This window comes from Cornus florida, unplaced genomic scaffold (genome assembly GCF_030987335.1).
Source record: "Cornus florida cultivar Cherokee Brave unplaced genomic scaffold, ASM3098733v1 CherokeeBrave_3.0.0_Hap2_Chr07, whole genome shotgun sequence".
NCBI lineage: Eukaryota > Viridiplantae > Streptophyta > Magnoliopsida > Cornales > Cornaceae > Cornus > Cornus florida.
Genome location: NW_026775577.1, coordinates 3567376 through 3639464, shown reverse-complemented (window position 1 = coordinate 3639464; position 72089 = coordinate 3567376). Strand labels below are relative to the sequence as shown.

The 72089-nt window shown below is 33.0% G+C and overlaps 6 protein-coding genes across 9 annotated transcripts in view; 3 read left to right on the top strand and 3 right to left on the bottom strand.

Moving 5' to 3' along the window:
- Positions 1-19587: 19587 nt before the first annotated feature.
- Positions 19588-35207, bottom strand: LOC132315793 (DNA repair protein UVH3). Its single transcript, XM_059814199.1, has 15 exons — positions 35050-35207; positions 34700-34950; positions 33792-34024; positions 33595-33712; positions 32232-32309; positions 32065-32118; positions 29774-29958; positions 27956-29648; positions 25161-25355; positions 24844-24929; positions 24228-24507; positions 23978-24114; positions 23403-23487; positions 22333-22878; positions 19588-21088 (listed from the first exon to the last, which is right to left on the bottom strand). The coding sequence occupies exons 1-15, from the start codon at positions 35135-35137 to the stop codon at positions 20354-20356; spliced, it is 4764 nt and encodes a 1587-aa protein (XP_059670182.1). The 5' UTR covers positions 35138-35207; the 3' UTR covers positions 19588-20353.
- A 6573-nt stretch (positions 35208-41780) lies between these two features.
- Positions 41781-52996, top strand: LOC132315792 (ubiquitin-conjugating enzyme E2 5-like). Of its 4 annotated transcripts, none has more exons than XM_059814198.1 (8): positions 41781-41971; positions 42884-42911; positions 45731-45807; positions 46105-46184; positions 50648-50762; positions 51196-51248; positions 51975-52103; positions 52665-52996. In XM_059814198.1, exons 3-8 carry the CDS (start codon positions 45764-45766, stop codon positions 52802-52804), a joined length of 561 nt encoding a protein of 186 aa, XP_059670181.1. In that variant the 5' UTR covers positions 41781-41971; positions 42884-42911; positions 45731-45763; the 3' UTR covers positions 52805-52996. The 4 variants fall into 4 exon arrangements, with proteins under 4 accessions (XP_059670181.1, XP_059670178.1, XP_059670180.1 ...); XM_059814195.1 differs by having other exon boundaries at positions 42884-42915; positions 45730-45807; XM_059814197.1 differs by having other exon boundaries at positions 41782-41971; positions 42884-43019; positions 45730-45807.
- A 1246-nt stretch (positions 52997-54242) lies between these two features.
- LOC132267417 (probable inactive receptor kinase At2g26730) lies at positions 54243-56898 on the top strand. Its single transcript, XM_059768580.1, has 2 exons — positions 54243-55769; positions 56255-56898. The coding sequence occupies exons 1-2, from the start codon at positions 54431-54433 to the stop codon at positions 56800-56802; spliced, it is 1887 nt and encodes a 628-aa protein (XP_059624563.1). The 5' UTR covers positions 54243-54430; the 3' UTR covers positions 56803-56898.
- Positions 56899-58691: 1793 nt separating this feature from the next.
- On the bottom strand, positions 58692-59159 carry LOC132267603 (uncharacterized). Its single transcript, XM_059768742.1, has one exon. It carries the CDS (start codon positions 59157-59159, stop codon positions 58692-58694), a length of 468 nt encoding a protein of 155 aa, XP_059624725.1.
- A 7589-nt stretch (positions 59160-66748) lies between these two features.
- On the top strand, positions 66749-67027 carry LOC132267602 (precursor of CEP11). Its single transcript, XM_059768741.1, has one exon. The coding sequence runs from the start codon at positions 66749-66751 to the stop codon at positions 67025-67027; it is 279 nt and encodes a 92-aa protein (XP_059624724.1).
- A 2700-nt stretch (positions 67028-69727) lies between these two features.
- Positions 69728-72089, bottom strand: part of LOC132315791 (uncharacterized) — a 4605-nt gene continuing 2243 nt past the window's right edge. Inside the window, exons 4-7 of the mRNA XM_059814193.1 lie at positions 71774-71944; positions 71398-71610; positions 71217-71305; positions 69728-70629 (exon numbers count right to left, since the gene is read on the bottom strand). Coding sequence (XP_059670176.1) covers positions 69928-70629; positions 71217-71305; positions 71398-71610; positions 71774-71944 — 1175 coding nt within the window. The 3' untranslated portion in view covers positions 69728-69927. The remainder of the gene's footprint in view (positions 70630-71216; positions 71306-71397; positions 71611-71773; positions 71945-72089) is intronic.

The following is a 72089-nucleotide window of genomic DNA, read 5'->3' as shown; positions in this document are numbered from 1 at the left end:
TAACAAAACCCACACAAAGACGGGGACCACAAAACCCACATAGAGACGGGGACAACAAAACCTTACATAGATCGGAGATCTAGCCGGAAATAAAAAACAGATCTACCCCATCAAGCCAAAAACAAGTCTAACAGGAGCAAATCTAACAAAACAACAACAAAACGGCATAAAAACCCACCACTGAGCGACTAATTACAACATGCCGAGTTTATTACGTAGTGGGAGGCGAGGATCGACACCTCCCTATCTCCATGGGAGGGAGTGGGGAGCAAAACAGAGGAAGAGAACGAATGGAGCGGCTGAAGATTAGAGAGAGGCGCGAGAAAAAGTAGAGAGAGAAAAAGTTCTTAATTAAAGTAGAGAGAGAAAAAGTTCTTAATTTAATTGAGGCATGTGGTTTACGTTATTTGTTGTAACATATCCGAGCATATTTTGACTGCATTAATGTTACCAAAACTATGTAGCATAAACTTACAAAAAATAAAATAAATAAATAAATAAAAAACGTATGTGGCGTTACCCTTTTTTTTTTTTTTTTTTTTTTTTTTAAAAAAAAAAAAAAAACCTAGTTCAATAATTTTTTGGAAAATAATGTCACTAATAATGTCCGACAACAAAAAAATCATTGGTAAAGTAGTACTTAGAACTATTAGTAGCCAACTTCTCTTCACGAAGAGGATTATTCTTTGTCCATTTTGAACCGGTAGTCAAAATTCAATACCGGTTCAAGGCTTCAGATCTGTTTAGGTAACTTTATTTTTCTGATATGTTTTGATTCCTTTTGATCTAGACTTCCTTTCAAAATCCTGAATTTACCTTATCATGTTTTCTCAATTAGTTTTGTGTGGCTTTTTGCATACAAAATTCTGATTTATTTGATAGCTATCTTTGTGAGATTCTTATTCAGAAAATCAATCTGATTTTTCTTATTTTATTTTTGAGAGTACACACATAAACATAAGAGTGATTTAGTAGGTTTGTTCTCTATCTCATCGGAATTAGAGCATAAGTGAAGGTTCAGAAATTCCGAAAGAGCAAATTTATTTCTTTTACATCAAATTCAGATTTTGAAGAAAATGGGTGAAACGATCACACTTTGAAGGGGTCAAAGCTTTCGTGGAGTGTTGTTTGATCTACCTGCAACTCTTATACAAAGATCAAGAGTAAGTCTAAGGTCAAAAACTGTTGGACGGGGAGTCACAAAGTCAGGAATTGTCAGCGATTGATTTTTGGTAGAACTATAGGGTGTGAGCATGAGTCAAAGTTTAGTGTATTTTGCTTCAAACATAGTAAATCATTTTGCTCTTGACTGCACAATTTACCAATTGAGATTTGTTCACTAAAAATTCTAGTGTCATCTCTCAAATTTTATTTACTTTACTTGCACTTTATTTTTACTTTAAAAATTGGATAAAAGAGTAAGTTGAACCATTCACTGCCGCTAAATTATTTATCCATACCATATTACACAATCATTTTGCTGTGTACAACTTACATGAAAAACCCTAGTGCTCTATTGGTTTATGCGAAATGAAATTATGATTTTGGAATAGTAGAACTTTCATTATATAAAAGCTACAATAACAAAATGTATTGCATTAATGTGTTCAATATTTTGATTTTTTTTGCATTTCCTTTGCATGAACTTGTTTTGGCCATAAAATTTTATCCGGTCTTGAGACTAATGGAACTTGATTTTTCGGATTGACTCTTTCAGAATTTTTATTCCACTTGTACGGAATAAAGATTAAAATAATGATAACAACTCTCTCCGAATTTAATTGAAATTTCAAATCCTTGAGAATTTAAAAAGCTTTGAAACTAGCCCCACTACTGAATCTTTAGCCTTTCCCCCCATCATTTAGGTGAAAGAATTCAATTGTTTTCAATGAAGTATCATATTTTTGAGAACTAAATTCAACTTCCTTTGACTTCTCAGGAATTGGAATACTGTCAATTTGTATGAGCTATCATCATATTAAGACTCTATTTGTTTGAATATGTAGACTATGTTTTTATTTTTTAGTTTTTGATTGTCTTAAAATATTTATGAAGAAAAAAAAAATAAAAATCTAATAAAAATAATTTACTCATAAATTTTAAACATGTTATTTTACACACTCCAAATTTCTAAAAACAAACTTATTGTCCAATAAATTACATAAGAAATTTCTAAAAACAAACTTATTGTCCAATAAATTACATAAGAAATTTCTAAAAACAAACTCTTGTCCAATAAATTACATAAGAAATCTAAATATAGATAAGTTAGTTTTAGCAAGCCAACCATCTAAAAAACGTACAATAGTCAGGTTGGTCATAATATTCTGACAAGTTATTTCCTTCAGAATCACTCCAAACTTGATATCATAATAGCATCATACTCTGTCACACACCATGCAAAATTCGAATTTTATGTATATTAAGTAGATTAATCAGATTCGAAAGTCTCCATATTTTTAAAACAAACTTGTTATCGAAGTAATCACATACCAAATCTAGACAATATAGTTTTACCAAGCCAACCCATCTAAAAACATGAAATAGTCAGATCTGTATGAATTACAAATACGTACATTAAAATTACGTAACTTTCTTTTTTGCCCTTCATTCTTGGGCTTGATTGAAAATGATATATGATAAATGTTAAGTTTAGAAGCTCTCAATATCAATTAAAAATGTGGCACTAAAAGTAAAGAATGAAGATAACGTGGTTAGTGGTATCTTATCTAAAATTATAGTGAATAAAATTATAATTTCATTTAAAATTATAGTTTAAAGTGAATGGTACAAGTTTGAGTTCCTTTTACCGGAACAAAATGTTTCTTGATTAATCAAGAAAAGTCAAAGAATCTCAAAACTCACTACTTAAAAGAACAGAGAACACAGTAATACTAATTGCAGAGAATTTTGCCCATCTCTTATGGAGAGGTCATTGCCTCTATTATAATGAATTACAAAGCTGAATAGAATTAGGACTCTCCATCAAGTTCTTATTGTATGGTACTTGCTTCCTTATAATTTTGTACAAAGTTTACATAAACAAATATGGCAATCGAGGATTTCTCTTCCAAGTGGGCTGGACCTGCCGACCAGTTGCTTGATGATTAGTGGGCTCTCTTTGCGATTTCTGCTCCTCTTCTGATTCGGGCTTTAGCACTGGACTGTGGAGTTAGTCTGTGCCTCTGTGGAGTTAGTCTGTTACCATAATTGGCTATATAGTCTGGCCCATATAGCTTATTGTAATGTGGTGACATGGCATTTTTTCATTTGAAAATAGCCTGTCCATATAAAAAGAGAGAGACAGGTGGATATATATATATATATATATATTGAGATAAATTAATAAAGGGAAGCACTATATTTTTCAAAGTTTAAACTATAATTTTAAATAAAATGACAATTCTAATCCTAATTTTACAAATAAATAATTGCCTTCCTACACTTTTCAACGTTAGGCTATATAGTCTGGCCCATATAGCTTATTGTAATGTGGTGACATGGCATGTTTTCATTTGAAAATAGCCCGTCCATATAAAGAGAGAGAGAGACAGGTGGATATATATATATTGAGATAAATTAATAAAGGGAAGCACTATATTTTTCAAAGTTTAAACTATAATTTTAAATGAAATGACAATTCTAATCCTAATTTTACGAGTAAATAATTGCCTCCCTACACTTTTCAACATTTGAACTATAATCTTAAATGAAATGACAGTTATAATCTTAATTTTACAAATAAATAATTATTACTTTTTAAATGACACAATTGTCCTTTTTAGATTTCTTTTCTTATCTTTAATCTCTAATATTTTAGGTTCTTTTGACAAGAACAAAAAAATAAAAATAAAAACATTTTGAATATTTTTTTTTTTTACTGGACCATAAAAAAAATATTTGTTAGTAAATGCCAAAATAAAAAGTAACCATAAAAAACTGAACAATACTTAGTGAAGACTTACACCATATTGATTGCTGATGTGATCAATAATAAATTGACACATTTTATTTTAATTACCAAATCATAGATGGTAATCAAATCACCATCTCTGATTTGGTAAGTGGATATCTACGCAATATATTGAATTTGGTAACTAAAGATGAGATGCTCATTTATTATTGGTTCATATCAGCGATGAGATGGTGTATATAAGTATTGTTAAAAAAAAAACTTTCTCTTTTGATAAGACCCAAAAAAAATAAGAGGTTATTTTTATTGAATAAATTACTTCTTTTGATAGAACCAATAAAAAATTACAAAAAAAAAAAAAAAAAAAAATGTTACCTCTTTTGACAAAAAGTTAACTTTGTTGAACAAATATGTCTTTCAATTGTAAAAATAAAAAAAAATCAAATAAATTATTTTCTTTGAGAGAACCTACTGAAAAAACAAGAAGAAAAGGAAAAAAATTAGTAAAGAAGGTAAATAATAATAATAATAATATTTTCTTTGATAAAACCTCCTCAAAAAACAAAAAAGAAAGGAAAAAAAATTAGTAAAGAAGGTAAAAATAATAATAATAATAATAATTATAGTTGTATAAAGGGTATTTTTTTTTCGGTAAATTATAAAGGGTAATTATAACATTATAAATTAAGGAATGGTGATCAATGAATTCAAAGACATTATTGTCATTTTGTAAATGGAGTGCAATTGGAGAAATGTGGGTATGACCATACGAATATCGCCTACCTTAATAAATTATATATATAGAATATAATAATGAAACAATTTAAGAAAAAAAAAAATTAAGGAAACATATAAGTATATAAAAATAAAATAAAATATATATTAAGGAGAGCATTTTTATGTAGAAAAATAATTTTTGTACCAAATAATTGAAATGAATTTCTTTTTATATATTTTTAAAAAATAAATAAAAATAAGGCAAGGATGTGCTCCCCTGGTCCATCCCTGCTAATATCAAATAAAAGACCATATTGTTCTAGTTTATTTTATTTTATTTTTGGTTTGAGAGAAACTTGAGAAAGAGAGGTGAAACGGGCGGAGAGGTTTCATAAATTTTTTTCTTTTTGATAATTTTTTTTTTTTTGTTAGAGTGGATGGTGATAGTAAAATTAAATTTGAAAAGTAAATAAGAGTAGATGATGGTTTTGTATTAAAAAAGAAGGAGAAAGATGAGTTTGCAAATTGGCTGTTAGATTTAATCTTAGTATGAAAGGTGTGCATTACTTGTATTGCTACCTGAGACCACTAACTTGTGTTTACTGTGTGTGTGTGTATATGTACACCATACACGAGAGAGGGAGAGACACGAAGTACCTAAATCTTGCGGACGTGAACGAACATGTCGTGGCACTTGACGACAGATCTTGATATGGGTTTTGGAATTTTGAATTTTATGATTTTTGTTTTTTAATACTCATAAAATTAGAGCAACGCTAAACTTATGTACGTTGAATGTGATGTGACGCCTCAATAGTGCAGATTCTATGGATCGTGCTAGACTTGGAAGAATGATACTGAGTATGCCTTCAATTTTAATAGATATTAATTTTTTTTAAATATTAATATATTTAGATTATAATTAAATTAAGAATATAGAAAGAAGAAGACTATAGAGAAATAGCTGATATAGAAAAAAAAAAAAAAAAAGTGAAGAAGATGACGATGAAATTGTATGTATTAATTAGCTTAATTTTTTTTTTTTGTTATTAATACAAATATAAAAAAAAATAGAGTGCAAATTTAATCTCTCAAAAATTCACCCTCAAAACGTCTGGCAAAAAAATTTTGTTGGCGTTCAAATTTTACCATAACAAAATCTTGCTATCAAAATTTACAAAGTTAAATTATCATATATTTCCATATTAAATCAACGGTTTTGGGATGTTAACGCAAGAAGGAATAAGGATGTTTTCATTTTATTTTCGTCAATTTTTAGTTTTTACTTAGTACTTACAGGCCAAAACGACGCAGCATAGGAGTTCTCATAAAACGTGGCGGAATATGGGGCTCATCTAACTGAAACAGTAGTAAACCGAAGAGGATTTTAGTCCACGAGGACCATGACACTTGAGTTTCCTTACTATTGAGAAGGTCTCTGACGTGTCCAGTATCCTATTAAAAAATGCATGTTGATTTTATTTTTTTCCTAATGCATCTTGGTTCAATCCTCACTTTCCTGACCTATTTTACAAAAATAAATAAATAGATAAAATTAAATAAAAAAAAGTTGGCAAAAATCAATAGTTTAAGAAAATTTATTTTACTCTTTTATTTATATGAAACTTTTGGCTCAAATATATTGTTTAAAATTAAATTTTAGTGATTTAACTCAAATAAAATTGTTAAGAAAAGATGAAAGTGACCAAATTTTAAATCAAGCAATTCACCATTTATTAATCATTTTATAATTATAATAAAATTTTAAAATGATGTCGTATTTGAAATCCGTCACTGTGTTTGCAAATTTTTTTTGGTGGACATTGCAACTAGGAAAAAAGAAAAAAAAAAAAAAAATTTATTTGGCCTTGCTCAGGTATATTTGTAACCTTGTAGCAAGGTTTTCTTATTATTTTCTTACAAAGCAAAATATTGAAGGAAAATAAATACTCGTAAATAACATTGCCGCCATAATTTCATAAAAAATGCACAGGTGTTCGATTAAATTTCTTCAAATTCGAACTTGGGACAGGACTTGCACAAAGTTCATCCTCCCTCTTCACTAGACCCTTCATCACAGTTTTCACACACAATTCCTCCACCTCTCCGATCAAGATCATCACAGCTACACTCTCACTCCCCATCGTAATATTCATTTTCAACAAGAATATTCATCACAATTCGTCCTGGTATATCTTCCCTATTTGTGTTCAAGTTCATCGTTAATGCAATTGAGCCTATTAATCCAATTGAAATTGAGGAGGAATGCAAGCCAGCAATCGAATATTTGAAATTAAAAGATTATTTATATCTATATCTATCTATATTTATATCTATACTATTCTAAAAAAATGTAAGAAACTTCTTAATATTTTTAAATTTTTTAAAAATATAAAATAATTTTCATTAAATGTCACACCCCAAAAATTCAAAAATCACTATTACATTTTACCCTCCTTAAACAAATTTCTTCCAAACCAAAACTATATATAACATATTCATCCCAAATGGTGACAAACCTATATATAACATATTCATCCCAAATGGATGGATAACAAACATCAATCTAATAGACCACGTTAACTCCCTAGAAGTTTAACCCACTATGTAGAATATTCACAAGATAATACAAGAGAATTTAATGTTCTATAAAATTCTCTAGAACTCTATAAGATTCTAAAACTTCTTTTATGTTCTAAAATATAATTATATACTACTTACAATTCCAATATCCATATATAACTAATGAGTCATCTCTATGTATAAAAGTTAAAAAATTTCAATAGCCACAAATGATTAATGAGTGTTTATTTTTCATTACTACTATTTCTACACATTATCTATATATACTTATATATAAAAGTGTATAAATTTTTAATAATTTCTATACATTTTAAACAATTTTTAGTACCTATAATTTTTAAAAGGTTAAAACAAACTGTTAATAGGAGTACCTTTTAAAACTAAATTACATTTTTTTATTTTTATTTAAAAAGTATAGACCCTTTCTATACATTTTCAGCAATTTTGAATTACACTATTTTTTTTTTAAAACGTTAAAACAAAGAGTGAATATAAGTACCTTTTAAAACTAAATACACACATACCAGAATTATTGTCTATATATACTTATATATAAAAGTGTATATATTTACAATAATTTTTATATATTTTCAACAATTTTCAGTAACTTTTTTTTTTTGAAAGGTTATAACGAAGAGTTAATAGGAATACCTTTTCAAACTAAATTATCTTTTTAAGTTTTTTTTTTATTAAACTATAGACCCTTTCCTTTTCTTAACGGACATACATTTTTAAAAGTGTAATGTGAATATAATGATTAGTAACGTGTTATAATAGCCCTTCCTAGAATTAATACATTTAAAGATAAATTAATTTTATTAATTTCTTTCTTAAATCACTTGTCTTTTCCTTTTTCTCAACAGTCATTGGTATTATTGTGAAGAATAGCTCCGTTAATAATTTTAAAGCTAATTTACCTTCTTCTTCTTTTTTTAAACAATTCTTTTTTCTTACTTCACACGTCTTTTCCTTTTCTCAACCGATACAATATGTAAAAGTATGCGTTTTCATCGATTTTATACACGTCATATTTATGTATATCAAAATTTGATGTACCTGTTCTGATTATTTTTCATGATTTTCATTCTTGTGTGGTCAATTCAAGTGAGTAAAGTGCTGACAAATGAGATCGATGGATTAGATGATCATAAGGAAGATGTTGAGTATTGCAAATTCCTCAAGGTTAGTATGTCCTTTCATAGTTTATGAATCCTTTATAATCATTTACTTCACTCACTTTAAAAAAAAAAAAAAAAAAAAATTATTTTTCTTACATCACATTACTTGTCTTTTTCTTTTCTTAACTGATACTATATATACAAGTATATGTTTTCATCGATTTTATATGCCTACCATATTTATGTATATCAAAACTTGATGCACCTTCGGATTATTTTTCATGATTTCAATTCTTGTGTGATCAATTCGTGTAAGTAAAGTGATAATGAAGGGATGCACGTATTAGATGATCATAAGGATTCTTAAAGGTTAGTATTTCCTTCCATAATTTATGAATGATCGATTATCGTTTATTTAACATAATTGTACACTAAATATTCATGCATTTAGTGCCTATAGGCACTATCGATATGATGCCCATCAATGGTGGAGAGAATGTCTATATATATATATATATATATATTTATATTTGTAACCTCTTTGGTATTTTGTGATTGAATGGACATTCTCTCCACCATTGATGGGCATCATATCGATAGTGCCTATATATATATTTTGTTAAATAAAGAGTTCTATTAAGCACCAACTATTCATTTAAATTTTTTTTTGTTAATGTATTCTTTATTTTGTAGACCTAATTTTTATAATTTTGTTTGTATATGTTGTAATTTGTTTTATTTTAACTAATTGATATTTATTTTTTATGCTTTATATAATTTTTAATCACATAAATGAACATCATTGTTATTATTAGGAAAGCAATATTCAATCTCCATTTTTCACTACATTCTTAAAGAAAAGGATATTTATATCCCTAATTTTATAAATAAATAATTATTTTTTCTCAAATACCACAATTACCCTTTCAGTTATAGAAATATATCTTTATCTCATTATCTCTCCCTAATTTAACGTCTCCCTCTCTTAATTATATTTTTACTTTGTATTAATTATCTACTATCTTTCTATTAAGGTTTAATATTAATCTTTGTATGTAACAAAAAAATATTAACACAGAAAGAATGTAAGAACTATCAAAACTTCATAAGCCATTCTACACCATCGATGCTAATGGTGATTGTAATTTTCTCTTCGTATTGTGTGTTCTGAGTTTAATTTCAATTTTTTTTTTCTTAACGTGATTTTTAAGAATTAATTTTGAACATATTTAAATCTTAAAGTTTTTCTGAAAAGTCTCAACTGTTTTGACAATAAAATTTTAAGAACATGAACTTTATGAGAAAAAAAAAAGGGAGAGAGAGAGAGAGTCTGAGAGATGGGTATTACGTCAAAACCTACATTCATATAATTCACTTTCCAAATATTCTTCTTTTTTAAAAAAAAAAATTTAATAATATATAATATTAATTGAAGATGGCAGAAAAATGAAAAAAAACATTCACTGCAATAGAGTTCTTCAAGAATATAGAAAGAAGAAGACTATAGAGAAATAGCTGATATAGAAAAAAAAAAAAAATAGTGAAGAAGATGACAATGAAATTGTATGTATTAATTAGCTTAATTTTTTTTTTTTTTTTTGTTATTAGTACAAATATATATATATATATATATATATATATATATATATATATATATAAAAGGAGTGCAAATACAATCTCTCAAAAATTAACCCTCAAAACGTCTGGCAAAAAATTTTTGTAGGCGTTCAAATTTTACCATAACAAAATCTTGCTATCAGAATTTACAAAGTTAAATTATCATATATTTCCATATTAAATCAACGGTTTTGGGATGTTAACGCAAGAAGGAATAAGGATGTTTTCGTTTTATTTCCGTCAATTTTTAGTTTTACCGTAGTACTTACCGGCCAAAACGACGCAGCATAGGAGTTCTCATAAAACGTGACGGAATATGGGGCTCATCGAACTGAAACAGTAGTAAACCGAAGAGGATTTTAGTCCACGAGGACCATGACACTTGAGTTTCCTTACTATTGAGAAAGTCTCTGACGTGTCCAGTATCCTATTAAAAAATGCATGTTGATTTATTTTTTTTCCTAATGCATCTTGGTTCAATCCTCACTTTCCAGACCTATTTTACAAATATAAATAAATAGATAAAATTAAATAAAAAAAAGTTGGCAAAAATCAATAGTTTAAGAAATTTTATTTTACTCTTTCATTTATATGAAACTTTTGGCTCAAATATATTGTTTAAAATTAAATTTTAGTGATTTAACTCAAATAAAATTGTTAAGAAAAAATGAAAGTGACCAAATTTTAAATCAAGCAATTCACCATTTATTAATCATTTTATAATTATAATAAAATTTTAAAATATTCAAGAAAATCATACTGAAAATCAACTTTTAGCAAGGTTTTCTTATTATTTTCTTATAAAGCAAAATATTGAAGGAAAATAAATACTCGTAAATAACATTGCCGCCATAATTCTATAAAAAAAGCCCAGAAGAAGGTGTTTGATTAAATTTCTCCAAATTCGAACTAAAAAGGAATTCAATATAATTCTTGTTCAAAAGGAATTCAATATATCGTTTCATACTTGAGTTCCATTTTGTTATGTTGCAGGCTACTGGCTTTACTGGCTTTAATAACCACAAATACAAGAAGCAAAGGGAAAATGGTACTACAGGTGCGTGGTAAATTTGTTGTTACCAAATTTCTGTTTCAATAATTGGATATTTTTTGCACTAAGTTCCTAATTAGGAGATTTTGCACGATTCAATTAAGTTCGAGTCTTGATTCGGTTTTTTAGATTTTAAAAGAAGCTATATGTTGTAATCAATTAGAAATTTGTGGCAAGGAAAGAAAATCAAAGCTTTGATAATATATATATATTTTTTGTGTTGATTTGGCTTCCAACATGTCAAAAGCTAAGTCGAATTAAGCTAAGAGTCAGTTCAGTGGAGAATTTTGTCTTTTGGGTTTTGAGTAGGGTGAAATCTGCTATTGAAATTTCATTTTTTTGCGTACTTAGGAAAGTTGATCGAAGTTTAGATAGACATGAATGACTGCAAGCTGCAGTAGTTTCAGACCAGTTGAAACTTGTTATACTGTTAGAAACCGGTATTGGGGTGTAGGGTTGGGGCTCACCCCTACATGTGTAGTCATTGGTTTGTGTTGTACATTTTCTAACTTTATTTTCTCTCTCTCATGTATCCCTCTATGTTGTCACTTCTATGTTTCGTGGACACAATTTCTTATAACACGACCATTCTTTGTGTATCACTAACCTTAAGAGCATCCGGGCGTAAGTAAATGAAGGGTGAGAATGTGCCAATTTACAGAGAGAAAGGGGCGGTATGGTGAAAGAAGTGGAATATTTTTTTTGTGGGACCTGCACTCATTATTTATGCTATTGTCCGCTTACAGAGTTAGTTTGGAGAATACTCCATCTTTTTTTTTTTCTTTGTTTAAACAATCTAATAGAAGGCAAACAAAACAAAAAGGCAGCTTCTTCAACTCGTTGGATAAAAAAAAATAATAAAATAATAAATAAAGAATGAGATAATTAGGTTCCACACCATAAAATATATGGATAAAAAAAAAATAGAGTATCACATCATCACTTTTTAACTTATGCGGCACTCTACTTTTTAAAAAGTAAATAGATAACTTGTGTGCCCATATCACTTGCTCTAACGTTACTATGCACCCTGATGACCTCTAGTTTGGTTACTTTTTTCAATCCCAAGAAGAGTTTTTTTTGGATATGTTCAAATTTTGTTAAACATCTGGAAAAGCTAAAAGTCAAAGCAATGAGAGAACATATAAGATTTGAAGATTAAAGAAAGATGTGGGAAAAAATGGGAAAAGGGATGATAGAATCCCGAGATTTCCTTCAAGATTTTGGTATACAGATTCAGTTGCTGGACAACTCCTTCGAGATGGAGGGGCAAAGAAATGATTTCATTCCGATGCCAAAAGTAATGATTTTTTCCCGGTGGGCCTGAGTAATACAGCCGGCGACAACAATTACTTTTTAAATGTCATTATCCAGGTATGATCTTTAACAATTTAGTTTTCAATTTTTTCTTAAATTAGTTGTTTCTAAATTTTGTTTGCATAAAATATAGGCACTCTGGAATCTCATGGCATTAGAAAGGAGATTCTAAGTGACAAAATAGAGAGGAATAATCATAAGCACACATCTGAATAGGCATATTTTATTTGTGACTTGCACTAGATATTCAAATCTATTCAGTTTGCTTATTCGGAGCATCGAAGAGAACCTATTGACACTAGCATTCTAAGAATTGCCCTGAGCATTCTATCGCCTATCCCAAACTCTTGATCATCTTTGGATTGTAACCTTATATAGGCATACTATTCCTTGATAAACGACTAAAATCCAATCAAATGTAAGGTCAAGATTACTTCTCTAGAACCTTACTACAAACCATCTAAGATACATACATAACCATATGCTAATCTATAAGAATCTAAAAACTTATAAATCTATAAGAATCTAAAAACTTATAGATATCTAAAGCTTCTTTCATATTCTAGTGACAATATAGTACATCATGCCTTGCACTCTTACATCATCTACACACTTCCACTGCGCACCCTGATTACATTAACATTCCACCGCTAGTTTCAATAATCTTACAAAGCCCTCAAATTTAATTCCCTTATTCTCATATAATCAAATATGTAACCATCTCCGTAAATAAAATAAAACTCCTAATTACTATAATAAAGTCTCTAATATAATCAATCAAACAATTAATCATAATTAAGAGCCTAAATAAAATTTTTTGTCACAAATTCCACCCCTTTAGGAAATTTCGTCCTCGAAAATTATAATTCTCTCATTTTCCAGATAAACACCATTTCTCCCCGGCGATGTAGGATAGTGTGACATGTTTCCTAGTATGGTAGCTCGCCAGTACTGGCTACCTGCCCACGCACTTGTAAGCCATTGTGGTAACCTGCCAATGCGTATCACTCGCCCACGCACACCCATCTACATGTAGTGGCTCGTCAGTACACTTAACCCGCCCACTTACGCTGTAGCCCGTTGTTGTAGCTCGCCGGTAATCCTCATCCACCCACTCACACCCGTTTACATGTGGTAACTCGCCGGTACCCTTCACTCGCCCACACACACCATCTACATCGTCATTATCACCACACTTCCGACTGGGTACTAGCTTTGATATCAATCTGTAATTATAATAGTTAGGGTGATTATTTATATCAATCTTTACAAAAAAAAAAAAAAAAAATTCACATTTTAATACCGATTGCAACATTGCCGCATATAAATCAATAAAGTTGTATTGAAATTTTACGCCATCTGTGGGGCATGAAGGGTGGTTATTATTTAGGGTGAGTTTCTAAAAGGAAATCATTTTGAAGGGAAGTGTCCTGCAGTGTAAAAATAATAGTGCTTTATAAAGGACAAGTTATTAATACTGCTGCAGCACCATCTTCAGTTTGCTCCGAGTACTGTAGAACATGTTGGTCAAACTCCTAATCTTGCTTATACACAAATACATATAAACTCACCATTTGTATTACACATAAATGGTTTTATTTATGTATTACACATATAAATAAAATATATATAACTATGTTTCTAGTGTATATTTTGACCCCTTTGACTAAGCTGTCCACAATGCATATCTTGCTAGAGAATTTGGTCCCTACTTCCTTTTTTACTGCACCATACTCCTTGATTTTTGAACTCTGTAACAGGTTTTTAATTTTAATTTTAATTTTTTTTGTTTGCTGAAGGCGATATAAATGTATAAATTTTAGTACCTGTCAAAGAAAAAGGAGGTTTGAAAAAATTTGTATGGGGCCCGCTTACAACGAGTTCCACCGCAAGCCTCACCGAAGAGCCTGGTTAGCTAGATAAAAAATCATACCTAATGCCCTAATTCACATGCAAGTCCTCCTATGAATATTTCATACCCCATTCAAAGACATTTCAACTGCAAAAATGTATTAATTCCATACAAGAAATGGAAAGGAAAATGTTGAAGATGACATGATTTTCTTGAATATAACTGGTGTATATATAAATCGTCCTAGAAAATCGTACGTGCAATTGCACGTAATTAAAACTAATATGTATATATAAATAAATAAATTAAAATGTATGAGAGTTGTATCATTACAAAAGTATTGCATATAAAGTTAATTAAGAAATAAAGAGGTGGTACAATATACATAGTCAACAAAATAAAAATAAAAATTCATAAATTTGTTGTCAAAGCATGCAAAAAAAAAGGAATTTTTTTTCCCCCTCAAATACACATATTCACACTGCCCTTTTTTTATTAAATGAATACAATCTTTCAAAAATAGTGATGGTTTCTTAGTGTCTAGGATTACACAATTTCAAGCAAATTAAACTGATAATATAATATGTGTTCTACGCATCCACATAAAAAAAATAGTATATTTTTTACTTTAAAATAAAATGAATCAAACATTATGGGAAATACCAATTGATACGTGACTTTAGAATAATGAATTTGGTGATAGTGCGTTCTCGAGAGATTGACTGTTTCCTTTTTAAGTGGAGATTTGTTTCAAATATTTTAAATATTGTTACTGAAGATTTAAATTTGTAACCTAGTTCACATACAATATCAAGAAAAATAAATATATCCGTGTCAACTAAACTATGATCACTAATACTCTCTATTAATTTGCTGCTAAGAAGAGTTGAGAAAAGTCATAAATTAGAATTTTATACATTAATTTTTTCAAAAAAAATGTATGGCCTTTCTAGAGATTCTATTGATTGTAGGTTCTTAACAAAAAGATAAGAAACATAAGAAAAAAACGAAACAGAACAGGAACAAATTAAATTTGCAACCCAGTTCACATACGATATTAAGAAAAATAAATTAAATAATGTCTCTGTGTCAACAAAACCTTGAACACTAATAATCTATTTGGTTACTCAAAAGATCCAGTCGAAAAAAAGATGAATTTGAAGTTTTATACCCTTCCAAAAAATTAGAGGTTTGAGAAATTTGATTCACAAAGAAATGTTATTTCTCCATGAAAATGTTGCATTACTTGTCACTCACTTGCAAGGCTGAGTAGGGCCGTCCCAAGGGAAAGAGAAGGTATTCCGGAATTGAGAGGAGATAATTTTGAATCCCCATTACAATTACAGTTTACTTTTTGGCATGATACCAATGTTAGCTCAGTTGCGAGTAAAGGGAAGCACAAGCTGTGCTTTATAGCATGATACCAATGTTAGCTCAGTTGCGAGTAAAGGGAAGCACAAGCTGTGCTTTATAGAGAGCAGCACAAGATAGGATGGAAAAGATGATCTTGTTACATCTAATGGTAGTAAATATAAAATATATTAAGCTTGTGTTTTCATAAAAAATCTACGTGCATGTCTAATTGAACTATGTAGGCTGCTTATAGATTGAACCTCATCCATGATGGAATTGACAGAGGCACTCCAAAAAGGGAACCATGGGATCTCGGCCATATATCGAGTCAACATAAAGCTGACCCTTCTTGTATGGTTTGATTTGGTTGAAAATCATATGAAAAAGATCATAAATATGATAATGTGAAAAAAAATATGAGAGATTTCCATAAAGAGGGAAAAGCCACAGCTTACTACTTACACTATTAAAAAACCATATGAGCAGACTTATTCATATTCATTGATAAGGGATGATGACTACAAGTAAGCTCTGAAGAACCTACTGATGTTCTTAGAGAAATAGAGCTTGTAAAGTTCAGTTCTAGAGAGTGATTTGTGACTCCTTGCTTCTCTGGCTTATCAGGAGAAGGCGTAAAGAGCAATTGCTCCGGATAGCGCATTTAATTTATAAAGACCATACAATGATGATGATATATTTTTTAAGGGAAAATAAATTATTCAAGACCCTAATAAATGCTTTAATTAATATTTAATGCACAAAAAAAAATTTACACATAAGTCAACATAATAGAAGAATTTTTACTAATTAAAAGCGAGATATAAAACTAAATTGTAAAGTATAAATTCACTTGTAAATTTTGTCCCCTTTTATTTGAAATTAGCATTGTATTTTGTTCGACTTGCATACGTCAATGATATAAACATAATTAGGTTAGTATTTAAAAAAATGATAGATTTAAGGTTCATGCATATAATGAGATTTACGAAACTTTCATGTCTCATTGAATTGTTTCACATAATCAGTAAGCATAAAGTAATTCAATTGAATTGTTTCACATAATAAGTAAGTATAAAGTAATTTAAGATAATTGACGAAAATTCTAGGAAAAAAATGCCAAAGTTAATCATTAATGATATGGAAAAGAAAATGATAAGTTGAAATTAAGAAAATGGAATCAGAACTCTCAGAAATAAAAATAGGTATAAATTTGTATCACTTAAGTGGTGTATTAAATGACCCACAAAATAAAAAAATCAGGAATAAAGGATTTTGTTGATTGAAATGAGATATGATACTTTTTAAGAATAAAAATAAATGGCTATTTTTGTAAAAGAGTGACAAAAGAAAATAGAGAAATAAAAAGTGTCGGTGAAAAAAAACAATCACGATACATCATGATAGTATTACAGTTTCTTGCCCTTGAAAAAAAATAAAAAAATAAAAAAATAAAAAAATAATGATAGTATTACAGTATCACTCACCAGGCTAGCAACATCTACTAAATTGATTAACATTTAGGTTTTTTTTTAAGTTATTTATATTTTATATATCAAGAAAAGTGAATGCTTCCTATAAGCACACAAATATATATAGTAACAAGAAATCAATAATACTTAAAAAAAAAAAAAATTAAATAAGAAATCTATAATATATATATATATATATATATATTTTGATAAGTAAATTACAAATCAGTAATATGAATAATTAATGTTGATTTTTTATACATTTTTTACCTTTTGATTATAACAACGATTCCAAGTGCATCTTATTAGACTTTATTTAGATTTTAGAGGAATATAGAAATGGTTTTAAGAAAGAAGAAAGAGAGTTCATCTGATGACATGAAGGTTTAGAAAGGAACAATGAACTAACTAAAAAAAAAAGTTATTTTTCTTTTAAAAGGAAAATTTTATGTCCAACATCTCTGGGTTTTAAATTAAATATATAAAACTATAGTGTACAATAAAATAAAATAAAAAAGAAAAGAAAAGGAAAAAAGTGTTCAACAACTCTTTAAGACAACTCTAATGAAAAGTCATATATATTAAAATGATTTTAAATTAAATCAATTGTATTTTATAGTATAATCTACCTCAAGGTTTAGAAATGAACAAGGAATCAATTGTACTTTAAAACTAACGGTTGTTTTTTTTTTTTTTTTTTTTTTTTTTTTTGAAAAAAAAGGAAATTTGTCTCTCATTCTTGTTCAAGCGATAATATATATATATAAAAGTAAAACTCTTAACCGAGGGCATACATGATAGGGAACATGTTAGGGAATTCATGATCTGTATTCTTCAGATAGTATAGTATATATATACACACACATATATTAAACAATAAGCATATTAGCACAACAAGAGAATGAGAACACCATAATGAATTTGGATTATGGGCAACAAACTTCAGATAATTAAGAAACATAATAGGAAAACCTTTTTCAAACATTGTTTCCTCAAAAACAAAAATATAAATAACACAAAATACATATTGAAACATACCTTTAGCCAAAATAGGCCTTGAGTTATGCGCTTCAACAAAGAATATTGACTTTCTGGGTATGCTTTGAAATAGAGTTAGATAATAAATGTTGAAAGAAAGATGGGTAGAAAAAGCGAGAGAGGTAGAATGAGAGAGGCAAGATCCAATCTGCGGACTATATAATGTTCTTCAGACACCAACAATCGAGTAGATATGAAAGAAGACGTGTCGGTTTGATTGCTATTGTTTCGAAACTATGGGAAAACATAAAGTATTTATTTATTTTTCAAAAAAAAGAAGAGAAACAAAAAGGAAAATTATTTTGTTTTTTAAAATATTCTTAAAATAAAACTAACATCGTCTTAAGCACGTATGTAATGAGAAAACTGGGTAACTGAAAGCAACATATACTTTCAATATATATTATTATTATTACCAAAAAGTGTAAAGGGAAACTGTTTTGTTTTTTAAAAATTCTAAAAGTAAAACTGACTGTATAATATAAATATATTTATTTATCTTTAATATTTTCATTTTTTCTAAATAATTATATTACCATTTACAATTTTTTAAAGAACACAAACTTCTTGGCAACCGACAAATGAGCACATAGTCTCTTTCCAAAGGGCGCATTGTTGGGTACAAGTTGCAACAGTTAGGAACATTTTTTTTTTAATTTTAAATTAAATAATTAGAAAAGGATAACTATTTTACAAAAATAAATAAAAAAATTTCATGATTTGTCATTAGAAGATAAAATTTTAAAATTTTTTAGCTTAGAGTTAAGAAGAGAGAAAACTAAATAATACAGTTGGAAGTGGAGAGATGCGTTTAAAAAAGAAAAGGTTATATAAATATTTAAGAGTATTCTGAGTGAGAGTCAACTCTTTGAATAAATATTACATGACTCATCAGAATAAATATAGTTTTCAATTAACATCAAGTCCAAGAAGAATTCTTGTTAATTAAGAAGTCTCGCAAAATAGAGATCGACTTTTTGGACATTTTGTGGACTTTAAATATGCCAATACAATTATTTGTTAGATAGACAGCGCTACATATAGAACCTTAAAAAAAACTTATTGCTTTGTTAGGTTGATATAATTTTCAATTGGGTGTCCAGAAAAGAGAGTAAAAACTGTCAATCCGACCCTTATACAATTTTTTTAAAAAAATTAAAAAATGAACACCGAGTGTAGAAGACAATGTATAAAAAAAAAGTGATGTTGGATTTCAAACCTTGTAGAAGAAATAGGGGTTTTTGTTTTTTAAAAATTCTAAAAATAAAACTGACGGTGTCTTAAGTAATGTGAGAAAACTGTGTTTTAAAAATCGAAACGACGCATATACATCATTACCAAAAAGTGTATATAAAAAATACAAATAAAATACACTTTTATAGGGTAAATAGATATATATATACATATATATATATATACACAAACACAAGAAAAGTAATTCCTTTAATGAAAAGTTATTATAATCTATAGTTTAATAACAACAAATTTATAAAAACAAACTTCACTGATTTTCAGTATGAAGCTTAATCCAACTAACTACTTTAATCAAACCCCTTAAATAAAATAAAATAAATCACGTACCTGCATTTGATTGAATAATTATAGGAATGTTCATGGCCTATTCAAGAAAGAATCGGAGAACTCTACTTGAGACCAGTAAAACCAACCATATATGCCAAACTCCACTCTCTGCACTCAACTGTTACTATTGCTGCAGATACGGAATGTTGCATATAACCCCTTCCCCAAAAAAACAATCAAAAACAACATCAATAGATACCTCCACAAACTAATAAACTCTGTTATCTGACAATAACGAACCCTAAAAAACTATTTTACTTCTAATTGGCCTCACGTACTAACTCTGTGTTTCCACAACTTGCAAAAAGAAAAACAAATCGTTCAATTTGTACAATACTTGTACTAGCATGACATTCATATCACAACTTCAGTCCCCAAGTAAATGCGTGATCCAATAGTTAAGATGAATACATCAGGCAACCCCCACCAATTGTGGTAATTTCAAATTTCAACCATCCGATCTTCACTTAATAATACTGGGGTATTCAATACTGTGAACAATTTCAAATATTTATGCTGTTTCCTCAGAAGTACTTCTGTTATGTACTAGATGCAGTTTACAACTATTGTGATATTTCTCAAACTAGAGATTAGCAATCTTGGTTTTGTTTATAAATACATTCTTACCTGTACCATAATGGCATTGCCCAAAATTTTGGTTGGTGGTAGGGTGAAAGGAACACTGAAAGCAAATGCACACACATCTCAACTAGCTCCAAAAGTTTTTCCGAAAATTGAACAATTTCAACTTTTTCTCCTCTTCCTTCTCAGGCTAGGCATGGCACTTAAAAATCTTACAGGTGTCATCCCAGAAACATCTTCTTTAGTGAATTCCTGAGGTGACGTATCTTCTTTAAGATGTTCGTTATTAGTAGAGGCGTTTGAATGGTCTAGATTCTTCTCACTATCGGATGCATCTCTCTTCCTCCCATTTTGAAGACCATCCAGAGCTTTTGTTGGGCTCCAAACCAATTGAACCGAACCAATATTGTGATCAACTTCTTCAACGAAACCAGGTTGATGAGAAGGATTGGGATTCTCAATGATAGATGCCCCAGCTGCACTGGAGGAAGCACATATGTCTGGGTCCTCATCTACCTCATCTTCATCCAAGCAAAATCCACCGCCCATTTTAAGGTATTCTTTAGACAATTCTACACCGAAAGAGAGGTCACCGTCTTGACCTGAACCTAGTTGACCTGTTTCAGTTTCAGGTTCAGCTTCGTCCATGCAAACTTCACTTCCCATTTCAAGGTATTCCCCACACAAACGCTCCTTAAGTGAAGAATCTCCAACTTTATGTTGGTTCTTTCCACTGGAACTAGCAGCAGCATCTCCAACTAAGTCTTGATCCCTAAAAGGCTCATCTTGCACTACCTCTTCATCAGAACAATTTTCATCGTTTTGGTCTGATTTACCCAGATCATCAATTTCTAAATCATCCGGAATGTATTTCACAACCTTGTGAACCCGTGTTGACTGGAAAAATTATAGAAGAGAGAAGTTGGTGAACCAAATAAATGAGGAAAATAAAATTCAAGAATCAGGGGAGAGCACTAAGAGTAGATCAATATATGTTGTTTTCTCCAAATAAGAAGTTTATACAGGTATATTTGCATGTGTGACATGTATAATGACAGACTCCAAGTTGAACATACAGAAACCACAAAAGCACACAATTTGCATAGTGTGAATGCCCCACCATTTTAAAGTCCCAACAAGGATAGATCCTACACAACTGCAGGATAAGATGACATTAATCACACAATCAGTTATACTTCTGACAACAATTCTTAAATAAGATAATTATCACAACAGGAGAAACTCAGCAGGTTAAATTGGTTGTTCATGTTTGTGAACCCACCAACAACGCTTAAATCAGATTTCCAAATAGAACTAAAACAAGCGACACAAGGAGAGCTCAAGCCAGTTTGAACATCTTTCATATTCCAACCAAGATATTTACTTTTATATTTTGGTAAGATCCGGCAACCCAAACTTAGAAACAAGGAGTTCATATAAGAGGCCGCCTACCCAGTTCAAATGTGAAAAACGATGGAATACTTTCCTCTCTTTGAAAAAGATACTACCCTAACACTGGTAGTTCGGTTAAAAAACCGGGGACTTTTGTCAGTCATGGTAGAGGGGGATTGTTTGGCCATTATGAAACTAACTCATATGTGGAATCAGTTGCGGTGATTATGGACGATGTGAGAAAGTTTCTACACGATCATGGAGGTTTTTCAGTCACATGGATCCTGAGGTGTGCAAACACGGTAGCTGACTTGCTGGGTAAGATGGTTTTGGATAGGAAAGAGGGTTTCTATTTTGATTGTATCTTTCCTTCATGGCTGCTTGAAGCAGCAGTCGAATATGGTTGGTTAATTGTTTGTTTTAGTCATTTGCCAGGTTTAAAAAAATAATGTTTGGTAATTCGGTTGGATTAAGTAAGCAAAGCACCAATCCGAACCTAATCACCTTTGTTCTTGTGAGCATTGTTCTTCAGTTCTATTCCCAACTTCCTAACAGAAATAGCAAAATAAAACCAACAATAACTTGAAAGTACCAATTATGAGTATCTTGCAGCTTATATTACACTATTTTTTTTCCTTTTTTAAGTAAGAGAAAAAATATAAATACTGATTACTCTACAAATTTCATAGCAGTAACATCCCCTCAGAGATTAAATTATGAAGGGAGTGATGGAGAACAGCAAAACTTACCCTTCGTATTTCATGTGAGCCCTCTAACTTTTCAACTTGCAGTTCCTGCTCACAGTCACTATTGTTACCATCATTAGAGCTGGTCTCAGTGTATTCAGAAGCAGGGTTTTTCTTCCCCCTCCCTCTTCCAACAGCCTGACCTCTGCCTTTTCCCCTGCCTCTTCCCGTTGCAGTTGACCCTTTGCTGGTTTTTTGCCTGCCTTTGGTCCGCATCGGTGGTTCTGGAATCCCTGCTTCAGATAATACAGAATCCCCACAGGTCCTTTTTCTTGACTGCTTTGCAGTTAATTTTTCAGTGGTGTTGCTCTCATCTCTAGCAACACCATTCTCTGTTGCACTAAGTTGTTCCCCTGATTTGTCATCACCAGATTCACTGGGGCTTACTCTTCTTTTCTTTCTATTCTTGGAGACTTCTTGCACCAAGTCATCCATTAACTCCAAGGATTTGTTCCCTGTTATTCCTTTAACAGCTTTTTTAACCCTCTTACTACGAATTTTTGCAAATCTCTCGTTGAAAGTGTAAAATGCTTCCAACCGCAGTTGAGTCTTTCAATCAATCAAGCCAAGAAAACAAGAAGAAAATATAGAAGATGTCAGCATCAGCTTCCTTTCATGCTAACACATAGAAAGTAAAGAAAAAGCCAAATCTCAAGTCCACATAGGGGCAAAGTGGATGTGTAAATTCAAATCATAAAACAAATAATGCCAATTTTTATAGGACCTATATCATATATCGAATTAAGAAATTTTGGAAAACCCACCCATGCTTAAACACTTAATTTAAAGTCACAAATAAAATAAATGAAAATTTAGGCATTCGTGCTAAGTGCTCTTCTCTCATTCTTCCTTTTATATTTGCTTCACTAACAGTAAGGATGCAAAACTGAAACACATGTGACCTGACAACTTTGACAGTGACAACAATTAATCAAAGTGGGTATCGATTATGGCATTTATAAAGGTAGTGAAGACCAACAAGATTAAAATTGCTAAGGTAATAGTCATATGTATCAAGTTGTTCCTTATTCTTTACTACCTAAAGGTGGCAGAGGGTTGAAGGAGAGACCAACCTCATGTTTGTTGTACTCCTTCAAAACAGGAAGTAGCAGCTCATCAGCCTTCTGGCTACCCCAACCAAACTTTTCCCAGCACAATCTGTATGAAAAGAAGTCAATTAGACCATCAAGCATTTTGCATTTCTTCCATAAAGCATGCAAGAAACACCATTTTGTCAGTGCTGCATTCAGCTAAGTTTGGGCAATTTCTATGTTTTGCTTTCTTAAGATCAGGATAAATCAACCGCTACCGAATACATGGAAAAATTATAGTATGGTAGAACGTAGAAGCGGTTTCTACAGCTATTTACCTAGTGCTATTATCAAAACATCAAATTTTAAGCAAGGAAAAATCGTCAGTGCACACAATTTGCGAATGCCAGGAATGTTAAGTACAGTTTATGCTGAAACAAATTGAGGAAGTTCCCAGCATGTTAACAAGATTATGACAGGATATAAAATATAGTTTTAGCATGAGAAAATTGTCTAGGAATAGAAAAGGTGCAATTAGGAGCCAAAACAATATGCCATGAGAAATGCATTACCATGTTCCCCAAATTGAAATTACAAGTTAATTGTGTAAAACTCACTTGCGAAGAACAAAAAGATCTGGCTTTCCCCATGAGAAAGGCTCTGTTGAGTTGTCTACTCGTGGAGAAGCATATGCTGAAATGACTGCTTCACTTGGAAAAGAAGAAGGAATATGCCAGTTTTTGCTCACATTTCTCTGGGTAAATAAATATTTAAAAATTAAAAACAATGAAAAAGAAGTGACATATGATTCTTTCATGGACATTTAAAATTGAAAAGGAAAAGATAATGGTTGAACCACTTTATTACATGTTTATCCATGAAGATCTGCTTTGTGTTTTGATCCGAATCTATGGAATGCGAAGCATTATGGTTAGCTGTGGAATCTCCTTCTGCATTGCTATTTGGGTAACTCGTGTCAATGTTGCTAACTTTGGACCCTCTCTTCCTCGAACTTGATCCTGCTTGCATGTTGAATTTTCCAAGGATGGTTGGATCTGGAGATTCAATCCACTCCCGGAATTTTTGGAGGCCATCTTCCTCAGGAAATGCATTTAGAACTTCAATAGCATTGACAATGCCGATACCACTAAACCACAAACAACCCATAGAAGGTCGTGTTAAATCCTTGCATTCAGTATACTTAACAAATATATTTAGCACCATTACAGCTGCTGCTTATGAAAAGGCTTACACCTCCACTATTAACAACGGTAAGGAATTAATAGTACAATGAATCTCAAATGAGGAGACCTGCAGAATGAACTGGCATTAGGGAGACTAGGTAGAGAGCCTTTGTGTGTAGGTGGGTGGGTGGGGGATGTTCAGAATTTATATAGGGAAGAAAAACGAATTGGATTTCAACAGAACATGACAAATATAATTATTCATAATCGAAGTAGCCATACCTCCAACTATTACCTACCTTACACCTTCAGTATAATCACTCCCAAGAAGAAGTGCCATATGGATTAATTTTTCTCGGGTTAACCCAAGCTCATTCTCAATGTCCTGACAAAGAATTAGATGGAAATTAAATAAGCTGCATCACCTTCTACATCCCCCGAAAGAAAGAAATGGAAAAAATCATCTCTTGAAAAGATCAAAGCATATGCCAGAAAAGTAATTCCAAAGAACTGGAAAACAACATGTAAAGAAAAAGATCCTATCCACTTGCAGCAATTTAATGCCTCTGTTATGGAATTAAAGAAGAGAGCAAAAATTACTATGCCACATACAAACCTTCATAAAGTATGTTTCAACATATTTGCGGTCATCAAATATATTCTTGTAAACACTCCGTGCCCCAAATAAGAATGCATCAGAATCATCAGTAACCACGCCATCAACAAGGTTTGCAAGTTCCATATATGCACATTGAGCTTCAGCTTCCATCGGTGAAATAATATACGGTAAGCCAAACATTTGAAGCAGCTCCTAGTACCAATAACATATATCCAGTTCCTCTAAATTAGACTTTTTCTTCTTTTCTGGTAAACTAAATATATCCACAAAAGACAACTATATTATAAACAGATGTAGTACTAAAATTTCTTAAAGAAAAGAAATATAAAAGAAAACAGAAAGATTACCACACAAGTGCTGGAACATGTAGTACACTCGGTTAAACAAAACTAACCACCTTAAAAAATTCTGATACATTCCTATGTGTTTAAGGGTAAATGTGACAACCACAACGCTCATTGATATGTCCAACATGACCAAGGCTTAGGTGCTGTTTGATAAAACTAAAAATTAAGTACTGAAATTTTTTAAGTACCATTAATGAAAAAAATATCTTTTGATAGCTTTTAAAATTTTCAGCATTCCGCATTTAGTGATAAGTCATGTCCCCGTCACTTAAAATTTTACCACATTTTAAGTGGCGCTTACTGTGTCCAGTAATATTCAAATTGCGTTATCAAACTAAAAAAATTGGATAAGCGCTTAATCCGTTCAAAATTAAGCATAGAATTGAGTTATCAAAAAGCACCTTAGTGTCAAGTTCATATCTAGTTACGATAGTTTTGGATGAAATAACGAAGGTTCTCAATAAAAGTAAGATTAACCCTAAGACTTGGTGTCAAGTCCATATTTACCTTCAATAGTTTTAGATGAAATAACGAAAAAAATCCAAGAAAATATTCCATGCTGCATGTTACTTGCTAATGACATAGTTTTATTGCACACTTTGAAGGAAGTCTTAGCAATAAACATGGAAAAACGCCTTCGCAGCAAAAGGCCTAAAAATTAATAAGACTAAAACAGAATACATGACGTGTGTAATAAATTAGTCAAGGCACAATATAACTATCAAAATTCAAGACCAAAAGGTCATCGATATTAAGGGTCCATAATACAAGGAGGAGAGATAGATGATAATGTAATAAATAGGATTAGAGCAGGGAGGACAAAGTGGAGACAACCTATGTGACAAATGAATACCATAAAAGGAAACTTTCATAATATCGTTATTAAGCCAACCATATTATATGAAGCGGAATGTTGAGCGTTAAAAAAGAGATGAGAACAATGCATTGATGTAGCTAAAATGAAAATGTTAAGATGGATGATACGAGTGACTAGAAAATATAGGAAATAATAAAACATGTGAAGGGGAAACTAGGAGTTATGCCTGTTACTGATAAAATAGGAAAAAGTAAACTTAGGTGGTATGGTTAACCAGTGAATGCAGTAAGAAAAGGTAGATTTATTTGCATAGAACGTAGAAGACAAAGAGGCCGACCAAAACTCATGTGGATGAAGTCATTAAAGTTGATTTAAAGAAATTAAATATAATAGGAGATATGCTTTATAATAGAAAAGAATGAAAAAAGAGAACTCATATGGCCAACTCAATCCATATGATATAAAGGCAATGATGACGATGATGATATTCTGAGGGAAGCTACCTATAGTCTGACCTTGATACTTTTTGCTTAAAAAATTGAAATGCAAGAAAACTTTTCAAGGTTAAATACTTATATATTGACAATTTTTTGAAATTATTTATCATGATGCTAGGACTTGATTTTTTCGGAATCTATTTTCCATATCAATATCTTCAGCAAAATACTGATATTATCTGAAAACTCAATCAATTTTTCAACCTCAACTTTGATCTCAATATATACATTAATATCTCCAAAAACTTTGAACCTCAATATGATTGTGAAAATCCAAATTATAAACCCTAACCATGGGCAAGGTTTGGTCATGCATACCTTCTATAGAAGGCCTCAAAATGGCCTCAGGTCTCAAGCTTTAAGAAGATTTTTCACTCCAGAATGATTTAAATTTTGTATAATTTCAACGTCTTTACCACATAAATTAGTATACCAAGTCTTTAATGTTGTGTACCAGTTATCTGCTCACAAAACTGTAGCTTATTGCTATTTTCTTGCAGGCTGCCATAGCAATGAACTAGTTTGGTGCTATGCTATGGGTATGTATTTGGTACTTGTGTCTCCAAGTGTCGGTCCTCCTCCAATCTCAAATCTTAGGATATGGAGATGTGTCCAAAAGTTACACGTGTACATAAGACACATACAACACATTTAAAAAACATTAAATGTCTTATTATAATGAATATTTAATGTTGTTCAAAAAGAATAAACTCAATTATTACTCAAATTAAATAGAATGTAGTAAAAAAAGGGTTTCTATTCTTCTTCAATCATGCTATGTGAAAGATTGGGTGTCCAATTTGGATTCTTGTGTCAGACACGTCTTGCACCTGTACCTGTGTTGTGTCTTGTCAACATGGTACATGAAGGAAAACAGGAGATTCCATGTAATAGATATAATGTTGTTTTCATTTTCTTTGGGGGTGCTTTAGTTTATTTTACCTTATTTCAAATGGATCTTTTAGTCTATGAAAATGGTCGTTAATGCTTCTTTATGTTAGTGAATACTATTGAGAAGTTCTAATTTTTAAAGTTTTATTCCTAAGGTGTGATTGCATAGATCCTTCTCTTCTTTCCTCTTCTCATTGCAAAGTGTCTTTCAACAATGCAACACGAAATTCAAAAGCTTACCTGGCATTCTGCAAACATTTCACTGCTAACAGAGTCCATATTACGTTCAAGTTTCCTCTGTTCCTCCGCTAGATCTACACGTTCTTTACCTAAAATCAGCATTTCTTCCTCCAAACTAGCCTCTGTAACATCAACCTGCTCCTTGTTGTCCTTAAATGCAGATATGTCAATGCTGTCATCATTTTTCTTGTAAAAAGCACCATGACTTTGGTTCTCCGCCAATTTTTGCACAGCATCAATGTCAGCTCTTGATTCCTTAACAGAAGATTTTCCTCGTTCTGTCATCTCATTTGACTGGTCATGCCGTGCAGCTTCCAAATCATTTTGTTTAACATCAGCAAGAACTATATCAGGCACGTCAACCAATACAGAATCAGAAATAGAAGTATCCAAGAGTTGCTCAGCAACCAAGTGGACCCCTTTCTCTTTAATAGGAGTAACTGATTTCATAGGTCCCATTTCTCTAAGCAAATTTCCACTTGCACATGCATCTTGCCTTAAACGTTCAGGGTGGGAATCCAAGTACCTTTCCAATGGTTTATCTATCACTACATCCACATTATCAGGATTAACAGCAATTGATAGTGCCAACTGCCTCCCTGAAAAATTATTGGTCTTCAATGTATTAATTTCACCAACAATACCCGGCCCTTCAACTCCAGCCACAATTTCACAAGATGATTCATTTGGTTGCACAGCATTCTGCAAAGCAATAGTTGCCTCACCCCTATCATTTTCTTTATAAAGGGGCATATTACTTGTGCCCTCATTAGTCATTTCTCTAGCTCCTTGAAATTTATCGTCTTCGGATGAGACATCAATAGATTTTTGACCATTTAAATCGTCAAGACTTCTCCTAATTGCTTCCTGGAAATCAGCTTCTTCTTCCAAAACACCTTTTGAGACAGTTTCTGTATTTTCAGCTGGACCAGGGGTAGCGCGTTTAGGAACATCAGAAAGTCCTTCTTCCCATTCAACTTCACTCTCATCATTAATGCCTTCTTCTGCAAGAGCTAGGTTATTTTCCACTTTAAGATCAAGAGTGAAATTATTATCTCTCTCTCCAGCGACTCCTTCCTCCCAGTCACAATCTGAAGCAGAGTCATTAGATAGTTTCTTTGAGGAAGTATCTCCAGCAAGAGAAATATGATCTCCAGCCACTAAACGAGCAAATAAATCGTCATCACCATCTGAAGATTTGTGCTCACTAGCATCTTCAAATGATATCTCTATAGAAGTTCTCGTTTTAGACATGGACCCTTCGTTTCTGTCATTTAAGCAAACATTTCCATCGTTGCCGTGATTTGAAGTTTCTACAAACTGTATTTTACTGGGAAATCTTCTTGGGGCACCAGAATTATTTTTATTGCGGATAAGCTCATCATTTACAATCTTATTAGCACTCATTTTCTCCTGCTCGACCTCTTTTATTAAATCCAAATTCCTCTGCAAATCTCGGGTCATGCGAATTCCCATAGCTCTCACTCTACTGACTCGAAGGCGACCACTCTCATCCAAATAAGTCTCCACACCATCATCAAATTCCCTTCTAGGTTCATCCACAACGGGCCCAGTTGCAGCATTGGACTTGTTAGTAGATGCAACTCTGTCCCGAGAATCTGAAGAATGATTGCCTGTTGGAGTCTGATGTTGCTTATCACTACTACTCTCTACTCCAGCAGATGTAAGCACCCTAATAATTTTAAGCATTACAAGAACAAAAATGAGAGATGGTGAAAATTCTATGAGAAAAGCATGAACATTATGCATGTGTTTAACACAAGCATTTTAAAGAAGACAGAAGATATCTTTACTCACTGTTTATCCCCAGTAAAAGATGATGAAAAAATAAATTCTCTGTTGGATTCAGAAGCTATCCGCGAAGTCTGTACACCACCTACTCCCCTACCAGCAGCAGATTTCTGCACTTCATCTATCTCCCGACGGAATGCAACAGTTTTAAGATAGGACTGTATTTGCAGTTCTGAAAATTTTGCAGGGGCCTAGTTGTGCACAAAACAAACCGATTACTAAGTCTGTAAGTAGATGCACCTCTATCTTCCACTCCAAAAGATAAGATTGGGCAACAATGCAGTAAAAGCCACACAGAGAAAAGATGCAGTCTATTACTAATCAGCAACATATAAGTCCTACAATTACCACAAGCTCCTCAAAAATGTCTTTGCACAAATTCAAAATATATACACTACACTGGATACGTTATTAGATACTCAAAACTGTATTAATACTGGAGCAGGTGATACAACAGGCAACTATTGAGGAAAATAAATTTCATACAAGTAAAAGATAGCAACAAATAAAGATGAATGAAACTGGAAGTGTCTGTATTTATCCGCACTGCGAACCTTCTCAAACTTGCATTGTGTAGATGATGGGCAACCAAGCCTGCCACAAGGGCACTACCTAGACAAACAAGCCATCTCAGTCATGATATGTCATACTGGGAGTGCTTCAACAAGGCAGTGGTTTTGCAGATGGATAAAAACCTAGCTTAAGGGTCAGAGCCACAGGGAACACCCCATATAAGTGCTTACATTCACGTAGCCAGGCCACTCCTAATCATACCATCAACATACCTTGTTGGCTCCTATGCCTGGCTGGATGGACTAATAATCGGAGAGAATAGGAAAGAGAGAATCGGCAGAATTAGACATGTGGCATCACCTTATAACATATCCTACATGTGATCATGACAAATGGACCTTTTTTCTGGACCTATTACAGAGAAGGTAAACTCCATACCCTAACCTCTCTCATCTTCTCCACCAACCCCGTGTCTTTTTGACCATTCCAGCGTTGAGTCTACAAACCATATCTCTAAATAAATAAATAAAAGTACGATCCACTTCCTTTGCTAACTCTTGAAAGGCTATTTATTACCACAGTTACGCTCATACATTCATGCCAAACATCTATTTGCATGGCATAATTGACACCCCGGGTGGGGGGGGTTGAGGAAAAACTCAAATTTAATAGCGGCGATGAGTTTCCTATCCACGAGATAGATCATGGGAAATCTTTTCTTTTACCACATCCCATTTAAATTGAGTAAAAATTGAATATATTCTTATAATATAACTTTATACATTACACTATAATAAATAAGACATATAATGCATAGTACAAGTGTCTACATACCTGTATCAACTTTTGGACACATATCCCCATATCCTAAGATTTGGGATTCAAGAAGGTCCAACACTAGGGCACAAACCCACACCCGATTCACTTACCCGAGTTCGGGTTACATCGCCATACATAACATCTAAGCATATAATTTTCTGAAATTACAATATTTTTCTTTTTTCTTTTTCTTTTCCTTGACACAAATCAAATACTTAATAGCATTCAGAACATCTTCCAGCATGCAATTGGAAGTTTTTAATTCTCTGAAGTCCTTGTGTTTCATTCCATCCATACTTCTAACAACATAAAGCATATAATTTTCTGAAATTACAATTTTTTTGTTCTTTTTTTATCCTTTGTTCTCAGAAATCAAATACTTAATAGCATCCATAGGACCATAACATTTAAAAAAAAAAAAAAACGTTAAAGTCAACAACTTCTTTGTTTCCTGTTCTTTTCCTCCCCATCATTTTATGGGAGGACATTTAATCCTTTTCTGCTCTTAACATCACTCTTAATAAGGTTCCTTTTTATAGCCTTCCTGCTAATTCACTGTTTCCTTCTCATCATTCTTTGTTACTGGATCTGGAACAAGAATTTTCCTTTTTACTCTGTGTGCACATGAAAAGAACTCTTATAGTGCTGATCCATGATGACAAACCTTGATACTGTAATATCAGTTACTACAGTATTATTCAGACTTTTTATCATACAAATTAGTTGAACATAGCAAACATCTACTGGTTAGTGTAGCATGCCATGTCAGGAATGTAATCTAGCACATAATTCACTTTAACATAAACCATTATGCATGCACCAATGACATACTTGTGACATTTTTTTTTTTGAAGTAGCTTGTGACAAATAATTAAGGAAAAGAACCAAAGGAATCCTGAGAAAAATATCACTGAACAACGAATTCTACTTCAGTCACTATTTAAATTAAGATGTTCAATTCCAACCTGCTTGACTTTCTGATACTTCTGTCTGTTCTCCGCCATCAACCTCTCTCTCATCTACAGAAGAGATTCATAGCACATATGAGAAAAACAATAAAGTGCGTGTTTGAAGAGAGCCCTGACATGGATTTGAGCTTGTTAAAACCCAAAATGAATGTAAGCATGTTTACCTGACCAAGAAGATCGAGTTGCATGGATGGAGGTAAAGCGGCTAACACAGCAGGATCAACTTTTCCATGCATTGTTGGCTGCAAAAGCAATTAAGAAAATTCAACTGGAATGAACTAGTAAGGAAATTGAAACAATTCAGACAGGTTCCATTCTTTAATGCATATTACTGAGTTCTTCAAATTATGTTGGGATTATGAGACAAAATGTTCGTATATTTAATTGGAGGATAAAATAAAATGGAAACATGAATATTCAGGGCATATCGCACATGTTCAAATACCACACAGGCACCAATATAGGCCTAAACATTTTTTTCTTTTGAAATTATTGCATCAAATACGTCTATTTCCTACAGTAATGCCAAGTCAATGTGCTTATTTCGCTTTATTTGAAAGTGCTGGCCTTTTCTAGTGCTTGACCCAAAAATCTTCAGTGCACATATCCAAACACATTCTTTGTACCACCAAAAAAATTTCAGTGATATTCCTTTTTCTGCAAATATTATTAAGAAGTTACATGCTAGTGATAGAATCAGAGCTAAAGTGGGAGAGAAAAAGAACAATAGATAATGAAGAGGATATTATCTGACAATTACACAAATAGTTCCATAAAAGCCCTTCCTTATGATCAGCTAAGCAATAAAAAGTAACAAGTATCAAAAACCATGGAATTATAATTTGAATTAGGAATGAAATTTATAAACAAAATAAGATAATATATTGGAATTATAAATGAGATTTATACAGAATAATATACATAAAATAAGATAATGGGGCAAAAAGTCAGGAGAGAAGGACAATCTCGAAAACCACAAAACCGTTGAATTCTACTAACCAGGCAAGTAATTCTCATAAAATTCCAACCAATCCTGCTGATGAGATGGCTCCTCCACTTTCAACTATCATACACCACAAGATATGCAATGTTTCTATTTTTCAGGACAGATACTTCACAAGCACTCAAGACCAAGGGCTAGGGTGGCACACCCCTTCCCACAGATAGAGAGAGACAAAAAAAGAGATAGAGAGAGGTTTTCCTCAAAACGAAGGACCTTAGTTAAGACACCGTGATGCCACAATGAAGCATTATTCACATACATATTCTTTTCTCTTGAGTAAGTCAGTCATCTATGTATCATGATCACTAAAAAATTGTGTGGTGAGCAGTCCTATGATTTGAATTTCAAAATATATTGGTGTTATCGTATTTTACCAGCTTTCCGTGTTCAAATATTATGATAATTGAACAATCCGTTAAGAGAAATGGATCGAAGAACCCCAATACCATGACATGCAAGATTGAAGAGCTTGCAAAAGAGAAGATGAGATAACGACAAACTCATATCACATAAATGATACTTACAAGTATCATCTCTTCATCTTCACCATCATCCTCTTCTTCAGCAGGTATCCCTGCCCAAGAGGTTGATGCACTGGCAGGAAAGCTCCCGTCTTCCTCCGCTGCTAGGGACGCTGCCAACCTTAATCAACTCATATAAAACATCAGCATCTTCCACGTCTTGCTTGTATATAAAGAATACAAAGTGGTGTGAAGCTTACATTTCATCTAGAGCTTCCTGGTTGTAACTTCCCAATGCAGAATCGTTTCCTTCCAAATTATTTCCCCCCATGTCTGACTGATCCATAATTACCTTTTTATCCTTGGCATTTCCTTCCAAATTATTCCCCCCTATGTCTGACTGATCCATAATGACTTTTTTACCCTTGGCATCATTTTCCCGTCTCTGTTTCTCAAGATCATCGGCCAGTTCTTTCAACCTCATTGCCTTGAGCTATTTTACCAAAAACCAAACATAAAATAAATATTAAGAACCATAATTACCAACTAAAAACTAAAAAAAATAGCTGAATTTCACATAAAATGGAAGTAACTAGATAGTGAAGTAACAATTGATTACTGATAATATTAATCAAAAGAAAATAAATTTGATTTCTCATGGGTTGCATTTTTTTAGTTGGTTTGTGTCCAAGTATGTGAAAGGCTAGCTAAACTAGGCCAAACAGCTGTGGTGGATTCTGCTTTAAAATATATATATGTTTTCTAGTGTCGTTGTAAACTAAAGTACATCACTGGCATCAATAATTAAGGACCTCTAACCCAATGGTATGATCTCTCCTCCCCAAAGGGGGAGATTTAGAGTTCGTCCCACTAGAGACATGTTGTGGATAATGGGTGTGTGTATTTGCTATAACTTCTCCCCAAAAAGAATAAAAAATATTGAAAAATAAAATAAAAAATCCTCATTAACGAAAGTGATAACAAACTTACACACTCCCCACCATGGATTAGCTTATATTACAATGTTTTCGACTTGAATTCAGCAAATAAATGTAGATTGCGAGAACCAATTTTACTACCAAAACCCAGAGAAATTAATAATTATTCTACTGAATTGATCCAATAACATAACAATATATCACAAAGATATAAATTTGAAGAAACTTACGTGGTTGAGGAGCAATTTCTCGGCAGTTTTACGAATCTTGGTCTGTGCATTCTCTCGCTGCCGGCGACGCGCGACGACGGTTCGGCGCTTGAGAGCTGGCGTGCCACCGTCAAAGACAAATACGGGCTTGGTGCGGAGAAAGAGTAGCTTGCAGATTCGGCGAAAGAAGCCCAAGATGTGAGCGTTCCTCACCATCTCTCCTTTTTCGTCTCGCATCGCCTTCATAAACTGAATCATCCATATGCTCGCATCTGCAAAACAATATTGTATAATTACAAGATGAGCTGAAAATATTTAGTGAACTAGGGTTAGAGTTAGAGTTAGGGTTAGGGTTCGAAGAAAGAGAGTACCAATTGCGAGTTTCTTGCCGGCTAGGGTTTCGACGGAGACGCGACGGCCGACGGGGGCGAGGAGTTCCCAGAGGCCGTGAACACCCATGTCTTCTTGTTGACCACTGGGCACGCTCCTTCTTCTTCGGTTTTTCTTGCCGCCAAGATCTTCGAGAGCAGTATTTATATGAAGTCGCGTGGTGGAAATGGGACCAAACGACGTCGTGCGCGATTTTGACCCTTTTTTCTTTTCTTTTTCTTTTCTTTTTTTTTTTTAATAAATTGATCATTTTTTCTTTTTTCTTTAAATACCTCAATGACATAATCCATTATCATTGAGTCTCTTAAATACCTCCATAATCATTTTTTATTTGTGATTTTTCATCTTAATATACCTTTGAGATATTTTATAAACACAATTCCAAAATTTTTTATTTTTATATGTATATTTTTTATCAATAATTATAATGTTGAAACACCTTATAATTTATCATTGAACATATATAATTCTCTGTGTTATATGTATGATCTCAATTTTACTGGATCATTTTGTTAGAAAAGTCGGAATTCAATGGATGATGTTGAAAATAATTTTTATAATGCAATGTCTTGATGAGAAAATTTATCCAAAACAAATATAGTTTGGTTGAAAATTCGATAAAAGTTATTATTTAAAAAAGAGTTTAAAAATTTTCTTTTCTTTTTGAAAAAAATAAAAATAAAAATAAAAAAAAGTTTATTTTCAAAGGAACTGTTGAGAAAATGTAAATAAGTAAAGCGGGAAATAAAGAAAAAAATGGTAAAAGTGCCAAAAAAAACCCTTCTACTATCACAAAGTGAAAAATAACTCATGGAGTATCTCGAGTTGCAAATCTTCCCTTTATTTTTACAAAACGTTGCAAAAGGACTCCTTCGATCACCAGACTACATTTTTTTGGTGTTTGTTGATTCACGGCGCCGGTGTATTTTCAAGTAATGCCCTAATTACCTTTTTGAATGACTATTATGCCAAAAAAAAAAAAAAAAAATCAGAACTATCAAGAAAGTGAAAAATAACCTTTTGAACTACTACCCGCACGATTTTGCTTTTGGGCTCTACCCCAAAATGAGTTATACCAATTACAGATAATACCACCAAATATAAGCACTTTACATTTCCCTTACCCAGGTGATGTGGGCCTGGGTCAGCACGATTTTGCTCTTGGGTTTTACCCCAAAATACCTTATACCAATTGAAGATAACACCACCACATATAAGCACTTCACATTTTCCTTACCCAGGCGATGTGGGATTATGGGCCAGTTTGGATTGGCTTTTCAAACGCTACTTTTGGCTTTTTGGACTTGGAAGCTGTTTTGGGTAGTGTTTGGTTAGTTTTTAAAAAGAGCTTTTGGAGCTTAAAAAAGCGTTTAAGAGAATCTGGTACCCCCAGCTTCTCCAAAACGTAAGAGTATACTACACGGGAAGAGTTTTGAAGATATTAATGAAACTTTTTAAATGACAAGCGTATCTTTTATATTATTTCATAACAAATTATAATTCCAACCATATCCCTATAAAAAAACTCCTTGATTCTATTTCCAAACCCTAGTGTTAAAAAAACTCACATCGGTGTTCTTTGGCAACATATTCCTTCATACTCACAAGAATGATCCACTAAGCATTCAACCAAAGAAAAAAATTGAAGAAGATTATTGTTGGGGGCAATTCTTTCTTTATTGTTCAAGTTCCAATAACTAATTAAATTGCAAAATTCTAAGCAAGAAAAATTCGGTAGCTATACTCCTCTCATCTTACAATCTATAATTCGACCTTGGTATTTCTTCTCTGCCTATTTCTTCATGTTCTTTTTTTTTTTTCTTTTTTTTTTTTTCCTTCTTATTTTCTGTGAATATTTTCGAAACTCCTCGACGTACAATCACTGGTTTCCATATGAATAATCACCATATTTCAACGTTCCATCCTACCATCACAAATCTTTAATTTTTTTTCACCTTCAAATTGAATTTCCTTTTGTTGCAACAATGGATTCTAGTTTTTTACCCAAAAATAAAGTTATTTTTTTTTATCACATTAATTCATCAGCATAGCATTTTTTTTTATTAGATTAATTTCAAAATAATTCACTGACATAGATCTTCCTTGAAACATTAAAGTTGCCAAACAAGTCTAATGTTGACCATAGCAATATTTTTCTTCTTTTTCATTAAGTTTCCTAATAATATAATTAAGTTTGTTATTATAAGGAAACAACAATATTATTCTAGGAGAGTCATAAAGCATGAGATTAATTATTTTCTTTTTAGAAGAAAAAAATAGAAACCTTCAATATTTTATTATTCTTATTATTATATTTCAGTAGAATCAAAATGTTCAATTGCAAAAATTTCTGAATGGTTAAATAGTTTTTTGTTATTATTAATATTATTAATTATTATGTTGCATATGGCATGTTGTGGATGAATTTGATTATATTGAGTAGTTTATTTGTATGTCTTTAGAGAAAGAGTTACGAAAAAACAAGTTAAACGATAATTTTTAAAAATACTCTATCTAAGGGTAAAATAATTATTTTAGTAGTAGAAGAGCTTCTATAAATGTTTTGCCAAACAGACTGAATAACTCTTCTGCGATTAAAAGCTATTCTATCATACAGTTTCCAAACACTAACAAATAAGCTAAATAGAAGTGATAACTTCCGTTTCTCTTTTTCTTCTGCGTAAAAGCGGAAGCAAAAGCTATGCCAAACGAGCCTTATGCACCCATAGCTCGCCTAGTGTGGTAGCCTGCCAATACTTCATACCCACTCACATATGTCGCCAAAATCACCTCCTTTGGGCCCAACGTCCCCGTTGGCCCCACTTCCGACTGGGTCAGGATCTGATACTATTTGTAACAACTCACTTCACCACATGATATAATATTATTCGCTTTCAACCCAAGCCCGCACGACTTCTTATATGCATCGTATATAATATATATATATATACACACACATGTTTATTCATAGGTTTATATCGAATTGTTTGTATACTTTATGCTATATTGTTTAGACCCATTTGGTAAAAGTGATTAGTAGTCGGTTGAATTATTGAATATGACGGGGTTCGAGTTGGATTTAAATCCTAGTATGTTGGGAGTCTTCTTGAAGGATTTCTATTTATTTCTTCCAATTTTGAAGATATTTAATAAATTTGCTACTTCAAAACTATAACAACACGAACATTCCATTAAATTATGCTCTAGAAAAACACAAGAAAAAAAGGAAAAAATGAGCTTTACGAGTTGTGTATTTTTTAATTGAAAAGAAGTGGTGTTAGGAAACCAAAACCAAATATTTGGTATTGGTTTCTTAACAAGTGGTTAATGCCCTGAAGTGTGTTAAGCTTTAAACTTTGCTCATTCTTGGCGATGAAGTACGCGTTTATGCTGTTCATAAACCTTTTCAGTGATCTTTCCATTCTTTTGTCCTGGTTCGTGTTACTTTTTTGTTCTTCAACTTTCACTTTTTGTAATTCTTTCAATCATCATCATAATCCCGTCATTTGTGGAAATGAACTAAAATCACTCTATTTTGATTAATGTTGGCAATTATTGTGCAAATTGATCATAAACATGAATTTATTGGCCAAGGAAACTAAAATTTTTATTAATGATTTGGAGCTAAATTACATAGATCTAGTTGCACAGGTATCTAGGCATACAATGTAAACGCTGTGGACGGGGGAAAATTCTTGTCCATTACTTTTTTGTCCAAATAAAGATAAATTTTACCTTAATTCCCAAATTTGAGCTTCAAAATTTTGATATGATCAAATTGGGGACACTAAGGAAGTACATCAATCATCATGAGAGGTAACAGTGAAGTTGTTGGTCGTAGTAATGAGAGTGGAAATGGTGAAAGCAAATCAATTTGTTTTGGTGACTAGAGTGGTTATTCCCATATTGGGATGCGTATGGTTGTGCAATTGTTGGTATAGTGTTTGTGGGGTGGATATGGTGATGTTGCTGGTTGTGGTATTAGCATTGACAATATAAAAATGTTACGTTCTATGTTGGACACTAAGTGGCATGGATATGGGGCATTAGTATCGATAAGGGTGTATGTTAACCACACTTATTTAAGATGCATATTTGATGGGAGTATCTGACAGTCGAAAAGAACAACACATGCAACTTGCTAATGGTATTGTAGTCATTTAAATTTGCTCCTGCGGTGCATTTGTCAACGGGTGAAATAATATGTTAAACATGTTGCATTATATACAACAAACTTAATTATGCCCAATTGTATACAAGTGAGGGTCAATGTTATTGCAGAGTTGTGTCATTGTGTTTTTTGATCTGAAAGCTTATGGACCAGTTATGATTGTATACCATTATACACCCGATATAGACAATCCAAGTATGCTTAACATTGTTGGTTAGACTGGCGTGGTTTTGGTGGTGATGGTGGCAGAGGTAGTTGGATGGTGGGCACACAGTGGTGTATTAGAGGTTGCGGGTTGTTTGTAACAGCATGTTGGATGTAGGTCAAGTGTGGAAGTGGTGATACAGTGGTGTAGTTGAAGTGGTAACTATAGTGGTGGCACTGTTTAAACACATTTTTTCTTTGTGGAGACCGGTGATATTACACCTCCCATTCAAACCTAATCTCTCATTTTCTTTCACTAAATTTCTTACCTCCTTTATGAAATCCAAATGAAAGAGAATATGTAAATTGTTTTACTGATCTTGACTAAGTTCCAAATCCCATTTGAAATTACCTTTATGATTTAGTTTTGTTTGTGTATGAGAGGACCTCACAACCATGACTCTGTGTCTTTTTATGATGAATTAAAATCTGTGAGATCACCATTAACAAAAAATGTCACAACATAAAATTGTTTATTGAATAAAGTTTGTATTACATTCTCCATTACCAATACAAAATGATGGGTTTCTATATTTTCAAGCGCACTTATCATTGCAGGTGTGCTCACAGCTAGGTTAATCAGTATCAGGTAGGGGAATGCTCATTTAGGTCAATAGAAGCTAATGAGAACTCGGGTGGTTGTTCAAGGTGCTACTGTTGCACTAATGGTTGGCTCTGCCTATTATTATGGGGAAACATTCTAATTGTTTGCTGATGGAGGATGAGTTTGACTGCGATATGAGTAATGCAGCAACTCACTTTTTCTGGAACTTTGCTGCTTATAGAATAAAAAACTCGAGAATTTTTTTCTGGAACTGAGCCAAGCATGCCTTTGTCTCTAGTCCATCTCATATTGGGAATTTTGAGATTTTTTCATTTATATTATATAAATATGGGAGTCTAAAGTAGTTAATTTATAGTGTCTAATTTAAAAGTTATTTGCCTCGTATGTCCGACTATGATGACGTTATTTTTTAGAGTCCAACATGACTACCATGAATGGGTCAGTGTGAGTGGGGACTAAGCCCATCAGACTGTCTAACTACACATCATTTTCCTTCTACAACAATTTTGAGTTAATTTAAAGTGGTGCTGATGTATAAAAAAATATATATATATTTTTCCTCGAATGGGAAAGAGAAAGGGAAAGGAAAAGGGAAGAAGAAAAAGAAAAACTGAAAAAGTAATGTAAAGTTGACATTTTTAAGTAGGGAAAAAATTATTATTTGGCAATCCTAATCATTTGGGTAAAGATTTGTGGGACCATTTTATGTAACAAGCTTGAGAAAGGGCCTTTTAAATACCCTGATTTGCATTTGCAATATTACCTATTCACTTTTTGAAAGGTTATTTGACCTTTTTTCACTAAACATGTCCTCTGTGTGCAGTTCACTATTTTTGCTGTTTATTTTATTACTATTTTTATTTATTTGGAAGGATAGAGAAAGGTAGGGGACACACCAAAATTAAAGACATCTACTTTTAGAATTCTCTACTTCATTAGTTACATATAGAATGAAGTTACATGTAGAGATTGTGGTAGAGAATGGCACTTGGGAGTCACTGAAACAGCAGTCCAATCCGTTTTTAGTAATTGCTCTATACCGAAGATGAGTCACTGTATGTGCCTTTATATTATAAAATGCTTTAAGATGTCGAACATCATAATTATTCAATTTAAAAAATATATGTATAATTTAGTGCGCAACAAAATAGAATTGTATTGATGAATTGTAATTTTATTCTAAAATCTACTATTTAAATTTTGTAGTACAATATACCATATATATATATATATATTTATAAATAATTTACCATACAATTTCTTTAAATTAATTTTAATTGCTGGTATAGCGACCATCAATACTTAATTTAGAATGTAACGGTTAAAATCAATGTTACAACTTTCCATTTTCGGATTAGTTTCCTTCAAAAGGCCATCCAACCAAACAAATCTTCAAATCAGCATTGATATATATATATATATAACTGTTTGGTGAAATATTAATTATTTTTTCAATCAAATTAACACATGCAATATATGATATGAACTCTAAAATTACACACACATTACACATAGTGGTATGGGAAATGACGAAAATAACATTGGACCAGGACAGAAGCAACTTGGTGGGTGGACCATTGAACACATTTCGTGGAGAAGAGCCAAACCCGCCTTGCTCTGTTTATCAAAATCATCAATAGTCAATCGGATCAGAAGTTAAAAAAGAAAGGAAAGCAGAGAAAGAGATAAAAGTAATGCGCTTAGGCCACGTATCATCCACCGACTTTGCACGTGCCCTGAAATCATGTCGACACATAACATACACATACATAACATACTTTCGTTTCATTGCCTTTCTTGTCTCCTTTTTCTTTGTATTTTCAATCTCTTCTTTGGTCACTTGTTTTCTTCGGATAGGCAAAGTAATAAGAAAAGGGCACAAACAATAATTGATTAGTGCCGTGTTCTTGATCCTTCATTTGACGGACCATTCGATCTACCGATCGCATACTCTTCTAATTCGGTTAGTTTATGTTTGTTACATACATTTTTGCTTTTATTTTGTTTTTAATTGAATTGGGTGTTTCAGAGATCTTCCAAAATAGATACTTTTTTTTTTTTGTTGATAACTGATGTATCCTTAATGGGTTCGATTTGCAATTGTTTGGTTGGTGATTATTTTATTTAATCATCTGTTTATAATATATGTATGTGTGTGTGAAATTTATATACATATATGGAGAGTTTATAGAAAAAAAGGGTGTGCCAGTCAGGGTTCTGCTATATATATATACAGACCCAAAAGTTCTGTTTTTGCTAGTTGGTGTTATTATATATATATGCTCATTGTTCATTTTCACTTTGTCACTTATTTTATTTTATTTTATTTATTATTATTATTATTTTTTTAATTTTTACATTCAGTAACATTAGTTCTCAAATTGCACATTTTGTCTTTCAGTGTGATTTTCGTTTTTGCCCTTTGAAAAACATGTTTAGGATGTATGCAAGTGATATTTTGATAATTTAACATAAATATTTTATTTACTCTGAAACAAGGCATTTCTTATAATAAGTGTCAAAAACTTGCCATTACATGGCATTTTTGATGACCAAATATGTTTGTGAACTGCCTTTTGCTGAGTGCTTTTGGAATTTGTATTACTTTTGATAATATATGATTTTGATTGCTTGTGCTAGAACAAAATATTTGCAAAGAATTGTCTTTTTGAGTTTTTTTGTTTAACACATTATGTTTATGAATTTAGAAATGTGTCATAATAATAAAAAAAATGTTATAGTTTCTAGAGTTTATGTTGCAAACGATTAAAAATATATTCAAGATGATTTGGTAATGAAACTTCTTTTTTATCTAGTAATTTATAATTGGACTGAAGAAAACCTATTTTAAATGAAGCCTCTGTCTGTTTTGCAGAAATAGGGAACTTGAGGAAGAGGGAAGGAAAGGTCCCCCCGCCCCCCTCCTTTACTTCCTCTCAAGCTTAAATGGGATTGGAAATTTGGTTGGCAATAAGAAAGAACAAAGTGAAATAACACATACTGGAAAATGGGTAGAACTGCATGTTAAATTAAATAACAAAGTGAAATATCAGATACTGGAAAATGGGTGGAAATGCATGTTAAATTAAATATAAATCCCTAACTTCCTTACATATTTTCCTTTACTCGACATTTTCCATGGTAAACAAGGAAAATAATTTCTTCTACATTTTCTATCCTTTCAATGACTTTTTACTTACTTTGAACTAAATTAAAGATTCTGAATGAGTTTATACCTTCTTCAGACTAACTTAATTGGTATAGAATATAGCTTAGATTTGGAATTAGTTAATATCTATATGGTAGCCACATTTCTACTTCAACTTCTACTGCTCCTCTACTACGGTGTATGCCGCTGTTGCATGAAAAATTACGGAAAATTAGCATATCGTAGCAGCAGAATGTATGCTACTATGTGGCCTACTATGTTGCATACTGAGGATGACTGTCCACGAACTGCAAGAAGATTGTTGGGCTGGGTTTCTTAATCTTTTGAGTTTTTCCAAGCTCTATGACTGCACATGCCTAGGTGCTCAGTTGTCTCTGTTAGGAATAACATCCTATGAGCACTTTAGACAGCAGTGTATGCACAAAGCAATGGTTGTATTGCTCATTACTCGTCAATTCTACGTGTTTCTGATGTTTTTATGTGTAATTATAAATGTACCCTTTTACTAGTATATTTGAAAGATAATGGTTAAGTATTGGTTGTTTGAGGGGCTATTACTTGGTGCAATGGTATAAGTTTAAGCTGTCCAAACATGCGACATGGATTCAGTTTGAGGGTACAGTGCCGACAAAGATGGAAGTTACATTTGCACCTAGCCCACTCCTTTGAGCTTCCTGAATTGTTGGGACCAACACTGGTTAGCAGTGGTGAAAATTTGACAGATAACAACTTCTTTTAGTGCAATGCCCTTGAATAACTCAGTATTTATCAAGAAATTGATGTTATATTGCTTTTTTATTTTATATTGGCTTTTAACCTTGGTGATTGTTGCCTTCCTTATCAAGTACTGTTTCAAGTATTGTAGTTTCGATAAGGGTGTGGAAGTAAATTTATCCAGTGCTATCATTTCATATTCCAATACTTAACTAAAGTCTCATTTTGATTTCCCAACAACATGTGTAACTCTTCACAATTGTTTCTCTAGTTGCTACAGTTTTGAGGTGTTTGTGTAGGTTTCCTTTCAAATCTTGAGCAAATCCTTGCTTCAGTGGTCTGGCTTGCTGTTTCCTCCAGTGTCTTCTTTCTTTTCTGCTAGCAGAACTGGTTTATGGTTTTCAAAAAGTTTGAATGTGTTAAGACTTTTTGTCTAATTAATTTAGCAATCTTCAACTTGGAGATTCTTATGAGAACATGTGTTGATTCTGTTGACGACTAATAAAGAATAGAGGTTAGGGAGTTGGCCATGAGTTTACACGTAGACTAAGGATTCAGAATTACAAAGAATCAGAACAGAAAACCATGCAATGAATACTTACAAGCGGTAATTAAAACCATATTGTCAATGGAAGTTGACAGGCTAATGCCTTCGAATGTCCTCAAAATAATGATCAAACTCTGCCTCTTGGATTGGCAAATTACCAGATTTAATGACAATTTTTCACCTGCCAACATGACCTGGACATGTATGAGATGGCACATTTCATACAACTGTCCTCGAAGATACCAATTGTTTTTGCTCAATAGGAGTCTTCTCAACATTTAAAAATCTCCTATTTTGTTCCCTCCACAAATACCAGCAAAAACACAAGGGTGCCACCCTCGAAAAGTCAATGGCTTAGGTACCCACTGTACAACCTCTCCAAGCCTCAATTATGCCTCTTGAGGATCGAGGAATAACCGATTGGAGCCCGAACAAACCCAGAAGCAATCCCCAACTGTCCCGGGCCATAGGGCAATGCAAAAGGAGATGATCTTCCGATTCTTCATCTCTCTTGCACATGCAACACCAATTGACAATAATTTGTCTCCTCCTCCTTAGGTTTTCCAATGTCAGAATCCTCCCCAGAATTGCTATCCAAGTAAAAAAGGCCACAATAAGGGGAGCCTTTGCACGGGAAGATGCCCCATTGCATCTGAAACTAAAAGGCTCCTATAGAAATAGCGAACAAACCTCTCCTGAGATGAGGGCACCCAGACTTGGAAGTCAGGCCCTCCAACATCCATCTCTTGGCAATATAGCTACTCCAAAAACCCAATGGCATCATCCAACACCCAATCCCGAAAATGTCTCGAGAAGCTCACATCCCATGACGTCCTCCCACCATAAGGGGAGCCTTTGCATGGGAAAGGTAGGCCCCACAGCATCCAAAAGGCTCCCATAGAAATAGAGAACATCAAGCCTCTCTTCAGATGAGGGCACCCAGACTCGGGAATCAGGCCCTCCACCATCCATCTCCTGGCGATATAGCAACTCCAAAAACCCAATGGCATCATCCAACTCCCAATCCTGAAATGCCTCGAGAAGCTCACTTCCCATGATGTCCTCCCACTATCAAGCCAATAACAGTTGGCTACCAAGGCATGTCTATCCCAAGCAATCCACAGAAGACTAGGGAAGGTGCACACCAATGAACAGTCACCACACCAAATGTCCTCCCAAAAGCGAATGCACCTGCCATCCCTAATCCTGAATCTGATGTGTTCAGTTTTGAATATAAAGCAACTTTAGCACTTCAAATAGTTGATGTTGCCTCATTTATATTATTGTGCAGGTTCGTAACTGGGTAGTCTTTACTAGCCAAGAAAATGTCTTCTCCAAGCAAGAGGAGAGATATGGATGTCATGAAACTGTAAGGGCTTTTTTTTTAATGCTTGTCATTATTGTTTCACATATTGCTTTCTATTTGTATTTATCTGACATGAATTTTTATGTTGTCTTTTTCTGTTTCATTTGTTCAAAGTTCTACAATTACTGCTAGCACAAATTTTAGCTCTATGAGCACTATTGTTTCTTAATTTGCCTTCTATAATTATGTATGTTTCTTCTTGGATTTTTCTCCTGCAATCTCTCATATTGAAATTACATTTGTAGTTGTAGATGGGGTTCTTCTTAATGTTATTACTGATTTGTTTTTTTCATGCTATAGGATGATGAGCGACTATGCCGTTGAGCCAATAAATGATGGAATCAGTGAATTTAATGTGGAATTCCATGGTCCAAAAGAAAGTAATATTTCTTCCCTATCCAAGATAATACTTTTATTGAAATGGCACCTTGGTGATCTTCACAACAGATATTATACTTTCTACCACTCTCAGTTTGTTTCTATGAATTACCAATTTGAAATCCAAATAGTGATTATGCATTCGGTTGAAGAGCATGGTTATTATTTTGTTAATAGAATGTGTATACTTTATGATTCAAGTTGCTTGTTTGATTTAAATATATACTTTTCTCACTGTTAATTTTGTGCGTCTCAATTGGAGCTAATGTGTGTATATCTCCAGCATAATACTTATACAAGACAAATCACAGATTGGGTGTTTATAGCTAGGACCATAGACTGTTGACTTTAGAGTTTAGAGGCATGTTTCATGGCTTTGAACGAACTTGAAGGTCCCCATTTCCCCCCTTTCTTTGTTAAAATCTCTCCGTCAGGTCCTTTCCTGCTTGATTCTAAACATCAGGTTATTTGTTTTATATGACATGAGTGCGTATTGTTGTACACGCTTTTGAGAAAAAACTGATGTGTTTGGTGGTAATCGCCATGACTTCTATGAGTATAAAGTCAACTCTTAGTTGCAGAAGCCTATATCACTACCAAAATAGAATTTATAATCAAAGACACCTCTTTTTCTAAAGTATTAGTTAAAATCTCATGCTACGGGCAGTAAAAAAATTTCAATAGTGAATTGCGTGTGAATATAAATATTTGTTTATACAATGCTGCCATTTTTTGGGTGCATTATAGGTATAGAAGTATCATTTTACATCTTTTGGTTACTAAATTTGGTGCAAATGCATATTGGAAAGGATTTTCTAGTCATTTCCTGATTTAAACTATAGTCCTTCCCATTTTTTGGTTCTACTTTTGGTTTCCCCTCTCCATCAAGTACTAAGTTCTTCTAGGGTCACTTGGTCGACCCTAAAAGGCTTCTATGGTTATGCTTATAATCTTTGAATGTTGTATACTAATCTTAGGTACTGTAATTAGACACCACATTTTGCAGCTGTCAAAAGAGCTTCCACAACGAGATCTGATAATAATAATTGAAAATTTATCTACCTGAAAAAGCACTATGGAAAATATCTGCATCTATTATATACGTAGTGAATTTACGGAGCTGACAAAACTGAAAGAATCTTATTTTTAATTCCTGCTTCTGTATCCGAGCTCCTAAAGTTCCATCTCTTCTTTATAACCGTACGAACTTGAAACCCTTATCATTTACAAAGATAACTCTTGTTACTCTCCTAAGTTTTAACCAATTGTGGAGGTACTTATTGAGTCATGCACCATTGAACAAGTTTTAACTCATATTTGTGTGTTATTCCTAATTTTCTACTTATTGATGCCTATGGGCATTCTGTTTAATCATATTACATGACAACATGGCTAATGTAAGTAGCTATTTTTAAATTTGTCAAAGTTATTTTTTCAAATAATTCTGGATTTATGTTCTGGGAGATATCTGGCTAACTTTTACTTGTCAAAAAAAAAAAAAAAAAAGAAAAAAAAGAAAAAAAGAAAAGAAAAGAAAGAAAGAAATGATGAGAAAAGAAAAGAAGAAGATATCTGGCTAACTTTGCCCACTACTTTTATCTATGAAAGGAAAGGAAGTTTAATATTTTTCACTTTCATTCATCAGAAATTTGTCAAGTCATGTCATGATATTGTAGTCAAATGCATATTGGAAAGGATTTTCTAGTCATTTCCTGATTTAAACTATAGTCCTTCCCATTTTTTGGTTCTACTTTTGGTTTCCCCTCTCCATCAAGTACTAAGTTCTTCTAGGGTCACTTGGTCGACCCTAAAAGGCTTCTATGGTTATGCTTATAATCTTTGAATGTTGTATACTAATCTTAGGTACTGTAATTAGACACCACATTTTGCAGCTGTCAAAAGAGCTTCCACAACGAGATCTGATAATAATAATTGAAAATTTATCTACCTGAAAAAGCACTATGGAAAATATCTGCATCTATTATATACGTAGTGAATTTACGGAGCTGACAAAACTGAAAGAATCTTATTTTTAATTCCTGCTTCTGTATCCGAGCTCCTAAAGTTCCATCTCTTCTTTATAACCGTACGAACTTGAAACCCTTATCATTTACAAAGATAACTCTTGTTACTCTCCTAAGTTTTAACCAATTGTGGAGGTACTTATTGAGTCATGCACCATTGAACAAGTTTTAACTCATATTTGTGTGTTATTCCTAATTTTCTACTTATTGATGCCTATGGGCATTCTGTTTAATCATATTACATGACAACATGGCTAATGTAAGTAGCTATTTTTAAATTTGTCAAAGTTATTTTTTCAAATAATTCTGGATTTATGTTCTGGGAGATATCTGGCTAACTTTTACTTGTCAAAAAAAAAAAAAAAAAAGAAAAAAAAGAAAAAAAGAAAAGAAAAGAAAGAAAGAAATGATGAGAAAAGAAAAGAAGAAGATATCTGGCTAACTTTGCCCACTACTTTTATCTATGAAAGGAAAGGAAGTTTAATATTTTTCACTTTCATTCATCAGAAATTTGTCAAGTCATGTCATGATATTGTAGTCAAATGCATATTGGAAAGGATTTTCTAGTCATTTCCTGATTTAAACTATAGTCCTTCCCATTTTTTGGTTCTACTTTTGGTTTCCCCTCTCCATCAAGTACTAAGTTCTTCTAGGGTCACTTGGTCGACCCTAAAAGGCTTCTATGGTTATGCTTATAATCTTTGAATGTTGTATACTAATCTTAGGTACTGTAATTAGACACCACATTTTGCAGCTGTCAAAAGAGCTTCCACAACGAGATCTGATAATAATAATTGAAAATTTATCTACCTGAAAAAGCACTATGGAAAATATCTGCATCTATTATATACGTAGTGAATTTACGGAGCTGACAAAACTGAAAGAATCTTATTTTTAATTCCTGCTTCTGTATCCGAGCTCCTAAAGTTCCATCTCTTCTTTATAACCGTACGAACTTGAAACCCTTATCATTTACAAAGATAACTCTTGTTACTCTCCTAAGTTTTAACCAATTGTGGAGGTACTTATTGAGTCATGCACCATTGAACAAGTTTTAACTCATATTTGTGTGTTATTCCTAATTTTCTACTTATTGATGCCTATGGGCATTCTGTTTAATCATATTACATGACAACATGGCTAATGTAAGTAGCTATTTTTAAATTTGTCAAAGTTATTTTTTCAAATAATTCTGGATTTATGTTCTGGGAGATATCTGGCTAACTTTTACTTGTCAAAAAAAAAAAAAAAAAAGAAAAAAAAGAAAAAAAGAAAAGAAAAGAAAGAAAGAAATGATGAGAAAAGAAAAGAAGAAGATATCTGGCTAACTTTGCCCACTACTTTTATCTATGAAAGGAAAGGAAGTTTAATATTTTTCACTTTCATTCATCAGAAATTTGTCAAGTCATGTCATGATATTGTAGTCAAATGCATATTGGAAAGGATTTTCTAGTCATTTCCTGATTTAAACTATAGTCCTTCCCATTTTTTGGTTCTACTTTTGGTTTCCCCTCTCCATCAAGTACTAAGTTCTTCTAGGGTCACTTGGTCGACCCTAAAAGGCTTCTATGGTTATGCTTATAATCTTTGAATGTTGTATACTAATCTTAGGTACTGTAATTAGACACCACATTTTGCAGCTGTCAAAAGAGCTTCCACAACGAGATCTGATAATAATAATTGAAAATTTATCTACCTGAAAAAGCACTATGGAAAATATCTGCATCTATTATATACGTAGTGAATTTACGGAGCTGACAAAACTGAAAGAATCTTATTTTTAATTCCTGCTTCTGTATCCGAGCTCCTAAAGTTCCATCTCTTCTTTATAACCGTACGAACTTGAAACCCTTATCATTTACAAAGATAACTCTTGTTACTCTCCTAAGTTTTAACCAATTGTGGAGGTACTTATTGAGTCATGCACCATTGAACAAGTTTTAACTCATATTTGTGTGTTATTCCTAATTTTCTACTTATTGATGCCTATGGGCATTCTGTTTAATCATATTACATGACAACATGGCTAATGTAAGTAGCTATTTTTAAATTTGTCAAAGTTATTTTTTCAAATAATTCTGGATTTATGTTCTGGGAGATATCTGGCTAACTTTTACTTGTCAAAAAAAAAAAAAAAAAAGAAAAAAAAGAAAAAAAGAAAAGAAAAGAAAGAAAGAAATGATGAGAAAAGAAAAGAAGAAGATATCTGGCTAACTTTGCCCACTACTTTTATCTATGAAAGGAAAGGAAGTTTAATATTTTTCACTTTCATTCATCAGAAATTTGTCAAGTCATGTCATGATATTGTAGTCAATTTCTGTTTACTAATTTTTCTTTTGCCCCCACAATGTATATTATCTATAACCTTTTTTTTGTAATGTCTCTGTTTTTAATGGATTATAGATATGGTTATTTCATATCGATGCACTTCGCTGTTGCAGGCCTGTATGAAGGTGGTGTGTGGAAAATCCGTGTGGAACTGCCGGATGCTTACCCTTACAAGTCTCCTTCCATTGGATTTCTGAACAAAATATTCCACCCAAATGTTGATGAACTGTGAGCCCACTTACCCATATATGGCCATTCATATTAGCTTTTCTGTCAGACAATATGTTATTGATGGCAGACCATTAATCACAACATATATTCCTTGGCTTGTTTGTACTTGAAAATGAAGTTGTGGTTGACGAACATCTTGGGAGTTCTTCCATGAGGGAAATAATGTGTATATATATTCTTGAAAATAATGTGTGTATAGATATTCTTGTGTGTACTTGAAAATGAAGTTGTGGTTGACGAACTTCTTGGGAGTTCTTCCATGAGGGAAATAATATGTGTGTATATATTCTTCAACTTGTTATAGTGTTGCTGATACATACCTCAAAATGTTGGTGAGCTGAGGTGGAGCATTTTTGTTATGAGTCTGCTTACGAACGTTTGTTACTAAAAGTTGTTATTCTCACTAGATTTTTTTTTTGGTCTACTGCAGGTCTGGTTCTGTGTGCTTGGATGTTATTAACCAAACATGGAGTCCAATGTTTGGTAATTGTTATTTTTCTAAGAGCCATATACTGAGTGTATTTCAAGTCTGCCAAAATTCTACCCCCTCCCCAAGTACCCCCATAAAAAAGATAAATAAATGAAATATAATGAAGTTATTCAATATTGTTGAAGAACATTTGCTAGTGTTTCACCATCTGGCAATCTGACACAAGTAGTTTCTTTGATTGGATTCTGGAATGGAAATATAACATGGTCTTAGTCTACAAACAAGCACGTCTATATATGTTTAATGTTACATTTGTAAGGTAGCATTTGCATCTGGTCTTCACACCAAATTATAGGTTTTCCAGCACCATAAACTGACATGTAATATACTCACAGTTTCTTCAGCGTAAAACTCATTACGAGAGGAGTCTATCTTAGGAGATTGGGGTCGTCAATGTCGAGATGACCTTTTTCTGTAAAATAGGAATAAGGGAATTACTTCATTATTAGATGAATGATGAATTAAGTGATATCCTGATCTTCCAATACGATTTCTCTTTCTGACCAAACAATTACTACTACAGGAGTTTTGTTGACTTATTTTTTATGTTGCGGCCAACTATTGTTGAGTCCTGGTCTTTTACTCACAAACCATACATAGAAAGAGATTGATTGTTGACCCTAGTGTTTTTTTTTTTTTTTTGTTTTTTTTTTTAATTTGTGTACTTGATCTTCACTAGGAGTCCTTCAATATCTTAACATTGCCACTCTGGATTGCAGATCTTTTGAACGTGTTTGAGGTTTTCCTTCCACAGCTTTTGCTTTATCCGAATCCCTCGGACCCATTAAATGGTGATGCAGCATCATTGATGATGAAGGATCAGAAGCAATATGAACAGAAAGTGAAAGGTGAAGTTTTTTTTTTAAAAAATATTTCTAATGTTTAGGCCTTCACTGGAAATGAAAGGCCTTCATGAAGTTTTTTACCAAGAGGGAGTGGGTTCCTTATTAAACTGCTGGAGTTTGACTTCTGAATTTTGAATCTGACAATACATTTATTTGGCAAACTTTAATCTTTGTAGGTATTGTGTCTTGCAATATGCATAACTTAAATCTGAAAAAATAAAATAAAAAAGAAGAAGAAGAAGAAGATAGGTGTGAAGAGAACATTGTACAACCACCACAGGCTGTAGTCCAGTGGGTACTTCCTTTTCCAAAGTAGGAGGTCGAGAGTTCAAGTCTCCATAGGAGCATGTGGGAGTTTTTGTATGGCCAACTTGGTATTGGCCAATTGTCACCATTTTGATACTACTAATCTTTTTTTCTTTTATATGGTGGTCATATTTTTTTTTTTTTTTTTTTGTTCCTTTTCTTGGAGACCTGCAGTGATTTAGGCTTTTCGGATAACAGCAGTAGTAGAAATGTTTTAGTCCTGACATATTTTCCTTATTTCTTCACTTATGACGACAGAGTATTGTGAACGGTACGCGAAGAAGGAGAATATCACTAGCACCTTAACAGAAGATAGCGATGATGAGGTTAGTGACGATGATATTAGTGATGGACGGAGTGAACCTGATGATGATGTTGCGGGTCATGTAGACCCATGAGAGAATAAATTGTCTTGGACTTTATTATGAACACATTCATTTTATGTTCATCTGTTCATTTTTTGTTGTATGGTGTAATGTTTGATTTCTTGTAAAATTACACGACGGGTAGCTAGGCGTGATTACTTGATATTGTTCATGTGTACTGAATCTATAATCTATAATCTATAATGTCACATTTATCAAATGGAAGTTAGAAGCATAAGTATGATTTACATTTATCAAATGGAACTTAGAAACATAATTATGATTTATGTTTGGAGAAAATTATTTTAAAAAACTAGAGTCATTTTTAACTTACACTGTATGATAATGGAGTCCTATCTCCTAATAGGCGGTTTTCCATCCTTAACGGACGGTTATGGATGGTGCAATCTAACCGATGGGGGAGATGGATTCTCTTGAGTTATCTCTCACCTTCTCTACATTTCTCCTACAATCCATACATTTCCAAAACAATCTCTAGTCTACATATGAGTCAAATAGCTTGGATCATCTGCAGTCCTATTGTCCTATAATAATATAATATATTAGATCTGATCTTAACATGATAGTAAAACATGATATTAAAATAGTCCAAGAATATCTGAGAGACTCGTGAGTGTACAGATTTGGGGAAGTTCGGCTATTGTACAACAAAATGTCAAAAATATGCCTTTTCTGCAGACAATGAAGTGTTTATAATGCTTTTCCTCCTTCCAAATGTTCTTTCTTTTAGGCAGTTATCTTGATGGCTTATGAAGAATGTTCACATCAATGTTCATTAATAAATGTAGAGATGAATGTGGAAACTTGAGCCGGCCGAGTTTGTTGCATGCTTGTGTTTTCTTAAGCTCAATTTTTCATTTCTTAAATCCGAAGTGTGAGATCTATATTCTCTCTAGGCAAATGATGGGTGTTTTATTTATGCGCTTTATTATACTTTATAAAACCTGAAAACTACTCAAAATTATTAATAAATGCTTTATTGTATAGAATACTCTGTTTTATTATTATTATTATTTTTTATAATATTGAATGCTCTGTTTCTAACACATTGCAACAGCAGAGCACATAATGAAAAATTTAGCATAATGGACAAAATTTTACAACTTTGTCATTTTCATCCATCTGGGCTGTCAATAAGTTATAAGAATGCTTTATAAAACTCTTAAAGCTACTGGGAATGATTAATAAATGTTTTATTGTATTGGATGATCTGTTGTCTATAGTATTGAATACTCTGTTTCTAGCACAATTGCAACAGCAGAGCACAGAATTGTACTTGGCATTCTCATTTATCTGGGCTGTGAATAAGTTAAAGAGTGAGGCTAATGGTATCTTGAACCAGTCTGTTTAATTCCGTTAGTTTGAAGCATATCACCTGTTTGCAGATATTCTATTTAGATACCAACAGGAGGATCTTGAAATGTTCAACCTGGTGTGTGTGTCTCATTTGTATAGGCAATAGTTCTTAAAATTCTTGATTGATTCCATTGAGAAGGACATGACCACCTAGTATCAACCGTTTATTCTTGCCGGCATAACTCATTGTGAAATCCGCCAATCCTTAAATAACTTACCTCAAACATCCTATGAACATTGACATCTCCTCCTTGTTCTGCAATTTTTTACCCATCTCCATCAATGCTTCTATTATCCAAAATGAATCGAATCCCCACTTGGGTACTCTTGATTTCGTTCTATCTCCTCCTCCAGACGACAAAATCCGAGACAGAGGAGGTCAAGAGCTCCCTGATCAAGTTTTTCGGAAAGCTATCCAACATGAACAGCCCACCTGAACCGGCTTGGGGTTGGAACCTATCCTCTGATCCATGCAGGGACCAGTGGATGGGTATAGGCTGCGATATTGGGAATGTCACTGTGAAGAAGATCACTCTCGACAGCTTCAATTTTTCCGGAACTCTTGATGCAAATGCTCTCTGTGACGTGCAATCTCTTGCCCTGTCTCTCACTAGTTTAAGTATCAGTGACAACAAAATTTTTGGAGAGATCTTAGATGCTATTGGGAACTGCAGACAACTCACTCACTTGTATATCAGTGGAAACCAGTTCTCTGGTAGCCTTCCCAGCTCAGTTTCCAGATTAGTTAATCTGAAAAAACTAGATTTATCGAACAATAATTTGGCTGGTGATTTGCCTGATCTAACCGGGATATCCGGTTTGACAGAGTTCTCTGCTCAAAAAAATCATTTCACTGGGGCTATTCCGGATTTCGAATTCTCCAACCTTTTCCAGTTCAATGTCTCCTTCAACAATTTCAGTGGTCCTATACCTAGTGGGGCTAGTCGTTTCCCGGTGAGCAGCTTCACTGGGAATACTGAATTGTGTGGAGATCCACTGCCTGAGAAATGCCCACCATTACACACAGAATCTGAAGAGACAAAGAAGTCTAAAGGTGTCTCTAGTGTGCAGGTTCTGATGTTCTCAGGCTACTTTCTTATAGGTCTTGTTATTGTCCTCCTCATCCTTTTCAGGGTGTGTAGAAAAAAGAAGACAGAAGGAGAGAACGATGATTCAGATTACAAAGTAGCATCATTTGATGATAGCATCAACAAGTCTAGTTTCACTACAATTGAGTACAAAACAGACTTGAGCAAATCAGAAATTTTGGCTGCCTCAGCTGATCAAAGTGCATTGATGTCCTCGTCGCTGATAGTTCTCACGAGTCCGGTGGTGAATGGGTTGAGATTTGAGGACTTGCTGAAGGCTCCTGCTGAGTTGCTTGGGAGGGGAAAGCATGGTAGTGTCTATAAGGTTATCTGTGAGGAAGAGGTGGCTCTGGCTGTCAAGAGGATCAAGAATTGGGGTATTTCCAGCGATGATTTCAAGACGAGAATGAGGAGGTTGGACCAAGTGAAGCATCCCAATGTATTGCCAGCCGTGGCCTTTTATTGTTCAAGGCAAGAGAAGCTTCTGGTCTATGAATATCAGCAGAATGGCAGTCTCTTGAGGCTTCTTCATGGTAACTTCCATTTCCTGATCTTCAGTTAATTGTTTATGACATGGTTCTGTATAGCATGTTTAAAGGCACCATAAAACAATTTTTTTTGGTTAAAATGCACAACTAGTACAAATTAAAACATAACCCTCAACTTCTACTTTGAAAGGTCAAGAGATACCACCAAAGATCCCAAATTTAAATTTCTGATGGTACAAAAAAACATTTTAATTACAAGATTCTCTTTCACAAACCAGCCATGTGTGTGTGAGAGAGAGGAACATCCCACATTATATGGGGAGAAGGTCCTGACACTTATAAGGGATGTCTTCTATTTGTGTAGACGCGTTTTGATGAAAACTGTGAGCGCTTGTGTAGTGCAAAGTAGACAGTATCTGCACAGTGTCGACATGGGTCCTGAAAGACACAGTTTTGATACAAAGTACCTATTAATATTCCTGAATTTTATATATTATGTTGATTAATAATATAATTGAGGTAAATTTCAGGAACAAAATTAGGCCAACCATTTGACTGGAGCAGCAGGCTTGGTATTGCAGCTTCAATTGCTGAGGCCTTAACTTTCATGCATCATGAGCTTAGTGAAGAAGGGATTGCTCATGGTAACCTGAAATCCTCAAACATTTTGCTTAACAAGAACATGGAACCATACGTTAGTGAGTATGGTCTAATGGAGATGGACACTGCACAAAATGAAAGTTCCTTCAAAGCAGACATTTATGGCTTCGGTGTGATTCTTCTGGAGCTACTCACTGGAAAGCTGCAGGTCCAGAACAATGGGATGGACGTGGCCAAATGGGTACTTTCCGTGGTTCACGAAGAGTGGACCGGAGAAGTTTTCGACAAAACCCTAATCCAAGAAGGTGCAAGTGAAGAGAGGTTGGTGAACTTGTTACAGGTAGCCATAAAATGCATAAATCGCGCCCCGGAGACCAGGCCAAGCATAAACCAGGTTGCTCTTATGCTCAGTACTATAAGGGATGATGAAGAAAGATCCATAGTTTCTGAAGTTTCCAGAGCTGGAACAAACATGTAAAACATGCAAACAAACTTGGCATGGTAAATTTTCTTTTATCACATAAATCTATATCTCAATATAGCTAGTCTAGAGCGAAGTAGCAAATTAGCAATATTCTATGTGGTATGGTATGGAGCATATTTGTATATTTCCATGTTTTGTAATTAGGCATTGTTATAGTCTAAATTTGCTTGTAATTTCTTTAATTCATGTGGTTTATTTTTCATAAATCTTTCAATTTTATTTAGGGGGTTTGGCAAAATTGTTTTGCCTACGTTTACGGAACGCACTAAAAATATCACTATTAATGATGAATATTTACAATAAAAAATCCTCAGACATAGATCTCACAATTCGATTGCTCTTCAACATACACAACTCTAAACACGAAAAGAGAAAAAAAAGATTTATACCAACAACATTCAAAGACATAAAACGAAGAACATAAAATGAATTTGTGATTTAGACTTCACAACCGCTAATATTTTTCAATTCTTTCCCTACCTACCCAATAATATTATAGCGATCATTGAAGAGCATGATTATTTTAGTTAACTAACTATGATTGACAAATCATCATCAAATGACAATTAAATATGTTTGCGAATTTGGAATGATTCAAAAAGAGACACATGCAAGCAGTTGTGAATTGCGATGGTTGGAATATGGAATCGTTTCTCATTTACATAATGACATATGTCTCTAGCTTAATCCTTACCTAATCCAAAAAGAATCCTTCATTAATTCATACTTTAATCCTTCAAAGCCACTTGTAACACAACCCAATTAGTGATATCACAAGCCAAATCACTAAAGAAATGTTAAACCAAGTCATCAAAGATACGTGACATCAACTATTTTTAAGATAGTGTGGGCACAATTAATGGGATAGTGGTGGTAGGATCCATGAAAACCCTAGTGTGACCGACTTATTTTATTTTATTTTTCTTCTTCTAATAGAGCTTTTTGATTCAGAACTTGACAGTATTGGCGTTGGGTCATTGTTTGTTCTTCTTAGGTTGAAGTAGCTCCTTAATCAGGCCATTGTAATTATTATTTTCTGATCTAATTTTTATTTTAGAAACTAAGATTGTTATATCATTAAAACAATAAGGTTGAAGATCATCACTTTGTGTAAAACAATATTAAATATTATATTCTCTTACCAAGCCCATCACAATGGACCAAAAAGCTTAAAATACCATGTTAGATTTGCTCATTTATAAGCTAATTGAACAATGAACTATAAGCTAATTGAACAATGAACTACTTCAAATGATAGATATTCAAGAAATAGATGCACGGTTGTGTTCAATTTTATTCGTTGAATAAAATTAGATGAACTTTGTTCAAAATTGAGAAATGATATAGCTTTTGAAAGTTCGATTTATCCAGCTATGACTCTTTGAAACTTTTGAATTATTTTTACACGAAAAATCTTTGAAAACTTCACTAAATAGATTAGGTGGAAAGAAATTTCTGGTGATAATTTTGATGAACAATGCAAGATAAGCCAAAGATTTCTTGTAATGTTTCACTGATCAAAACCGAGGTACAACGGACCTCATGGTGCAACCTTCACAACACAAGGCCTCCACATGCTCATATCACAAGTCACAACCCCTTTTTCACTTCCCTCCAATAAAACCAAATGATTAACTCAATTTTAAATTGAAAAAAAATAAAAACAAATCTATAATGTACAAACGCAGATCAAACGGACCATTTGACAAGGTCAAAACAAGTCAACCATTGATTTATCAAGAACGACCCACACGATTTCACGAACCTCCGCGGCCAGCCCGCCGCACCTCGCCCAGAGCGCACGTTAGCGACCGCCGCCGCGCAAAAGCCAACCCACCCGGAAAAAATATATATATAAATCAATTCCCTGTTTCAAGTGAGAGTCACGTGAGCGATGACGGCCCGTCCTCCTTCACCGGATTCACGGACGACGTCGTAATGGAGGCCAACCTGGTAGAGAAATCACACACGGGATAATCACAATCTGAATTACCGTTCTGCCCCGGACCCTCGTCGAAATTGAGCGCGTAACTCAAGGGGTCGTATTGGAATTTCGAGTTGCTCCTCCCGCTATTCCGGTTCTTGTTGAACCGGCGGATGAAAGTCTTCCACCTCGGTCCGGCCACGAGCTCCGACCACCCTCTCATTTTCGTCAACCCTTTGGCCCACCACTTCTCCTCCTTCTCCGCCGTTGTGATTCGCTCCCACCAAAGCGATCCCGTCGATCGCTCCGACGAGAAACATGGTATGCAGAAACAACACCCTCTCTTGGCAAATGCCATCTCCTGCATTTCGTCGTCGTAATCTCCATCATTTTGTAAGAGTACTTCAGGAGTTGATTCTGAGGCCATATATACCAAAAGTGTGTAAAGATAACAATATTTATACTGAGCGGTTACAGGTCCTGAAAATTAGGGCTTGTTATGAGATTGATTGAGAAGAAATAAGAGAGGCAATGATCTTCCTACAAACCCTAGCCCGGTTAATTCCTCCGCCGGACTCTCTCTACACTGTTTTTTTGGGGTTCATTTTCTCTCTCTATATATGCAGTGCAGGGGTGTGAAACTTTGTATCTGGAACTTCGCTGGACAGTTAGAGACTATAACCGGAAAATGACGGTTGGCTGCAGACTGTAACAGAGAATGTTTTCTGTCTAATGGACTAGTTTAGCAGAGCTGGAACCAATCGGATTGAGGCACGTCATAAAGAAGATGGAAGGGTGCACGTGGCAGGCTAGGAATAGTGGGAAAGCTTGTAACTATGTGCTGCGTCATTCTGTGAATGCTGGGACTGCTAGCACGGAATGGTTGTTCGGTTAGTTGTTGCCTATCATTGCCGGTAATGCCGGTTTCGTATCGTTTTAACGGTTTACAACGGTTAGGAGCCGTTTTTTAAATTTGTTTGGCCTTGGCGACACGTCATAGCAAATTGTTGGTGACGTGGCCATAAAAAAATAAAAATAAAAATAAAAATAAAATAAATAAACCAACCTACTAATCGCTTAGGTTCTTTCCGGCGTCAAATATATATACATTTAATTAAATATAATATATTATCTTGTTCTTAATAATTTTATAAATAGGTAAGTCAACTTTTTTAAAAAATAATGCATTGTCATTAGTTAAGTACTAAGAAACACAAACACCGATACAGGACACGACACGACACGATATAGCACGGATAGGATACGACAACAAATTTTAAAAAATTAGAATACGATACGACAACAAATTTTAAAAAATTAGAATACGATACGACAAAGATACAATAATAAAATTATATATATATATATATTTATATTTATTATATATAAAATTTTAATTTCTCTTAATTTTTAATTTACATTAATAGGCATAATATATTTAAATTAAGTTCAATCCAAATTCTATTAAAATTCAAATAATAAATATGTAATATATCTTTATATCCAATACTAGAATTTGTATCAATACTAGAACAGTTTTAACTTTGTAACCACACACATTGAAAAGGAGATAAGATACAAATTTTACAATCTTATCTCCTCGGTCCTCCCACGTCTCCTCTAGCCAGACGCCATCTCCTCCCTCTCTTAACTTTCTATCTTCCTTTTCCTCTGTCCCTTCCTTCCTTCTCCTCATGAATTTATTTTTAAAGAATATGCAAACAAATTTTCACTCAAACAATTAAAATATAATTTTTCTTTCATTCGTTCTTAAATTGTTCCACACCAACCAAAGCAGAGCATGATCACCAGGTTCTTCATATATATATATATATATTTTTTTTTAAGTTTGTTGTCTTCAATCAGTCCACACATATCTCTTCATTATCTCTTTCTTTCAAACAAGAATTTGAACTGCGGTGTCCTTCAGCGTGTCTCGGCCGTATCTTATGGTGTGTTCGAATTTAAAAAATGAATAAAAAATAGGACACCGGTAAAAAGGTGTCAAACACATGTCACACGTGTCCGACATTGGTACGGCACTCTTACCACGTGTGTCCGTGTTTCATAACTTAAGCATCATTACTAATGACTTGGTATTACCTGACGGGCTCAATATCTACTCCCCTTGTTATGCATATGAGCACTTGCGTGCGTGTGAGTTAGGATTAGTATATAACACTACTACACACATAAAGATCCAAACTCCTCTAAATTTTAATGATAAGTAATCAATTTTATGCAAAGGCAAATTCATGAATTATCAATAAAGTGGGCTAATATATTTTTAGGTGGACTAATAATAATAATATATATTTCTTTTGGGCTAAAATTAGGTATGCTAAAAAATATATATTTTTTACCCAAGCCAACTCCTGGATCCCCCAGTGATTTTTTGTGACAAGATTAGAATCACTTGTCTTAAATGCTTATTTCTAATATGTGATATGATGTTCACCTAAGAAGTACGTGTGCCCTTCTAGGGTACTGTCCTTTTGGCGGATACAGGGATAGGCTCAAGCCCACACCAATTTTTTATTTTTATTTTTTTATACTTAATTTTAGTCCAATCTAAAAATAAAATAAAATAATTATTAGTATTAACCCACTTAAAAAATATTAATCTATTCCATTAACAATTCCTGAATACGTTCTTAACACAAACACACGTGCTAGACTTGTTCAAGATAACTAAAAGTGTCATAGAATTTTAATATTTTGCCTTAATATAGGAATACACCTTCAACACTTTCAAGACCCTACGAAATAGTTTTGCAATTACTTTTAAAAAATAATATAATATTCCAATGTACTTTTAAACATATTAGAAACATAATATAAAGTTTTTAAAAATCATAAACGTGCGTCATCATCTATCTCTAAGCTATAAGTATAAGCTGTAAATTATTATCACATTAATTATAAAATTATGCGAGAAGGGAATTTTTTAAATAATAAATTTTTTAAAATAATTTTAAGGAGACAATGGTAATATTTTAGAAGTATATAACTGAAAAGGAACAAATGTATATTAAGTAATCCCCCTTGAGTTCTGATGCATTCTGAAACAGGGGTAGACCGAATACTGTGTACGGAGAAAGAGAATTCACGGCGAAAGTAAGATTTTAAAAGTAAAATATTTGTTAAAGGCCGAGAAGATTTTAAAAGTAAAGAGTTGTGTAGAGGATATTGGAGGATTCTAAAAACAAGTTGTCCAGAGTTGGGCAGAGTGTTATAGCATTCTTAAAAAGTAGAGAATAATCTAAAATTACAAATATTTTAATAGAATATTAAGAGAGTAAATCTTAATTTGGAATCCATTCTAGCCATTTATTATGGTGGAGGATATCTAGAAAAAATATTTATAATAGATAATTCAACTCACACCCCATATAATGAATAAAGGAAAATTTTCATTCTTTACAAAATATTACTAATTGTTTAGGGAAAAAAATAAAAAAAAATTGAATCAAGATGGCTAACTGGAGGAGAAATTCGAAAATTTGAGAAGAATCATTCATTTCATTCAGTAAATTTACAATATGCAAATCATATTTAAATTAGTAATTTTAACAAAAATTGAAATAACACTATAATACTAATTTATCTTTAAAATTACTTTCTAAAATTCTTAAATTGTTTGTTAGGGTCGAACGTAGAAATTATTCTTTCCTTTATTTTCTCTTATCTTTTCTCACATAATTTCTTTTATTTTCTCTATTATTTAATCAAACAAAGCCTATGTGAACCCCGCACATGTACTAACGGTTGGGAAACGTGCTAATTTTAAAAACTTTTCGAGGGATTTAAATTCATAGATCATGATGTATCATTCAATTAAAAGATTGAATACTTACATCAAGGTTTGAGTAAACCTTAGATCTCTCCTCTAAAGTGAATGTTCTCATTTATTGTAGATTCCTTAGTAAGATGCATTCTTCTTGGATCTCCATCTTCTTGGTAATTGTTTTGCTTTTAGGAATCACTCATATGCCTCCATGAATGACCTTGGAAAACTAGGCTTGTGGGAGCCTCCATTAGATGAGAACATAAACCCCTAATTTTCTAGAGAGAGAAAATATATTCCTTTTTCCTTCTACTAAAAATCACACCTAAAATATACATAGACCATGTATATTTATAGGCAACATAAAGGTAAAGAAAAGGAAACAACTAATCTTTCTCAATCTCTAATTCACATGTCTTAAATCTAATATGATTCCAATATCAAGTTGGGCTATGAGTGAGAATCCATTGGGTCTATTATTTTATTGGCTACAATGAATTAATAATTGGCCCGGTCCATGGACCCAATTCAATTAATTCATAAATTAATTTCTACTCCACTAAAAGAAATTAATTGAACTCCAATTAAATAATAAATAACCTCTAAGTCAATATTGCACTTTGACCCCTCTATGCATAATTAGTTATCGGATAAATAAAGGCCATCAATCCGACTACTTAATTAATATATTTATTTTGGTACCTTTGATTATTTCTGGCTCGATCATAATAAAACGTTTGTTTGACAAAAATAATAATTTAAATAAATAAATATATAATAAATCATTTTGTCTAAAAATACACGAAGGCCTTCGAATTTACTTTGTGATCAACCACAATCAATACAAAATAAATACAAGTAGCAATGATGCAAATATTGAAAATATAACCCTCTAACTATTAATTACATAACTACCCAAAGTGTCGGTCTAAGGATCCCGAAGAATCCGCCGAACAAATCAAAGTAATTATTAATTAATAAAAGAGTCTATAATTTTCTCATACTTAAGAGTCAAATGCCATGACGGTGATAGGGAGCAATTACATACGACGGCTCTCGCAATATATCTCAACCTAACGCGGATCTAGTTCAAATCTTAATTAATTATGAGTCCATCCATAATTACCGACTATGAACCATTTATGATTACTATTTATATATCATGCATTGATTGCCATCACAAACATATATATAAATATCTCTTGTAATCAAATAGATACTATCAATTCTATAATGAATCGAAATATAATACATTGAATTCACCAATTGTATAAAATATAAATATTTCATAAACGTCAGGAACATATGTCACTTTAATCCAAACAGAAATTTGCTATGCCAGGACATATAAATTCCAACACTAACAACCATCAAGACACCGTAAGAAACAAACACTCCAACCAATTGAGTGATCAATCAAAAGGAGAAGAATAAGTTCCTCTGTTAAACATCAAAAAAATGACATAGGGAACAAAAAATGACATAAGGAGGTTCCATTTTCATAATATTGTATTATATTTTAATGAGTTTACTAAAACTATTTTGAAATAACTAGACCAAAAAAGAACATAGTATCATATATGAATTCTCAAATATAGAAGGTATTTTACATATATTTTATAATAAAATATCAATGGAACCAGGCACGGCGGACCTACACGGGAACCTGAAATTTTTTATTTTTAAATAATACATCCTTAATAATTTATTTTCTTCAATTACATATAGGAATGGAGCCAGGATTTCAAGTGAAGGGAGGCATGGTGTAATATATATATATATATATATATAACATAACAAATATATAATTCAAAAGAAGAAGAAGAAAAAAATTATTCAAATATGCACATTAAAAAAAAGAATTTTAAGAACTAAAAGTAGAAAAAAAAAATGAGAGAACTTTAAAAGGAAAAAATTAAGTCTTTCAATTGAAGAAAGAAATTTTGACTTTTTATTTTAACGAATTTGAAGTGTAAAAGAGAAAATAAAGAAAAAACAAAGAGAAATTTAGAAACTAAAAAATTTAGGGGGCACTATATAATTTTTTTTCATATATATGGAAAAAAAATTTAAAAAATTATCACATATATTATAAAGTGCGGGCCAGCTGAGGGGGGCACGTGCCCAGGCCTTCATTGGCTCTGTCCTGATTGTATACCCTTTAAAAATTACTACAACCCCCCTAAAATTATTGAAATTTTTTTATTATTGGCCCCTCACATAATATCCTAGGTCTATCACTAAATGGAACCAATGAATTAAAAAAAAAAAAATGGATGTTGTATTTGGGAGGTACCAGTTTTAGATTTAGAATTAAAAATTTTCCAACTGCAAATTCAAAACGCCGACATACAATCACATGCATTTTGCTTGGCGTTGGTTGATATTACTGTTTGTTTTCCATTTTATTGTGCTCTTTCGTTGGTATCTATTGACTAATTTTTGTACAGGAAATGCCTTTGAATCTTTGATAAACCAAGCTAGCTAATGATTTTATGGGCGTCTGGTTTTGAATATGGTGAATCTAAATAGCTCCAATTCGTTAGTCAACCATCTCTCAGTCATGATTAATAAATTCCTTTTTATTCTCTTTAGTTTGGTGGAGGGAAAAAAATCTTATTTTGCTGAAACATGTGAAAGAAATTATATATAATTTATGTATGTATGTAAGAGACTTTTTATAAATTTGCTGGGAAATTCGTTTTCTTATAAAATAGCGAAGAAAAATGGGAAAAATTACCATAATGAAAACACAATTTTTTATAAATGAAATTTATTTCTTTCATTTAGAAAAATGGGAACAATTACCAGAATGAAAACACAATTTCTTTTCCTTGTCCAAACGTAAGCTTGAAGTTATGTTTAAGTCAATTTATGCAAGGAGTGCTGAATTTAGATATATGTCATGGTCCAATTAAATTAAATGTCTAAAATAACTTCATAAGCGTAGTCTAAAGCAGACCACACATGCTATCTTGCTTAAATTTCTTTTCTTAATGCTTTCTTTGACGGGGAAGAAAAAAACTGAATGGAAGGGAGAAAGAAAGAATGAATGCTGTCAAATTTCTAAAAAAATAGATTGTTGTCATTTTCTCTTTTTATCGGTTGAATGGAAAAGAAGAAAATAAACTCACAATTTAATGGGTTACTTAGGAGAAAAGGAAAGAAAGAGTTTTAATTTAATGTGCTTTTATAATTTAGGATAATAGTAATTTAAAATTCTATAATAGTCTCACTTGTTTTGGCTCTTTCTTTTGATGATGGTTGATAGTGGTAAGAACTATTTTTTGAATACTCAAGTTAAAAAGATGTTTCAAATAAATATCTTTTATAATATTTTGAAAATAGGTTTTTATTTTAAAATTTTAAAAACTATATATATGACAAACCAAGCAGTACTTACTTTCCATATAAATTATTTTTGAAAGTATAGACGTGAAGGGTAGCGTGGTTCAAAAAATAAAATAAGTAAATGTGATAAAATTATTTTCAATTAGTCAAACAAAGCAGTCCAGTCTTATAGCAATATATATCTTTGTCAACCTTATTTTTTACCGCTGGAAAATTAGTCATGGGCCAAGTGGTTTTTTCTGTGAAAAAAATATTAAAAAACGCGTGCGTATGACTTATTCACCTTTTTAGGCAACTAATCCAGTACCATGACTCACACCCCATTGTTTATTTTCTCAAAATTTCATTTAAAATCGAAAAAAAAAAAAAATGAACACACTGGCCATGACTAAATCAAATATCTTCCATAGATTTATTTTATTTTATTTTTATTAATTTTCATTCAAAATAGCTTCAAGTTATCCCAATAAAATGTATATATATATATTTCTTTCATAATTTATACCAATATGATGTGGGTTTTCTGTGCATGCAAAGTATGAAATTCTTATTCAACACTTCAACTAACCAAATTTAGACTGGAATTTAAAATTTTTCAAATAAACTGGTCTTTGGTCATCTGATCAATCTTCAAAACTCTCTCTCTCTCTCTCTCCAAGAATTTCTTTCATGCTTCCTAATCCACACTATGTTCCCCTATACGTGTTTGAACCGGGCACTTCTGTTCTATTCCCCAGTCAAACATGCATATATCGATCTCTCCCTATAAATACATGATTACATAAACTACTCATCTTCATCATCAATCAACTTAACAATATCTCTCTCCTCCAACAAAAAAGAATATTTCTTTAATTATACAGATCGATCCCACATTCATGGCCAGACAACCTAGCCTTCTCTTTCTCCTCCTAGCTCTCTTTTTGATATTCACTGTGCTATTCAACCCCATACAAGCCCGTCCTCTTAGCGTTTCGAACCACCACCACCACCACCACCACCACCACCACCATGCCGAGATGAAATCAAATCCTAGCCATGGAGGGAAGAGTCATCAACATAATCATGAAGCAGTACTTCTTGCGCTCCGTGGTATCAAGAACACCGGTCCAAGCCCCGGGGAAGGGCACTCATTTGTCAATGGTGCTCATCCTTGACACTATTGCTTTATCTCCGGCCAATTCATGGTCATTGTTATTGGGAGTGATTTAGGAGTTGTAGCTGGCTAGCATTCATATAGATATATAGAAACTTATAATGTCATACACAGGTATATTCTTTTGTTGTTCATTCGTTATACATTGTATTATCAACATATTTAATCAATTAAAGATCTTGATGTTTTTAAAATTAATTCAGCTGCATGTGTTTTATTCATTGTTATAGTAAGCCTATGGTTGTAGACTTGTTGTGCTGCGCGCCAAATTGATTAATGCATGGGTCTCAAATCCTATATGCATGAGATATATATGAGCAACTTTGTAGGTAGTTACAAAAGAGTAATGATACTTAGGCCTATTTAATTCTTAGGTCTAAAGGATTCATATCCATTAGAAGGCACAGATAAACTAGAAACGGGTTCCATTCACTAACATCAATGAATAAAAACTTATAGGCCATACAACCCAGCCTAAGAAATAGGCGTGAGAATCATTTTCTTAAAAAAAATAATAATCCCCGCGCACTCTTTTTGTCTATGGTTGGCTAGTCAAGAATTTTTTTTGACTCCAGACAAATCTAATTTGGACTATATGATGCATCCAATTTGTGTGCGCCCTATGTCGATTTCAATTGAATAGAAAGTCATGAACATCTATTCCACCAATGTTACTACTCAAAAATCATATGGAATAGATTGCAAGAAAAGTGTGGATTTTACACAAACCCTAACTGTTACAATGCATCATCAAATTGAAAGCAGAAATTAAAGTGCAACAAAGTCTTATCTTTGAATATCATATAGTCAACTATATCCGGCTTTTCTGCGTCAAACGATGCAATTGCCCCTATGCTGAAACCATTGCTTCTGATTGGAGTCTCCCCAACTCCTCCTTTGAACCATCGGAGAGAAATCTCTACTTCTCCTTCACCAAACCCCTCTCCCATGGCTGGCTCTGTATGTGTTAATGTTTCCCGCCTAGGTGAAGTTTAGTTAGGTAGTTGCTTGATGGGTGGGCCATGAAATGAAGGAATTTGGGCCTCCCCCAACTTGGGCTCCGTTTGTCTTCTTGTGTTGGCTCCGGGTTGAACTGTGTTCTTTGTTTTGCTTATTGGGATCCAAACCCAATCTTTTGTAATCCTCGAGGTATTGCTCCCAAGTTTCTCTTGTATATATTCTCTCCTCTCAATATATAAAAATACAATATATATATATATTTAAAAAATTGTAGGTAAAATCAAAGAAATTGTGGTTATGATGTAAAAGAGCATCATACATGGTCTCTAGATGAGTATTTAGGCCCAATTCAAGTACAGTGTTTTGGTGTCTAGAGAAACTTTTTGCATTATCTGAACGATAAACTATATGGTTCAATTAATTACAACTTGACAAACAAATAAGAGAAGTGATCAGTCTTTTGACCTCAATTGCCGATTCATTATTCGAATACAACGTGGTTGGGAATGAGTCGAAAAAAAAGAGATGTTTACGGGATTTTGTTTTAAGAGTTTCAACTTGATCCAACCACGTTATATTCGGAGGATGAATCGACAATTAAAGTCGGAAGAGTTATCATTTCTCAACAAATAAATATGTTTACTTGTATAATATTACTGTCAAATAAGGCATTAGTCCATATTTATGGGTATGAAGTAAGAGCCAAATCCAAAATCAAATCGGGCCTATCCTACACAAACCAGGGGCTCATATGGTTTACTGGACTTTGTTTTAATCAAAGTTGATTAAGATTTAAGATATATATTTATTATAAATAAATAAATAAAAACCTTAGTCCGTACTGTAGTCGTATCCCAATGGAATTGATAAGTGTGTCAATTTAATGAGTTGGTTAACTACTTTCTCTTGGTGATTGTGCCTGCAGTACCAATATTCAGAAGGCTTTTAACCTTTTGGCACCCACAGAAAGAACATGCAGTACTTGTGAGTGGTCCTCTTTTTGTTTGATGGTGAATGTTGAAAGGAAATGGACCAGCAAATAAGTTAGTACGCCTGGAAGAGGAAGATGGATCAACATGCTATAAATTTGCAGGCTTTGTCAACTGCAGAGAGACAAGAAACTATCTCATTCATCATTGTAGAATGTGAAAGCTTAATTTACACAATTGCCTTCTTCCCGACGCTCATTTAAGATACTAAAAAAAAAAAAAAAATTAGAAAAATCATCTGCAAGCAAATATTACGGCCAAGCGCTGTTACACATGGACACGGGATACATACGCGTTGGCACTAGAACATTAGGAAACATTTTTTTTTTTTTTTTTTTTTTTGAGTTTCGGGGGTTAAATTATCAAAAACAAAAAAATGACAAAAATACAACGCGAATACCATTATATATAAATAGATATTTATTGAGTAGAACTATTATTTATCTTCAATTCATTTTTTAGTTTTATACTAATATTTACTTCAACATAATTTAAAAAATGAGGTCTACCGTATTATAGCTACGATTGTTATATCATAATGTTACTATTCCACTAATTTAATTGTCATTACAATTATATTTTTGTTCTATGCGGAACAAAAAAAATATCATTGTGTATTTCAGTTGTACTCAACGCCAACTTTTCTTAAAGAAAAAGTTAGGACGTTTTGAAATTTGTTCATATTTTTCCCTCTTATTGCATTTTGATGTGGTTATTTGTCTATTTTGTAGCTGTATTTTTTCAATTTTTAAAGGAGATAAGATCCTCTTACACTTTTAGATACCTTCTTACACATCCATTCATTGAGGAAAAACTATGACTCCTAGAAAAAAAAAAAAAAAAAAATGAAGAACATCATTGCTCTGCTTCTACGTTGATCTTCCACATTCTAATCTTCATATCTCATATACATTCTTCTCTATAATTTGATGATATGAAGGTGCACAGATGATCAATAGCCATAAGAGTAACCCATGTAATTATATCGGGATCGAATATTATGATTATTATAAATAGGATCACCATAATCAACAGCCTTAATCACCACTGCTTCGCGGCGCCCATCCTGTTCTTGAACTGCTCCAAACACAATCTCATTCGTTTCGCAGCTCTGCTCGTAACAAGTCTGAGGGCCAGATGAGTAATGCCTCTGATGATGCTGTTGGTGGTGTTGCTGCTGCTGTTGCTGAAAGTGCTGCTGCTGCTGCTGCTGTTGCTGGTGGTTGAAATCGCCATTCCAACCGCTATGAAAAGTCCGGCTTTGCTTGAAGGGACGAGTCTTCTCGGGGTCCTTGGTCATAAAAGGGTAGGTTTTTCTTGTTGTAGGGGTTCTGGTTTCAAGTGGTGGGGGTTGATCTTCATTTGGGATCACAAAGCTCTCTTGCATAGGCCAAGTGTTTGATTGTTTTGTGGGATGCTGGTAATATTGCTGTTGGATTTGTTGGTGGACCGGTTTTTTTCTGGAAAACAATCCCCCAAAGATATCAAACACAGTTGAGCCGGTGTTGAGAAAAAGTCTCCCCAATGAACTAAATAAGCCCTCTTCTGTGTTTTCATATTCATCTTCGGGTGGAATTATGGGGGGCCTGACAGAGTTCGGAGGCCTTTGATATGGTGGTGGTGGTATGCCTTTCTTCATTGAAGTTCTAGGATCCTACAAATAGAAAGAAAAATCTTTAGTGGAAGTGTGTCTTGAGATCTTTAAAACTTGTTTGAAATGCATTTTCTAATTCGCAATTCAACAATGCAAAAAAAAAAAAAAAAAATTGTGGTTCAGAATTATTCATTGCAAATAATTGTTCAGAAGTGGGATTGGGAATCAATAGAAAATTTTCATGAATAAAGTACTCGAGTCAGATATAGAGATTTAAGAAATTGAATGCAATACATCTTAGGGACGAAAAATTAATAAATACATAATATGCCACCATAATATGCTCAATGGAGCATTTCAGAAACTATACAAGGATTTATTTGCGAAATTCAGTATATTCATGAAATCTTAGGAAAACCATTTGAAGCACAAATAATTAAAGATTTCAAGACTATCTTGTTTCCTCCATATGAAACATTTTAGTGCAAGTCAAGTATAAGTTCGGAGATTTTTGAGAATTTAAAGATTTTTTTTTTTCACAATGATATTCACGTAGGAAGCTCATCAATATACTTTTGGAGTCTAGAGGATATCTGATTCTTAAGTGTAAAAATCAAGACACATAAGCCAAGGCATGGATCACTTACACTACGGGATGAAAACATGGCTCCGATTCTACGTTGCAGCAAGGCCATCATGTAACCAAAGAATGCAGCCGCAACAAGCATTGCTATCCCTGATTATGGAAAATCTCTCTTATGAATTATTCATGTTCTTCACCGTGAAAGTAGGGTAACAAACAATAAAATCTTGAAAGTTGGAATTTACCTAAATGGAAATTACCATCGTAATGGTTGGCACAATCGTCTTCATGGAGTTGAATCTCTCGAATTGCCTGGTTTCCTCTGTCTACAACCAAAAGAGAGCAGCTACTTCTGATATAAACCACATCAAAATCGTTCGAGAACTTTGCTTCTTCACTTGGACCATCCACATGACCTCCTCCTTGGCCCCATTTCCCTCCAGCTATTGTGACAACCCCTACATTGAGATAAAATGATGAGTTCAAATCAAAGTCTATAGTTTACCTCTATGCTCTTACTCTAAAATAGACACTGCCATGGTTAATCATATATGTTATTTACTTAAAAGAGAGACATGGGAGTCCGAAGTAAACGTTCAAGAATCCAATGGACCAAGTTACCTGCATCACTGATCTTCCTGATTGCCATGTTCAAGGTGTCCGCGACATAGATGTTTCCCCTGTCATCTACAGTAAGCCCTTTCGGGTGGTTCATCCGTGCTTCTCTTGACCTCCCATCCACATGCCCAGAGTACCCTTCAGGTGATCCACCAATCAGCTTGGGCCGACTATCTGCATCTCAACCATTCATTTTATTATGTGAACACTCTGGGAGAGGCAGCAAGAAAGGAACTGTACAAAAAGGGTTCAAAGCATGATATAAACAGTCTCGCTTGTTCGGCATGTAATTTGTTCTACCATGATATTCTAATGGAGC

Bases quoted from the DNA above. Each gene is read 5' to 3' on its own strand.
- LOC132315793 (XM_059814199.1), bottom strand. From the start codon at position 35,137: ATGGGTGTTCACGGCCTCTGGGAACTCCTCGCCCCCGTCGGCCGTCGC. The intron at 24,930-25,160 runs GTTTGTATGTGG...ATTCTTTGTCAG, and splicing joins TTGAAACATACTTTATGAAG to GACATTGAGAATGAGCTTGG. The intron at 22,879-23,402 runs GTTGGTCTCTCC...ATTGATTGAAAG, and splicing joins AGGAGTACAACAAACATGAG to ACTCAACTGCGGTTGGAAGC.
- LOC132315792 (XM_059814198.1), top strand. From the start codon at position 45,764: ATGTCTTCTCCAAGCAAGAGGAGAGATATGGATGTCATGAAACT. The intron at 46,185-50,647 runs GTAATATTTCTT...TCGCTGTTGCAG, and splicing joins ATTCCATGGTCCAAAAGAAA to GCCTGTATGAAGGTGGTGTG. The intron at 50,763-51,195 runs GTGAGCCCACTT...GGTCTACTGCAG, and splicing joins CACCCAAATGTTGATGAACT to GTCTGGTTCTGTGTGCTTGG.
- LOC132267417 (XM_059768580.1), top strand. From the start codon at position 54,431: ATGCTTCTATTATCCAAAATGAATCGAATCCCCACTTGGGTACTCTTG. The intron at 55,770-56,254 runs GTAACTTCCATT...GGTAAATTTCAG, and splicing joins TCTCTTGAGGCTTCTTCATG to GAACAAAATTAGGCCAACCA.
- LOC132267603 (XM_059768742.1), bottom strand. From the start codon at position 59,159: ATGGCCTCAGAATCAACTCCTGAAGTACTCTTACAAAATGATGGAGAT.
- LOC132267602 (XM_059768741.1), top strand. From the start codon at position 66,749: ATGGCCAGACAACCTAGCCTTCTCTTTCTCCTCCTAGCTCTCTTTTTG.